We start from the raw sequence: 72,089 nt of genomic DNA on the forward strand, positions 1-72,089 counted from the left end.
CCACCCCCCGGCTGGAGCTCCGTGGTCCATATGCCATCCCTGCACCAGAGTTCCCCGGGTCACGCTGCTGATCCGCCCCGCGGAGCAGGCAGCTCGCAGCGGCCTCCTCCTACAGCGGATCGCTCCGTCCCGGACCGGGGAGCGACGTCGCCGCAGCAGCCACTGCCGCTGTGGAGCGCTGGAGGAGGATGCCGCTGTGAGCTGCCTGGTCAGCGGGGCGGAGCAGCAGCGTGACCCGGGGATGGCATGTGGACCACCATGTAATTGAGACAGACCCAAAACTTAAGACGGTCTTCAAGGACCCCCCTACTGTGGTTTTCAAGCGCCCACCTATCCTCAGGGATCAACTTGTGAGGTCCTTTACACCATTAAGTAAACATACATTCTTAAATGATATCCCTGAAGGAAATTATAAGTGTGGCAAGTGTGCTCAATGTGGGTACACTAATAAATGTAAAACTTATACACATCCCCACACGGGTAAACAAATAAAAATGCAACACGCCATTTATTGTTTATTTAATCAAATGTCCCTGCGGGTTATCATATGTGGGGAAATCCAACAGACCCCTACGTAGGCTACCCGCATTAGTGAGCATAGAAGGAATATCAGATGTGGGGATGAGCGCAACCCAGTGGCAGCTCATTTCACAAAAGCTGGCCACAACATTAGTTCTCTTCGTTATGTGGGCATCGAACGAGTGGAGAAACCACCCAGAGGTGGCAACCACGAGCGCTTGCTTCTGCAACGAGAGGCTTATCACATCTATGCTTTAAATACTCTGTCGCCTAATGGCTTAAACGAAGAGTTTGACATTAAACCATTCCCAGCAAACACGGACGGACCCGGACCTGTTCGAGAGAGCCCGATTGGGTCGTTATGACGTCAAATCACAACTAGTCCGATCAGGCCCAGAATATGACCCTATCACAACCAATTACTTGCGCACGGATCGAGAGTGGGGTCGTGATCGAGTCATATAATGACCAGTCAGAGACTATATGACCATATCTCTAAATATATTAGGCTAATGTATTTATTTATTCATGTGATGTGGTAAAAAACGTATTTGCGACATACAGTCAAAGATAAACCGTCTTTGATACAGTCAAAGATATTCAATATTTGATATTGATTGCGACCGAGTTTTTTTTTTCAATCAAACTTTATTAACATAAACAAACATGACATTATACAAGCGGAAACAACAGTGAAGTACAGGGAGTGCGTAATAATAAAAAGAATCACACAAAAGGAGCACACAACCAAGTCTTCTTGGTGAAAATCATGGATGTATGGTGAAAATACAAAAAAAGGTGAAGTGGGCGTGATCTGACCTACGACCCAGCACGTGATGCAATTCTCCAACACGCACACACGGTGCTGCACGGTGCTGCACGGTGAACGTCGAGCAACAGGATTCAGCAACTCAGCGCGAGTAAACCAGCTCTGTAAGTAACCTTTTCATGATTTCGGAGTTTGATTGAAGTAAAAAATAATACTGTTGAAAGTGGTAGCCGAATTAAGAAGAGTACACACACACTCAAAAAAAACTAGGCCACAAAGGCCTGCTAGCAGCATTTGACCGCACTCAGTCCAACACAGCGAGGCTGAGAAAATAGTCATGTAAGTTCCTTGACTATACTGTTTTTTATGTTGAAATAAGCCAAATAGCAGATAAGAAAATACACACCATAATAACTAACTATTTCGTTATTTTCTCGCTGAATTACGAAAATTAGGTCGTTGACTAGGTGGCGAAGGCCTGCTGCTAGATGCTAACAGCAGTAGCGCTTGTTGCAGTTCAAACTGGGCCCCTCCTCTCGGGCTGTGTGGCCTCCTGCCCCTGACAGCAGTAGTTCATGAACGATTTTAATGAACTGATTCTAACTTATTCAGTACAGTCAAAATAACTGCTGTGTGTCTCAAGCGACGCCATGTAAGTTTCACATGATGGCCTCTCACAATTACAGACACTGGCTTAATTTGAAATTGTTTTTTGCATAAGGCACAATATGTGAATATGTGTATTGTTTGTTGTTCAACTGTGAATTGTGCTTTGTCAAATAAAGCAACGTTTGAGTAATGTAAATAGTATGTAAGAATTAGCATGGAGGTTTCTGTAGAAGGGTAAACCTTTTCAGTGTACCATAACAGTAGTACTTTATTTTAGTGATCGCAAAGGCAAGATGGGTGTAGCTACATGCAAAAGTTATACTTTTCATTTAACTCTAATGTCCCATGCAAAAAAATTGTATACTTGCTGAAAATATAATGTAATTAATAATTACTTTTCACATTGTGCTTATACTATAGTGAGGAGATCCCCAAGGAAAAGCCAGCAGCCAACCGCTTCCTTGACCTCACCAAGGAAGAAGGCGGCTGTTGGCTTGCCAGGGGGCACATCACCAGGGAAGAGGGGGAGCCAGAGGCCAACGAAAAGTACCGGCCTTCCCAGTGTCCCAAGAAAGTAAGTATAGCCATGCATATACAATGAGTTGAATTGTATAAAAATGTAATGTTTTTGAGGTGATTTGATTGCATCAATAACGAGATCCCCTCCCATCTGTTGTCTGTTACATCCTTATATTGTACTCAAGTGCTCAACTAAAATATTGAATTGCCATACTTCCTCAAATAGTAGCCAGGGCCTTTATTTACACAATTGCTCAGTATGGCCTTTTTTTCTAAATACCTCAGTTTCTTTTTACACGTCAGTGACTAATCTCATCGTTCAGTAGCTCATCTTAATCTTTCTCACGTGCTGGTCTCCTCGCTGCGTGGTCGGACCTAGGTCTCTGTCTCCATTGTGCACACTGTAGCACTTTGCTCCCATTCAGGTCAATCAGAGCATTTTCACAGCGTGCACAGCAGTCTGAGCAGAGACCTGCGGTGCAAGGCTGTCTCTCTCTGACGCAGAGGATGAAGTTAGCTTCACTCCTGTCAGTCTTCACAGATAGTCCAGAAAAGTTGAGAGATTTTCTGATCATATTCTTGTCAGTTTGTTTGTTTTGACCTGGCCTTAATATGAAAACCAGCTATTATTTAAGGAAATATGTTAAAGACACACATTTTAGTTGTAATAAGATGCATTTTCTTTGGAATTACTTTTCAGAATTTCAACGCAAAGTCATAAGGAAACTTCTGGATATTGAGGACATCCTTCACGGCCAAAGCGTCCTGTTGCAGGTGGGACAGGTGTATATGGTGGTGGTATTGCTGGCAGTAGCTAGTCTGTTGGGTGGTCTTTGTCTTTTTTGCTGCATCCGGACCGTCCTCTCCACCTCAAGTGTTTGGGTCCCATTGAGGCACAGGCCCAATTCCAATCCAACCCCTTATGGACTCACTGACTTAGAGGCGCGTTCACGGGAAGTTCATGAGTGTGTGAGGGCTGTTCTGTTGTCAGATCATCAAGTCAGTGAGTCAGTGAATGAGCCCTTACTGCCCCCTTACCGTAAGTCAGCACCGACGCTGACTTTGGGTAGGGGAATTACCCACAGTTCATAGCATTGTGAAGTCAAATACAGGGGCAGCCTTCTGAACGTGAGTGTAAAAAAAAAAAAAAAAAAAAAGTAAATAAACAAATGCAGTCAGAGAGCTCTGCCGCTCTCTTTATTGTTAATGTACAGGAGCGAAAAAGAAAAGTAGAAGAAGTTAACTGTCAGTATTAACGTGCAGTTTGTGATTATTGATGATGATTTGATCAGATCTGATCCAGGAACATTTTGTTTTGAGTCCGCCTCCCTCACACACCTTGTGCGTGTTGAAAGTACGGTAAATTATCAGTCCACAACATGTTGTCATGGTAATGTGTCGTGAGAGTGTGTAAGTGCTGTTCCATTCATGTTTACAGCATCTGGACCCTCACACACTCTCACACTCTGACGTCACATAAGTCAGTGAGGGTTCAACCCTCGAGTCTTTAGGGGGTGGATTGTAACTGGGCCACAGCTGCCATCAGGTGTTTTGGTGGACGGCCATGCTCACCAGTTCTCCGGGCTTGACGTTGCACTTTTTAAGTGCTGTTTTCATCTGGTCTTTAAATCGCTTCTTCTCTCTTCAGTACATGAAATTCTGATGTTCTTTATGCAAACTGAATAAAAACAATGCTACATGAAAACTCAGCTTTACCATCATTTTCCCAGTTATTGCCTCTTGTTCTGAGTTTTATATTGTTTTGTCTTTCTTCTATTTCAGATTGCTCACAAACAGCCTGATGGCTAGCATGAACATGAGGGGGAGGGGGATTAAGAAGGCCTTCTGGCCTACGGCTCTACATGCTGTTGTCTTGGGTAATTACAATATTGTTTGTTATTAATGTTTTTACTTTACTAGAATTAAAGTTTTCAAACTCTGACATTGTTATTGATTTTGTATTACAGATGCCATCAAACACTGGGACAAGTCAGCTGTTGTCATCAGCTGTTAAAAAACATGCCCCAGGAAGGTCTGGTGGAGGGGGGTACGACAAAAGGAACCCGGCAAACAATGTGGCTTTTGATACCCCTTAAATGGCGTCATTTGCAACCCTCTCCTCTCCCCATAACACTGGCGAAAGTTAAATAAAGTTTTATAATGTTGAAGTGAAGGTTTTTTAAATAAATGTTTAGTTTCATATTTTTACACAAGTGAGTATTTTTAATTGATTTTGTAAAATGTTGTTTGTTTCATTAGTGTTGTTGTGTTCAAGGTTGTTTCTGTTCATTTGTTTAACAATAAATAGTTCAGTTTGAATGTTTTGTGTCTTCAATATTGTTTATATTTTTCAAAAAATATTGTAGCTACTGAAATTAATGAAATGCTACATTTTGTAAAATATGATTGGTCATCACGTAGCCTATTGCATATTGCCTTAACTTGGACAATGATAGTGTAAAATGAAAAATTTGATTTGGCACTTTTCTCTCGCTCTGGATGTTTTAATATGACGCGAACGTTATTGCTTTTCAGCAACGTTTAGTAATAGGCCAGATCACAGCTGATTAGGGGGACATTTGGACGTCACTTCCAGGACGTGGTCACCAGGACGTCCTCTCGACGACATAAATTTGACCGGTAAGTGGTCGGTCAGGGTCATTAAAAAGCCGTCGAGGTGACGTCATGGTGAAGACGTCCTGGAAATGACGTCTAAAACATCGCCAATTTGGCCTAGTCCGGAACGTCACCGAATGACGTCAGCTCGACGTTAACTGGACGTCATTTGGCTTGCTGGGTTCCTTTGAAGGGTTTTGATAGCTATTCTCTGGTAACATTTCGATTGCTGTAACTGTTCTTCTATAATGTCGAAATAGTTTTTTATAAAAAATATATATTTTTCTATAGCCTATCTTTCTACATATTTTTTCTATTGATCTTCTCTATATTAGCGTACACATATTTTCTGTATCTCTTGTTACTGATTGCCTCGTGTTTAGTATCTGATAACATTGTGGTTATGTGTAGACTATATGTGGGTCTCATCTCAGTATGTGTTTTGTAATTGCACGGATTTTTGATGTACACAATCCATGATATGTCTTTTGATGTTTTAATTGTTTCAGGCCTGATATTTTGAACAGTGACCTGTATATGGATTGTTATGTAAACATGTGTTGATGTAACTACTTTGATTATGCTGGGAGGGCAACAGGTGACACTAATTACTGGCATCCTCCCCCTATTTATGTGCCCCACCCCCCTACATATCAGATGACCTGATGAAGACCCAAGTGGTCGAAACGTTGTCCTTATAATAAATTCTTGGGAGCTCGATTATAGCAGTTGTGCGGACATCATTTGTTTTTTCTTCTTGTTAGTTTTTGTCCTGCACCTGCCTGCACTGTCTTGGATGTGCGTGCACTGTCCTTCCATGTTGCATTTACAAGTCATCAACTTTTGCATTGCTGAAAATGGCAGTATACCCAAGTCAAAGCATGTTCTGAACTGCTGCTGGTTTTTACATTAAATAGTGACCCCTGGTGGCCATAGTCATGAATACAATTCCCTCTAAAAATATTAGTTAATTTGTTGACGTGATTCAAACGTGGTGTTTAAGATAAAAGTAAGTCTGTGAAGATAGACACATTTACAGAACTCACCTTGTTCCAATGACACCATTACAAACTCACCAGGTAACATGCACAGAACCGTTTTCATAAATGACTCTGAAGCCCTGGAACAGTTTCCTGGCTGCTAACCAGGCCTTGAGGAGGAGTCAGTGTCCATTTATCAAGTTCTTCATCTTACCACAGTCCCCATCTGCCTTACACATTCATCTTGCACAGTTGCACAGTTTGTTGCCTGGAGGTTTGTTTTTTGTCCCACACACTGTGTTAATTCTGAATATGTGTGAATATTATACTGTTACCATCAGTGTTTTGGCCTGAAATCTAAAGATCGTTATTTGCTGTGATAGTTTAAATGTTAATGAGGTACAGTATATCCAGATGGGTGTCATGTTGTACACTCCTCCATACAGTGTGTTACTTTTTCTTATTGTTGACATAGATGACTGTGGAATTGTACCTGAACTTTTAAAATGAGTGATGGGATACAATTACAACACATAGTTTTACACATGTGCCCAGCACAACGCAACACAAACTCACACAGCTTTCTAATGAGTTGGCTTCTTCTAAAGTTTAACTAGTTCATGAAAATGAAAGTGAAGAAACAGAGACACAAAGTGGTACAGACAAAACACATGCCCGCATGCATGCACACAAACACACACAAACATGTACACACTTGCTGCCTGTACTTAGAATGACTTTAATTCTCTTCATATTAAAGTATGTTTTAAAATGGCATTAAAGCTTGAACCTTGAACAAACACTTCAAATGATTTGCTTCCCAGACCTTGTCTAATACCAAAGTCAGCCTTTTTTTTTTTTTAGTGGAGGGTAAATCACCATTCATTCATCACATGTAACCCAGTTCTTGTCTGTCTTTGACAACCAGAGAGACTTCATTTACAATAAGTAGGTTCTTATTGTCTAAATTTACCCAAACCTTTATTCAAATTAAAGTAATACGACACTGTAGGTGAATACCAGGAAATACCTTCTGCAGGTACACACTGATGAGCAGATGCTCACAGATGATGAGTTATATAATGGGGGCGTTGACATCAGGAGGATATAAAGCTTCTCGTGTGTGTGTCCATGTTTTCACATTCCTGTACAGCAGCTCTCCTTCCAGTAGCAGGTAACATAAGGTTTTTATTTTTAGCAGACATGAATTTAAAAGGTTCAATTGCAGCTGAAGAACATGCTCTGATATTCTTCATCTGTCCTTTACACTCTGAATGACAACAGTGATGGCAGCAGCTTTTTCCAGCAGCAAAGGCCTGTTCCTCCTCCTCACTCTGCTGAGTCTGGTTTGCTTCTCAACTTCACTGTTAGACAAGGAGAAACTGGTAAATTACTTGTTTTCTTTTTTATAGAATCTTTCATTTGACCTAAAATCATTTGAAGCACATATACTGTCAACATTTTCATGTTTGTTTAATCTATATCAATGCTGCTATCATGTGTACATGTCCCTGTAACTGAATGTTGATTCTCACTGTGGATCAGCAGGAAAATCTGAAGGAAATGCGCCAGAAAATAAAATTAGAAGCAGACACACTGAAGGTGAGTTAAACAGTCACAATCCAACAAACAGCAAACTGAGGTTGAGCCACATCATGATACTATTTTATTTTTCCCCATTAGGCAATTGACGAGTCAGCACTGCCGATCCTTATAAAGGACACGAGTGACTTTATAAGATCCTTTGAACAAACCATGGCATCACCTATCCCAATGAAATCCATCAATGTCTTGATACATAAAGTTATAAACTTCTACAGCAGGACATTTGAAGACCTGGACACAAAAATAGAGGACAGTGAAGAAGAATTGAGAATCATAAATAAATTGATCAAATTCCTTGAGGAGAATAAAGCAGAACTTTAACCTTGAGGTTAATTAGTACCTTAAATGTGCAGGTTCAATTACTTAGCTGAACTATTACTGTTTCTCCTGCTGGTTTATTCTTACACCTTTCTTGCATTAGGACAAACTATAGATTATAAACTTAATCTGATATTTTAATGACTGATGAGATGTACTATTGACTGCTATTGACAAGTAGCCTAATAACATGTTATGATTGCAAATAAAATTTAGTGCATGTTAACCAAAATAAACTGAATATATGAGAACCACAGTTGTCTGATGTCTTCCTTGTGTGTAAAAGACAAATTCTGATACATTTCTCTGTAGAGACAATACCAGATCTGTGAGCAAACCACTACTAAAACACCTCAACGTACAAAGACAAAGACAAACACCCCATGAAAGCTCTTCGAGAGAAGAAGATACATATTGTTCAAAGGGATCTTACATAAAAACATGATCTGGATAATTAAACCAGGATAAACAGTGAGGACTTGAACCCATGACTTGGACATATTGGACAATTTGGATACACAGTAAATGGAGAAAATGATCAGCATAAAGGAAGTTTAAAAGCTTTTGGTGCTTTGTGTCAGTGAATTCTATTGTGTACAATTTTTCTGGGTGTTTATAGTGTCCTTTTCTGTCTTGTTTTTTAAATTGGTGAAGTGTGATTATAAACTGTTTGAGTTGATAAAGTTTGTTGATCTAGGCATAATTCCAGCTGTCAGCCACCGTAGTGGAAAAGACAAAATACACTGGTAAAATGTAAGTTGCAATGCAATGATTACATAATTTGCATAATTTTCTATAAAACCCCTATTCATATTAGTTTCACATCTTGCATCTACAGTACTGTATATGGCCTATGACATACTGTATCATGTACATACATTTAATTTCCTGCAAAGTGAAAATGCACATTTACCATTTCTGCGAAAATGAAACTTGAAGAAAGGGTCTGAAGTTGTACAGACAGTGGAGATAAAGTAAGAGCCAGCCTGCATGTAAACTTATTCACATACCAGGAAAACATGCAGTGACAAATCCACGCCCACAGTTGAGTTGTGCAATGGGGAGGTGACAGCAGCAGCATATAAAGCTGTTTGCACTTGATCATCTTATCACACTGTCATTCATCACCCGTACAGCAGCTCTCCTTCAGTTTACACCACAGGTAAAATCAGAAACCATTACACACTGTTGCATATTGTGTTACAATTTATAAGTTAAGATACACATTTGAGTTGTAGTTGTTCTATTTTATTTTCAGTTCTTTATTATTTTTGGTCAGAGCAGTGATGGCAGCAGCAGCAGCAGCAGCAGCTTCTTCCAGCAGCAGAACAACTAAAGGCCTGTTCCTCATCTTCACTCTGCTGAGTCTGGTTTGCTTCACACATTCAAAGACGGACAAAAACAAACTGGTGAATTGATCATTTTTTAACTTTGTTTTGCTAAAATATTTAAATGTTAAAGTCAGCATTCAAATTTGAATAACAATGAAACAATTACACAAAACGTAATTTCCATCTGCCCCGAATACAAATGTTTTTTTCAAGGAGGGGCTGAGACAAGACCTTCAGAAACTACTGCAAATAACAGAGAGAAAGCAGGTGAGTCAGTCATTATGTGGAAGGTCAATCCTGAATGAAGGAAAACCCACTAGTATCCTTAGTGATGATATACACTAGTCATTCAGAAGTCTTTCATAACAGAATGTAACAACAGAGTAAATGTAATTTGTGCTTTTATTTTCTCTTACAGGAAGAGCACAAGCAAGATGCTGTCTTCACATCAGAGTTCCTGGATGATTTTACACCCCTGGACATGTCAATTAAACTACTCAAGTCAGTACTTACTGACTTTCCAGCACTGGGGGAATTTTTGGAGGACACAAAGACATTTGTGGAGGCATTGAGGCCTTACATAAAGAAGTATAATGAAAAAAAAATTACAGAAATGGAGGACTACAAACAGAACCTCAAATCCCTGCAGAAGCTGCTAACAAGCCTTAGGAGTAACGACGAACTGTAACTGTTTACATATGTGGTGTTTCATCTGCTGTATCTGTTTCCTACCTTCAGTTTAAGATATACATAATATGGCCTTAAAAGGGAATTGTCGTTTTTTTTTTTTTTTTACAATCTGTACCTTATTTCTAGCATAAAATACGATCATTTACTCACCCAGATAACTTTGGTGTCATTACAAGTTGTTCCAACGAAATTAGATCCAGCCGAGAGCCGTATATCCATATAATGCGAGTACACGGGGCAGCGCAATGCAGCCTCTAAATAACACATTATCTGCTGCGAAACTTGTTCGTTTCACCAATATTTTGTTATGATATGCTAGTGCTATTCCCCTCTGAGTCTGGGGTTAGCTGTTATCAACATCCGGGGTCTGTAGGTTGACCTACTGACCTCTGACCTGGATGATGTCATCTCTGAGCACCGTGCGGTGCGGCTTGTTGCTACCGCTAATGCTATGGTCCGTTTCTGCGTGTTTCCAACTTGTCAGAACAAAATGAGCAGCTGGATGAAGTTCAGCTTCCACAGGCTTCCTCTCTGCAACCTGGACTCACTAAAGGGGAGCATACATCAGTCCGACTGCCCATGAGTCCGACGGCTCATTTCTGCGACTACCCATTCATGTTAAGATTAGGTTTAGGGTAAGGTTAAGGGTTAGGGCTACTTAAGTCAGAGAAATGGGAGGTCGGACTAATAGACGCAAAAATAAAGAAATGTATGGTCGGAGAAATGGGTAGTCGGACGGACGTCATGCGCCCCTCACTAAAGCTCTGGCTAGTTGCGCTAAAAATGGACCCGAATGCCGAAGCAGAATGATTATTATCAGAATGAGCCACGCAGACTTGCATTATACGTGGCTCTTGGCTGGATCTAATTTTGTTGCAACAACTTGTAATGACACAAAATTATCTGGATGAGTAAATGATTGTATTTTATGCTAGAAAGATTGTAAAAAATGGCAATTCCCCCTTTAAAAGCTTCACATTCTGACCAAGAACAACATTGTAACTCGTTTAATGGCCGTGATTGGTAGTTTTTCTTTCATAAGCTCACATTTGCTATTTTATATATTATATATTATACTACTGGATCGTGCGACCGACGGAGGGGGTGGGGGGGGGGGGGGGACGGGCCGCCACAAATAAATGAACGTAGCCGGTCAGATTGCCATCATTTTCCAGAGAGAGGTGATTAATTTTCCAGCATAACATTTGGGAAGGCTTAGCCTCCCCTAGCCTCCATTACGCGCCGCCCATGTGTACATCAAATAAATAAATAAATCAAATTAAAAAAATGTTTCCAGTCTGTCAGTCAATGTAGCTGGTGTTTGTCTAACACATCACTATTTTTTGCTAAACTGCTCTGAACTCCTTTAAGCCTTCAGCTGTTACTCTGTTACTCTGGGCTCATTGACACTGTAGCTGTAATATTTAGTAGTCAATGAGGAGCCATCTGAATCAGACTGAACAGTCTTTACTAGTACCACTTCAACATATGTACATCACAGTCCTTGTAATCTTATAGCCCCACCTAGTGGTGACTCCAGTACTACAACATAATACATGACATTAGCTTTGTTCTTTTCACAGTTCTTCTCAATAAACAGGTAAGAACTTAACAGAACACATTTCTGCTTTCTTTACCTTTTTTTTTTTTTTTTACTTAACACAATTTTTCTCAATAAACATATTTGAACATTACACAGTTTCTGCTATTATTCCCTGTACCTAAAAGGAACTCTAATACGTTTACCAAAATGTGAAGTTTGTTCACGATGATCAGTGCTCACACACTCACTGATGACTTTGGTGTTTGCGGTGGAGACCTTGCAGGCATGTGACTTTCTTGGTAGTCCACCTGTCCTGCTGTCCGCTTTCCATCAGTGGCAACGAATCGTGAACACTTTCCACAGACTCATGTCGTGTCAGTTGTGGGGGACTTGACATTTCCTTGGTTTTCAGAATGTGTCTCCTGTTTCTTCTGTAGATTTGCTCGTTGTCAGTCTGTACAATCTACGACCTTGGCTGATCGTGTCTCTTCAGTATAACAGCAGGTTGCCAATGTTTTTGCTGTCTGATTCTTACTCTTTCTCCTACGTCCACCAGAGAGAGTTTCCTTGTTCCACGGTCAAAGTAGCGTCTCTGCTTCTCTTGTCTGTTCATCAATCTGCTCCGTACATGTCTGTACACTCCTGGCCTTAACAGATTCTTTGACACAGGTATTTTTGTTTTCAGCCTTCTTCCCATAAGGAAGCTCCCATCCAGCTCGTCCTCCTGTCTGTCCTGAGTGTGGTGTCTCAAACTGGCTCTGCTTAATGCATCCGCAATGTGCATTTCTTTACCAGGCTTGTATGACACCTGCAGGCTGTATTTCTGTAGTCTCATTAACATTTTCTGCAGCCTTGCAGGAGCTTTGTGGAGTACCCCACCCCGTCCAATGGCGTGTTTCTGTACTCTAAAAGAGCAATGTAAGGGTCTCTGAAGCTCTCCTGAGCTTTTTTCAGCAGATTTTTTACTGTTTGTATAGCTCTTTCGGCTTGTCCATTTGACTGTGGAAACTCTGGACTCAAGGTTGTGTGTTTGAACTCTAGGCTGGTCGTAAAGTCTTGTATTTCTGCACTTATCAGCTGAGTCCTGTGGTATATTGATGTGTTGATGAAAAGAAGGGATCACCGCTGACACGTCTTCACTTGTGTTCAAAAAGGAGTTTATTAACAAGAAGAAGAACAATGTTCAAAAATGACGAATCCTGGAGCATCTCTGTTGCCAATGTGAGATCTCTTCCTGTATGGCTCAAAACCATAGCTTTATATGCTTTCTAACTCCAAAACTCCACCTTCTCCCAACAAAACAATTATTGCCTAATATGGAAAGCCATATCTTTGGCTTTCCATATTAGGCAATAATTATTTGTCATTAACATGAGCATTCCACGTTTCCTATAAATCTAATCAATTCTATTTCTGTTTGTATCTGTTTAACATACACAGTTCTTGTTCCATGTTCATGAACATGAGGCAGGATCTAACCTATGTAATTTTACGACTTTGCATCATCTTCCCGATGAGGCTAATCAACTTAGTTAAGACTCTCACAGGAAACATGTAATTAACAGAACACACATTTTCCCAGGATACATTTCACAAGGGTCACTCTTCTCTGTCTCATCTATCACTGTTACTAAACACCTTATGGAACATCTTTATATATCTGTAAATGTATGTGCGTCTATCTCTCTTATAACATCTGCCTTTGATTCGTTTACTTCTAAGCAAAACATGTCCATGAAGTAAGGCACCAATTCACACTTTCCTTCAGTTCCAAATAAGGGTACACATACAAAGAAGAACATAATACATGGTGATAATATAAGATATTATATTATTAAGACAAAAACTTCAGGTGGATAATACACTACAGTCAGGCATGGGTCAAGGATCAGAGTCACAGGTGGGAGTCTCATATATAGACTCTGTGGGTGGGCCAATGGCTGGCTGCTAATCAAAAACGATAATGATAAATTAATACAGGTAAACAATTACATTGTGCGTATCAATATGAAGTTATCACATCATAGTATATCTACAAAAAAATATCTGAAAAAAAGGAAATATAAAAAACACTGTAAAGTCTTTAAGGTCTTTTAAGCCATTGTCTATCTCTTCTGGGGGGGAGATAGCTGTGGGTGAGTTTATCCTGAATTGAGGGAGCTCGTCTGTAGTGGAAGGAAGGGGGATGCTGAAAAACTTTTAAGGAGGGATCACTCCTAAGTATATCCCAGTTGGATAGAATGATCTGCCTGATGGACTGGGCTTGTTGGCTGAAGCGTGTGACAAAACTAATGCCTAAACGATCTCTCTTCTGTTTCTTAGATGACTCCAAGAGTCGTCTAATGGAGGCTGCCTTAGTCTGGGCAGCAGAAACAACAGTTTTATTATAAGATTTATCTAGAAATCGTTTGGTCATGTGTTGAGCCTGTATCTGGAAATCACAGTCTTGATCACAGATCCTCCTTATCCTTTGGAATTGCCCAAAAGGAATGTTGTTTTTAAGGTGCTGTGGAAGGAGTCATGCAACAAGGAGTTACAGTCTGGTTTTCTGTATGGTGGTGTGTAAATTGTTGTTTTTTGTTTTTAAACCTAAGTCCATTTTTTCCCCCCTGAATAACAACCCCAGCCTATGGCTTTTACAAAAAAAGTTGACTTTGATGTTCAGAAATTGTTTGATAAACCAAACCCTCCCACCTGTAGACACAATTTGACCCCTCCAGAACAAAAAGTCCTACAAGAACTGCAACAGAATAAAGATATTATCATAAAAAGGGCAGACAAAGGAGGAGCAGTTGTAGTCTGGTATTATGATAAGTACATCCAAGAAGCCCACTGCCAATTACAAAACACTATTTATTACACAGAACTCTCTACCAACCCTCTACCCACTATGAAAGAACAACTCGATGCTCTTCTCATCAGAGCCAGAGACAGTGGTTGGATCAACATGGCGGAACAAAGCTTCCTTTCATGTGAACATCCCAGACTAGCTACCTTCTGCTGCCTAAGGTGCATAAAGAACCTAAGGACAACCCGCCTGGCAGACCCATAGTGGCAGCTAATGAAACTTTAACAGAACCGGCATCTCAATATATTGACTATTTTTTAAAACTATATGTCCAAAATTTACCTTCATATGTCAAAGATACCACTGATGTTTTAAATAAGCTAAACCAAGTGCATGATATTCCCTGGGACTATATGGTTACGATGGATGTTGAGGCACTTTACACAAATATTGATCAAGATGGCCTCAGAGCAGTCAATCATTACCTCTCAGACAGGGTGAGGTGCCCCCTACTGGTTTATTATTAGAACTTACTGAATAGGTGTTGAATAACAATGTATTTCTGTTTCAAGACAGATTGTTTAAGCAATGCAAAGGTACAAGTATGGGAGCCAGTTTTGCCCCAGAATATGCCTGTCTTTATTTGGGACTCTGGGAGTCAGAGTTCATTTTCAACCCAGAAAAGAATCTTTTCAGAGATCATATCAAACTGTATGTACGATTTATTGACGACATTTTCCTCCTGTTTAAAGGGTGTCATACTGACCTGATTGACTTTAAGAAATACCTGAATGATACCAACGAGAACATCAATTTGTCTATAGAGTACTTGTCACGTGGCGATGTTCGAACTAAAAATAATAATTTAGTTAAAAGTGTTGCCGACAACGCCACCTGGGTTGAAGAGCCCAGGACTCTAACTATTTGGCACAGGTTCTTTTTAAAATCAGATTCGAGCAGAGTTAAAAACCACAGTTAAAATGAAAAGTTCACCAAGGTTTATTGTAAACAGTCCAAAGTCTCTTTGCCCGGATTCAGATAGTCCCGGAGGAATCCTTCTCAGGACCAGATGCTGATCTCAATCTTCAGAGGTGATGGGGAGGGGATGAGGCCTTTGAAAGGGACAAAGGAAACAACGAGTGGTCAAGAACAGGGTTCCGAAGTTTAAAAAGGGAAATTCCCACGGTTTAAAATCCCAATAAAATCCAAAGCTTAAAATAGGCAATAGAGAGGTACTTAACCCTTATGCCTGATGAGGCCAAAAATGGCCTTTCTCATTTTTCAACTCTTGATTGTCTTGCAGTGGTTAGAGTTATTGCCATGAAATTTGGTAAACGGTCATCATTTTTCACAAAAAAAAAAAAAAAAATTTGGAACGATACACCTAACTACCCTAACTAAAAAAAGTTACACTCTTACCACCTGAGGCCAAAAATGGCCTCGGAGAAAACGCTATAAAAATTGTTTACCTTCATATTTTTTTCCAGTTTTTTTTGCATAGATCTTCTAGTCTACTTCTCCTCTATTGATCCATACCAATTATTCAATTAATTTCAGACTTTTAACCCCTTAAATGCCAGTATATAGGGTCCTACGAAAAAAAATTGCTAAAAACGCACACAAAAAGGGGGATATTTTCAAAATACTGAATGCAAACTGGATATGTTGGGTGGGGATTTTACCAGTCTTGGACATGTCATTGATTAGTAACACACTTGATTTGAATGGATTTTTATTTTTTTTGCAGTCCCATTTTCCACTTTTTACGCACACTCTTACCACATGAGGCCAAAAATGGCCTCGGAGAAAACGCTATAAAAATAGTATACCTTCATATTTTTTTCCAGTTTTTTTTGCATAGATCTTCTAGTCTACTTCTCCTCTATTGATCCATACCAATTATTCAATTAATTTCAGACTTTTAACCCCTTAAATGCCAGTATATAGGGTCCTACGAAAAAAAATGGCTAAAAACGCACACAAAAAGGGGCGTATTTTCAAAATACTGAATGCAAACTGGATATGTTGGGTGGGGATTTTACCAGGCTTGGACATGTCATTGATTAGTAACACACTTGATTTGAATGGATTTTTATTTTTTTTGCAATCCCATTTTCCACTTTTTACGCACACTCTTACCACATGAGGCCAAAAATGGCCTCGGAGAAAACGCTATAAAAATAGTATACCTTCATATTTTTTTCCAGATTTTTTTGCATAGATCTTCTAGTCCACTTCTCCTCTGATGATCCATACCAAATATTCAATTAATTTCAGACTTTTAACCCCTTAAAATCCAGTGTATAGGGTACTAGGAAAAAAAATCGCAAAAAACGCACACAAAAAGGGGGCTATTTTCAAAATACTGAATGCAAACTGGATTTGTTGGGTGGGGATTATTTCAGGCTTGGACATGTCATTGATTGGTAACAATAATGATTTGGTTGTATAATGTCATGAAGCATTTGACTTTTTCCCCACTAGGCAAAATACGAGTCATCAGATGCCAGAAATTCAGAGCTCATTCTGAGGACAATTGACGAAAGGATGGCAATGACAGAGGACGTAATGAAAGAGTTACTTCCTGACCTTCCGCCTTTGGCCGCATACATGAAGAGCGTGAAGCGCTTAGTTGAGAAAACCAAAGGCTACGCTGGCAAGAGCAATGAGGAACTCCTTGTGAAAATACAGGACAGTGAAAAGAAGTTGAGAGAAATTAAAAAGTCAATCAGATTGTATGAGGAGAAACAGAATGAACTGTGACTTGACTTCCATGTTCATTTAAGTCTGTATTGTGCAGATTTTAATGTTTGGCCTTAAAGATCACAAATTTATCATAAATGTTATTTAATGATTATATGTTTTGGATATACCTACAACTTTTAATAAATATACATAAAACAGCTGATGTGTCGTTGGATTTTATATATGATTGCTTTTGTGAAATGACAAAATAATCACCTTATGTTTACACACACAGACACACACACACAATAATTATAATGTCATAAGGGACATTAGGAGCAGATGTCTGATCTGTTAAGAAAAACTCAAATTCAGCACCTGTGGAACTGATAAATGTTGTGTACGAGAACCACTGTTGTGTGAGACCTTCGTCATGAGTAATTCTAACATCAAACACTTTCTGTGTAGACAGTTGGTGAGTAGGTTAACAAAGACCATAGATGTGCTGCCAGATTTAACTCAGAGGGACATTGGGAAGAAAAACAGGGGGGAGCAGGAAGATTGCTGTCGGAAGATCTATTTAAGACTTACGTATATATAAGCAGAAGTAAGCGGAATGTTTGTGTTAATATAAGTCTTAAGTAAGGGATAATGCCCGACGAGGTGGATGGACTTTGCGGAAGCGGAAGCAACCTCCGCTTCGCGTCGGACGGTTCACGCCTCCGCGTCGTCCATTAATCTCTGATAATCGGACACCTCGAAGGGCATTATCCCGCTTATACCATGGTCACTTGCGAGATAAATACATATTAAATCAATTACTTGTAATTTAATGTTGTTTTTACCGTTAAAATGTTGTTTTTACCGTTAAAATCATACGTCTTTAAGCGGCTGAGCCGAGCGGACTATTTAATAACACTCGTCGGCGATAAAAGAAAAAAAAAAGAGGGACCCGCTGTGACCGCAGCGGCGTACAGCCAGCGACTCTGCCACAGCCTGGTAGTTGATCAGTGAAGGGAGGTGAGGTGACGGCTTAAATGTTACATGACACAAAGTTTTTCAGAGGTCCAGTGCACTTCTTACCGCTGGTGTGTTTACAGACTCCAGTGCCGTAACGCCAGCGCAGTAATATTTAGAACGTAATCAGGCTATTTTACCGGAACATCTTTATGGGTGTCCATTATCACTTTTTAATGGACACCCAGCAGCCAATCAGAATCGAGGATTCACCCAGACCATGGTATAAATAGTTATATCTTCCGACAGCAATCACTTACATCAGTGTTTGGTCTGAAACACGGGTCTGTCAGTCACTCTGCTCTGCTGTAAGCCGAGGAGAAAACTTTCCTTGTATCCTACAACCTTTATCCAATGAGGAGAGAGAACGACATAAAGGGGCGGTCCTCTCTGTGTGTGCAGCCAAAGGATGCACGTGAATGTGGTGACGTAAGAACGAGGGCGGGGACTGCTAACTCCATCGGCTGACAAGAAGTTAGCCAAAACGACTGGATCGCTTACTTCTGCTTTAAGATGGACAGGTATCTTATATTTTGTTTCTTTTTCTTCCTGTTGGTTTATTTTCACACTTTTATCGCATTAGCAGAAACTGTTGTTCAAATTCTAATATTCAAGGTAGGCTGCTACATATGTATTTCTTCATTGTTATCATATACTGTGAAATATTGTGAGTAGATCTCTGAACTGTTACAGTAAGAAATGATTAAATCCATGTATTTCTGATACATTTCTCAAATAAAACCTCCTATAATGCAAAACAAATAGAGTCATTTGTACAAATCTGGAAGAAGTAAGACTGATGGTTGCATGTTCATTTCATTTCATGTGAGTTGTCAACATTGTCTCATTTCAAGTCATGTAAAGTATCTGGGCTGTGTCTGTCAGTGACAGTGCTGACATGAGTGAAATGTTTGTAGTTTGCTGTCAGTAGTGAAATACACAATTTACAGTTTAACACATCCACTTAACACTCCTCATTGTCTGGGGGAATCTGTTGGTCTGGCAGAACAAACAGAGGTAAGTTCACTAGACAAGAAGAAACTGGTAAATAAGTGGTTGCATATCCTCCTATACATTTTAAATTAGGTTTAAGTAGATGCCTGAGCTGTTAATAAATGATGTAATTCAGCATATGTTGAACCTGAATTAACTCTAAACTCATACAAACTGCATATACTTCCTTCTTGATGTGCAATTCATCACAGTATTTCATCTATGAAAATTCCCATTGTATGTAAATCTACTACATTTGTGTAAGGGTGCCAAGGATTCCTCGTCCTGTGTCTGACTCATCTTGTCCTGGTTCTTTCCTTTCTGTCCTTCACTCATTCATATCCTTGATTGATATTTGAATTACATACATGTATATTATGCATTCATGTACTGACTCACTCATGGTCTGACATCTGGTGCCAGCCAATAGGAAGTAATTTTTTTTAAATCACCGGTCTCTACATGCATTTTCCTGTACAGTGGAGTTGCCCAATACTTTTTCTGTAAAAATGAAACTTAAACGAATCTATCAAGCTGAAGAAATATCATCATCATCATCATCATCATCATCATCATCATCATCATCATCATCATCATCATCATTTCAACAAATTTAAATATGTTTGCAGGGAGCTGAGTCTGATCTGCTTCGCAAATTCACTGATTGACCAGAACCAACTGGTGAATTGATTATTTTGCTACAACCACTGTGATTCATGACAAGAACGTTTACAGCTGTTTTTTTGTTTGTTTTTTTGTAATTCTGAATGATATCTCAGCTGCTGTCACATGTGCTAAACTCTAACTGAATGTTGACTCCTTGTGGATCTACAGGACCAGCTGAAGGAAAAGCTTGCGAAACAGTCAGACGGAGTAAAGGTGAGTGAACCAGTACTATCATGTTCACAACATGACGTCATGCTGCAATGAAAGATGAAAAAAATGATTTGTTCAATAGTGAATGTTGCATAACACAATGTTACAAGATAAACTGATTTTGTGCCTTACACGAAGCTGTTTTGTTTTTCCCCATTAGGAAAACCTGACGGAAATGCACACCTCAGCACTCCTTGATGATTACATTGACGTGCTGGACATTACATACATGAAGAATGTTAGCACTTTTGACGATGGCTCCACTCCTGTGGAGACATATCTGCAAGAGGCTTCATGATGAAAACTAAGGTCTTTGTAAACAGAACAAATGAGGAACTAGGTGAAAAATGCAGGAAAATGAAAACAATCTGAAAAAAAAAAAACTGAAAGATTTGGTCCAGTTTTTTGGGGAGAATCTAGCTGAACTGTAGCTGTCAGGTCAGTGGGGGATTGTGTTGTGCAGCTTCTTTCTAATGTTTTTATTGAAATCCAGAGTTTCTTTTAATAGAAAAAAAACAACAACAGGATTTTAGACAAAGACTTGGACTGAGCTATGATACAGCTGCAACCTTGAATAAACACATGTACTACACTTGAGGCGCTGCCATTACACTGAGAAGTAGAAACAATGTTTACACAAGAAAATACAGATGATGTTTTCTCCTGTTGGCTTATTGTCATACTTTTCTTTGATAAAAAGAAACTGTGATTCACATGAAAACATTCAATCTGTTCTTACATGTGAAGCCTTTTTATTGCTAAATATGTGTATAAGTAGATGTCTGAGCTGTTAATAAATGATGTAATAGCATATGTTTAACCTAAATAAACTCAGTATATACAAACCACTTAATTCTTGATGTGCATTTTATCACATATATTTCATCTATGGAAATTCCCATTGCATGTAAATCTACCACATTTGTGTAAGGGTGCCAAGGATTCCTCGTCCTGTGTCTGACTCATCTTGTCCTGGTTCTTTCCTTTCTGTCCTTCACTCATCCTGATTGAGATTTGAATTACATGCATGTATATTATGCATTAATGTAAAGATAAGTGTCTACAAAAAAGAAGAAGGAGAAAGAGAAAAATCAGGGGGGAAAAAGAAAAGATAGATAGACGAATGGTGTCCACTGCTATTTTGTTTGTTTTCTTGTCACTACTATGTTTCATCATCTTTAATATTTTGAAATAGAGTATAATATTGGTGTTGAAGTAAGCCAATGTAATTATAACAACAGAGAGGGGCAGGTACTATAAGTTTTCTCCATCCTGCTCCTTTTCATTAATGGTGACAATGTGTACATTATGTAAATATGTGCAACCTTGTGAAGAATGTATACCATAAATGAAAATGTACTGACTCACTCATGGCCGGGGGTCAGGTGCAGGGAGCTGGATCCAGTCCCAGCTGACATCAGGTGCTAGAATATAGGAAGTTAGTTTTTTTAATCACAGTGTACAGGCATTTTCCTGTAAAGTGGAGTTGCCCAATACTTTTTCCGTAAAAATTAAACTGAAAAAGATCTATCAAGCTGAAGAAATATCATCATCATCACTTTAACAAATTTAAATATGTTTAGTTAGTTTATGTTTTACGAAACCACACACACAGCTGAATGATGACTCTCACTGTGGGTGTACAGGAGCAGCTCAACAGTCTGTCAGCGAGTACAAAATACAAAAGAAGTTGGAAGCTGTGAAGATGTTTTAATTTTCTCATATGTGGCAACATACAAGACAGAAATGAACACAGTTTCCGAAATCTCAAGCAAATACATGAGCTTACGTAAGAAAGAAATGAGCCTCTACTCTAGTCTGTTTTGATTATGTTTTCAACTGCGAACAACAAAGTGTGTTGGCATTTTAAAAACGTGCTACAGAAGTTTAGTGTTTTGCAGGTGATGGACTAACTGAGAAGAGAGTTCATGATGTTTGGTAACTGTGGTTACTGAATGCATTTTTGTGATAGCAAAACAACAACAACAAAAACTGTAACGGACCGACTGATAGCAACAGAGAAAAGCATAGGAGCTTCATACGCTGACTTTCTCCTCACAAACACCTGTAAAGCCACATATATCCATTTCTTGTCTGTGGTTTACTGCACTGTGTAGTATTGTAAAATGTGTATGACATTCTGTATTTTGGTACAGGTTTTAAAAGTAAAGTGCCAGTAAAATGAAACTTATCAACTTGAAAATGAAACTTAAGCAACATGAAGCAACATGAGATGTAAGACAGTTGAGGCATGGCATCGTTCCCATGACATCTACCAACACACAGACCCACACCCATACACTCACACAGATAGGTTGCTCAACTGGGAGGTGACAGCAGGTGTAGCATATATAAAGCTTCCTGCAGGGTCTATTCTCATAATTTTTTGTTATTCATCACCTATACAGCACCTCTCCTTCCTTTTACATCACAGGTAAGATCAGAAGTTTTGTCACACTTACGCTGTTTATAATTAATTAAAAAATAATAAATATATGATCAATAGTAACATTAGTATTTCATTTTCAGTTTTCCATTAATTGTATAATTTCTATTTCTGTTTAGAGCATGATGGCAGCAGCAGCAACTAAAGGCCTGTTCCTCATCTTCACTCTTTTGAGTCTGATCTGCTTCGCAAATTCACTGATGGACAAGAACCAACTGGTGAATTGATTATGAACTTTGAACTTTCTTTTTCTACAGGAAATAAGTGCATGTTCACGTCTACAACCACTGTGATTCATGACAAGAACGTTTACAGCTGATATTTTTGTAATTCTTAATGATTGCTCTAAATTAAAGCTGCTGTCACATGTGCTAAACTCTAACTGAATGTTGACTCCTTGTGGATCTACAGGACCAGCTGAAGGAAATGCTTGCAAAAATACAAGAACAGACAGATGGAGTGAAGGTGAGTGAACCAGTACTACGTACATCATGCTGCGATGAAAGATGAATAATCTGATTTGTTGATTAGTGACCGTATAAACTGATTTAAGCTGGTTTGTTTTTCCCCATTAGGAAGATCTGACAGAATTGCCCAAGTCTTCAGCACTCCTTGATACTTACATTGACATGCTGGACCAACTGAAGGAAATGAACACATTCGACGATGACTTCCCACCACTGGGGACATTTCTGGAGAACGTGAAAGGCTTTGTGAAGGAATCCAAGTCCTTTGTTGACAGAACACATCAAAACTTGGTCAAATTCCTTGAGGAGAATAAAGCTGAACTGTAACTGTCAGGTCAGTGGGGGATTGTGTTGTGCATATTAAAATCAGGAGTTTCAGCTGCAATTTTGAATAAACACATGTACAACATTTTAGGCTCAGCCATAACACTGAGGAGTAGAAACAATATGCAGAATAATACAAAATAAACACATTTAACTTCTGTTATTTCTATATTTCTCAACATTCAAGTGGACAGATGTTGTTTTCACCTGTTGATTATTGTCATAATGTTCTTTAATAAGAAGAAACTGTTTCACATGATAACATTCAATCTGTATTCTTACATGTGTAGCTTTTTATTGCTCAGATATCCTACAGAATGTAGGATAATGTTGTAATAAATATTGAAATTAATTACAAAATGCAGCATTGGACCAAAAATAAACTCAATATATACAAACCGATGGTATTTGATGCTTCCTTCTTAAGGTGTAATTCAGTCAGCTGCTCAGTTAGGATTCCTCTGTCAGTTCTTCAAGAGAACAAAGCAGTTTCATGTTGGGGATGTGAGCTGTTTGCCTGCTTGTTGACAACCACAATTACTTCCTTGTTGTAACTGAAAGTTTATTTGTTAGTCAATAATGATATTAAATCATTTTTAAAAGCTGATGATGATGTTTGGTTGGTTTTAAGTTTTTTTTTTTTCTAAAGTAACAAAAATCCATCATCATCCATATATCTGATGTTTGTTAAAAGCTGAGACCAAGTGGTTGAATGGTGCTCTACATTATTTTGTGTGGCATATTTAATGCTCCATCTCAGCCAGAGACACAAACATTACCACAGACACAGATTCTTCTTAAGGCTCATCAGAGTTCCTGCGCTGAGCGGCACCAACCAAGGAGGGGACACATTACCTCCACCAAATTCAGAGAGGTCAGTCACATCAGGGGGGAAAGCTCTGTCGTTTTGATTCCAGACGCTGACAGGGTCATGTTTGAGGAAATGAAATCTTTGGGGCTGTCAGTTCTTTTCGTTGTTGGTGTTTGTTCATTAAATAACTGAAACCAGTTATTTAATGAACCATATGGTTCTCATGGTGAATATGTCATGGTTTGTCTCATTCCCTGGTTATTTCATGTTTTATTTTGGAATCCTTGTCCTGTCTTCCTGTGCAGCGCTGCTCTGATTAGCTAATGTGACACACGTGTTGATTTCCCCACTTGTGCCATGTTTTCTCCTTGTGCATTTTACATTTGTGTTTTCATGACCTCAGACACTTCTTAAGGCTCATTGGCACATCCAGATTTCATGTCGGCCCCCTCTGGCTTTAGAAAGTCAGTCATGGTGTTTCACACTGTGGTACAGTAGGTGGCAGCAAAAACACACACATTTTTTCACAGAAGCAACTTGTATAAAGGCGTTAGAACTGCCCTCTACCATTGACTTCCTGCTGATGAAGCTCCCATGATAACAACAACAGCTGTCTCCAGTGATGTATCTCTGGTTGAGTCTATGTTTGGTGTTGTGTTTATGTTTGTGGTACAGTAGGTGGCAGCAAAAACCAAACCAGAGGAGACAGAAAACAGGTACTGTGTTGACAAGTATCAAAGGCCTGGTTGTCAAAATGCCAGGTCATGGTGGACTGTCCGTCCCTTTGTGATGTGTGGTTCAGTTCTCATTACATATATAATTTGATAATTAATTTAACTCAACAGCGTGTCATTAATACAGAGAGAATTGGAGGCTGTGTAAAGTTCTGAAGCTTTTAATTTCCCCATACAAGACAGAAACGAGCACCAGTTCAGAAATCCCTAGTGAATTCACAAGTTTAATGGACCAACTGATTGCATTAAAAAACCATAGGAGCTTTACATGCTGACTTTCTCCCTAAACACACACACACATCTCACATCACACACAGGTAAGATCAGAAACTGTTACACACCATTATGCTGTTTATACTCCAGGTCTAGACATATTGCAATTTATAGAAAATAATAAATGTAACATAAATTTGAACTTCAATATTTTATATAAATGTTCCATTTATTGTTTAATTTCTATTATTTGTGTTTAAAGCAAATACACTGTATGTACATATATTGTCAAACCTGTGTGTTTTTCATATTAAAACACATATTAAGTTGGAATAATTTTATTTTCAGATACATTCCTCTTTTTATTCCTGATATAAATGTGAATTGTGGTTTAATTTTCACAGTGTTTGGAAGAGACTGATCAATAAAGTTTTGAGAAGATATACACTTTATCTATCCAGAATAAATCACAATGTCACAATCATTTCATGAGAAGAGGTAAAAAAAAAAAAAAAACATATTTCATTCCATCTTTATAGGCAACCGTGTATGAACATCCATGCAGTCTGTTACTCACATCTATAGGACATATTCCATGCTTGCTGTTACGTGCTTAGGCTCACTTCAAATATTTCTCACCGTACCTGCTGCTGTCCCTGAGCTCTTTGTTCTAATGAACCTTTAGAGTCCCAGTGGTTGTGGTGTTCTTCTTCCTGATATCCCTATTTGCATCTCTCAGCACATACAGTCTCTGTTTACCACCAACCTGGTACTGTCTCTACACAGAAAGGGCTTGATGTTGGAATACAACTTTACAAAGATGTCAGACAACAATGGCAACAATGTTGGTCCCACAGATGCTTGCAATAGGTGCATATAATAATGTATTAACACCTCAGGCTTCATCTCCAAATAGTCCATAGTGTAGTGGCTATCTTACGTTCTTCATTTCTTACTCTTGTAACCACTCATGAGAAATAATGTGAGACGGCTTTACTCGCTGGGCTGGCTGAGTACAGACACCGACTGTGTTGCTCCCCCATCTTCTCATTTATTCAACACGTTCTTCACAACAACACTTCACTTCCTGCTTTCTCTATGGAAGCTGCATGAGACCTCAACCGTAACACAGGTGGCTCAAAATTCAAATGCATATACTCAAAACTTATTCCTAATCATCAGTGCAAATAACTAAACAATATAAAACTGTGTTTACACATAGTTTATCTTGACTATGGAAAAAACATTCATGTAAGAAATGCAAGAAACCCCGAGAACAAACCAACAGGACAAAACATCATCTGTCCACTTTGCACTAACTTGAAAAAACAGAGGTTCGTGCTGCTACATCTTAAAGTGTAATGGCTCCACATCCACTGGTTTATATGTAATTATATATATTGCAAGCATTTCAACATTTCATCCTGTTTTGGGTCAAGCAATGAACAGTCCCTCTAGGATTTTGCGGGCTTTTTTTGTGATTGTTGTGGCCTAAAATGCCTGATTTTGCGGCCACATTTTGAAAAAATTGCGGTGCATGTTGCAATGTTTTAAGCGCTTTTGTTGCAATTAAATTGTGGGTGACAGCGAAAGTTGCAAAAAAAAAGTAAAAATCGCCTGGCCGCCAGCTGCTCCGCTCCGGCCCTGCGGTGGCATACTGGATCCCCCCTCGGCGACTCACTTTCAACCACCGCTCTGTCCAGACTCGCACTCTCTGCTGTGTAACTCGCGGAAAGCACTGACGATTGGTCCAATTTGCGGAAAAGTTGCGGTGATTGTACAAAATTACAGGATCGCAAAAATTTGCGGGGATTGGTTGAATTTGCGTTAATTTGCGAATTCCTGGAGGGACTGAATGAAAACAAAGTCATGAGTTCAAATCCAGCTCAATGAAGTATTACAATGAAGCTGCACAGTTCAATCACCAACTGACCTTAAAGGATGCCTGATTCCTCTCGAGGAATTTGATGAAGACGTCGATCTGTGTCAATATACTTTCAAGGCTCTCAATGTTTTTACCAAGGTTATCATCATCGTAGTCCTTGCTGACATCCACAGTTAATTCCTCCAGAAACTGCTTCTTGTTACCAATGAATGGTGGAAAGTCAGAAAGGAGGAATTGGTCCATTGCTCTTCTGAGCTCTTCAATTTCTTCCTTCCCTGCCATGTAGTCTGCCTGATGGGGAAAAAAATTTAAAAAATACAGTCACAAAGTCGCTTATGAACCAATCACACTTCTTTCATCCTGTCAGAGTATCTCATCATTCACGTTACTCCAGTTCCATTTAGTGTCAGCTAGCCCCGTAAACATTGTAATTGCCAGTGCCTGTGTGACTCACCTTCACTTGGTCCATTTTAGTTTGTAGCTCTTCATACTCTTCTTTGAGCTTTTCCTGCAGATCCACAGTGAGAGTCAACATCCAGTTACAGTTGTACACATGTGGGTTTTAATAAAGAGCATATTGTAACAACTGCAGATAAAACATGTGCATGAAAATGTCAGAGGTATACAGGTGCTTGTAATCTCTCAGAAAACTTGTGAATTGATGAGAATAAAGCATTATGCCCTGCCTGGGGATCTCAGGCAGGCAGACTCAGTGTCCTCTTTTAAATCACTTCTTAAAACTCATTTTTATCGTTTTGCCTTCTTAAACTGATTCTCATTTACTATTGTTGTGACTCTTTTAGTTTTTATTTTGTATTCCTGTATTTTAATGTTGTTTTATTGTTATGTATTTTAATCTGCACCAATTGTTTTATTGTTAAGCACCTTGTAACTTTGTTTTGAAAGGTGCTCTACAAATAAAACTATTATTATTATTATTATTATTATTATTATTATTATTATTATTATTATTAATAATAATATGTTAACAGTAAATATTCTTGTAACTGCATTTTTGGTCGAAAATGAGTTATTATCATTTTCATGACATTCAAGGCATCCTTTGTTATGTGACAAAATATCTTATCTCAAATGTGTGTCGTTTTGGAGAAAAAGGGTAGTCGTTTTTACAGTAACTGCAAAAAGCCCTAGTGAAACAAAGCAAGAAGGCAGTAACTACCGTTTCTCTGTCAGTTACTGTACTTTTGCTTTGTTTTACTTAACATAAAAACAACCGTGTTGCCGCAGAGTGAAGTTACTGTTTCCATGTTTCCCATACCCCGGTTTCCTCTTCTGAATATAAAAATATATTTATGATTTCCGATATTTCCTCATTATCATTACTCAATCAAAATGATTTTGTTCTGCCCTGTTGAATTGGAGTTAGCCTAACTTGCCTATATTGCTTCAAAGTGAAGTTGACAGTGCTTTAAAGTTAATGTGATTTGTTGTAGATATAGGCAGTACATTAGATAAACACACCCAGATACACATTAATCTAATATTCACACATAAGAATGTGGTACTATTCAAAATATATTGTCCTAATTTGGGCCTTGATACAGTTTAGGAATGTGAGACACTTTAAGCAGCAATTTCAGCACCAGAATTTTGGGGTGGAAATTATTGGCCTAAAATGGTCAGATTACTTTGGGTTTGGTATATCCATGTTCAGGGAAACAAATGGTTCCAATTAGTCCAAATACAGTGTATCTAACACACCTAGAGCACAAGTTGTGACAGAATAGTTTTTGAAGAATTTGCAGTTACTGCCTTTTTGCTTGGTATGGTGCCACATTATTGGCAAGTAATACAAAGCAAGAATGCAGTAACTGCAAAATAGGGGTAAAACATCAAATCAAATGTGAGAATTAATATATACAAAGAATAAGCTAATACAAAGTAACAAAACTGCCTCATGTCCAATAATCTACCTACAACTACTTAGGCTGGACAACAGGATAACTTTAAAGTCATTTTTCTCAGTTCGGAACTCTGCGTAGTTACTGCCTTTTTGCTTTGTAGGGCAGTATAGCAGAGAAGGTCAGAAATGACTCATTTACCAGTCTCTCCTTGTCTATTAGTGAATTCGTGAAGCAAACCAGACTCAGTACAGTGAAGATGAGGAACAGGCCTTTAGTTGTTCTGCTGCTGGAAAAAGCTGCTGCTGCTGCTGCCATCACTGCTCTAGACAGAAGTAGTAGAAATTGACTAATCAATGGAAAATTCAAAACAAAATATTGAAGTTACAGTTTATCTTACATGTATCTGTTCTTACCTGGGATGAGCTGCAGTACAGGTGTTGCAGAAAGCCTCATACATGCTACACCTGCTGTCACCTCTGTCTTAAACTACATCTAAATGTGTGATGGGCGTGTCTGTAATACAGGTTCAGGTTCACTTATGGTAATCCTCTTCAAAGAATTCATTGATGTATTAAATGTTCCCTCCTCCTTTTCACTTTTCAATTTTTGTTTTAAAAGCTTTGCAACTTTTCTGCAAAGTGCTATAAATAAAGTTTCCATTATCATATATGTTATATGTAGTGGAGAGTCCAGTATAGTAGTAAAGTACAGTACTGCTACAGCATGAAAGGTGCTGGTAATTAGCCCCTTACCAAGGCTTATTACTGGACCAGCTCTCTGTTTAAAGGGACCGTTCTGCAACAGGTTCAGACCTGAGTAGAAATTCTAGAAAATGTTTCAGCTGGCGACAAGGAAACTCGTCTAGCTTCTCACTGCCTTTATCCAGATGTCTATCCTGCTTCCCCAAGCCACTACTCCTGGTAGAGCAGCCTTCCCACCCAGAAACAGTCACTTGACACGCCCACTCACGGCAGCTTTCCTCCTATGATCTGGGCTCTTGTTAGTTGCTTGGTTAATTTTAAGGGTTTGGAAAAATAACCCCAGGGACCTGTTTAACTCTCTAAAGTGGACACAAAACTAGATTAACCTTTGAGAGCCTTTAGAATGTTGTGCACACCAAATCATGAACAGCTTCCAAGTGTGAAGGTATTTGTGATCAGATTCTATTTCAAACCTCAGTAGACAGGTAGGTATAGATTGAAGGATTGCTGTGTCACAGACCACTGGTACAACTGATATTTTGCTGGTCTCACTCTCACTCTGGCCTGTGTCTGTGTCAAGAGGAAGTGCACTTCCCTCTTCCAAGTTTAGCTGCCACTACTAGACACAGAACCCTTGCTACCTCGACTTCAGCAAACAGAAACATCCAATCTACTGTATAACCACAGTCTCAAATTAAAGGGATTGAGGCTAACACTGTCTTGTCTTTTGATTGAATTTTTATTGCAAGAATATAACAATGACAAAGCAGCATCAGAGCATATAAATGTAATTACATTTCATTCAAACATCCTATAACCCTGACTCTAATGTATAACCATATTTACCATTTTTGGGTAGGATACAGGCTTCGGCTGGCCGGTCACGAGCTTCCTGAGATCCTTCTGCTGAGGGGGCTTGGGCAAACCAACCTTCACCGGGCTGAAATGCCTCAAGGGAAGGTTCAACTCTGGGTTTTTTGGTTGGATTCTTCTCTTGTTGCTAATTCTTGGGGTCCTCGCAGGCCAAGGGTCCGTCCCACCATGTTCTCGTACCGGGTCCTGATCACACTCCCCGTACAGTAAACCCCTCCCAACTAGCAGACACCCTTCCGTTGTTGCACAGGTTGATTTCTCCATCAATCCAGCAAACTCCTTATATGGTCAGTCATTCTTCCTCTTCATCTCTCTCTGTTGCCTAACCCCCTCCTCAGAGTCTCAGGTGCCGTCACCATCACAGTCCTCTCGGCCTCTTCCTCTCGGCTTGCCTCAGCCTTACCACCCATCTCATGTCACAATTGCCTTATCTGTCTCAACTTTTGCCCTGCTACTCTCATTACTACCTCTAATGGGTTACAGCCATTATTTATCAGTTCAGGCGTTTCAGCACAAATCTCACAGCAGCTAAAATCACATCAAACGTTCTCACCTTATCCTTACCATTAAGTACAATTGTGAATCAATATGGCTATCTTTCCCTGTCTTTACATTAAGCATAAACCCCTTATTGACTGTAACATGAGTTTCAACACAAATCACAAAATAGCAAAAACCAAATAAGACTTATCTCAATCAATATGACTATTGTTCCGTCTTTAACTGGTTACGTTACTGTAAGCAAAAACCACATTTCTCCTGGAGGCCAAGCCCAGGAACCTCAACCTCTCTCGACGCGGTGTAGGAAACGTTGGGGATTATCATTTGTAATTATAACTTTAACACTGAAATATGTGTCATGACAGGCAGCCATCATGTCCTCCAGTCATTATTGGCTGACATGAACAGACCTGCTTAGGGTGATAGAGCAAGTTTCAAATACCTTACACACCAGTCACAGGACAGTAAAGATGTCCTCACTCAAATGATCTGTTCCATCTTTCTCGCCACATGTCTGTAAGCATATGCACCCTCTGTATAAAGTCATTTATGTCAAATGACCACTGTAAAATATGTTCATTGACTTCTTTATTATACTCATATCTGGAGTTTGAGTTACGTTCAGTTGTACTTGAAGTTGAAGCTCATTATAACAAAAGAAAACAATCTGTTTATAGGCCTATTACATCATCACTTTAACTACTTTAGTAAGTTTAGGTTTGAAGTTCAGTTGTGCACACACATAGGCCCAACTGAACAATGACTTGATGTACAGGTGCAGGTCCACAGTCTGGAATCATGCCCATGACATTTACCAACAGTTCCACACCCATACATTCTCACTCACATACAGATATGTTGTGTAACAGGGAATTGATGGCAGGTGTAGCATGTATAAAACTTCCTGCAGTGTCTGTTCTCATTATTCTTGTTGTTCATCACCTGTACAGCAGCTCTCCAACCATTTACATCACAGGTAAGACCAGAAACTGTGACACACTGTTACAGTGTTAATGCGATGTGAAGATAAAGAATGCTAAATTGCTTGTTCATAGTAAAAGATGAGCCTGTTTGTTTAGTGTACATTTTGTGTAAATGACAAGTGTAAACTGCAGTCTTGACATGTGGGTTGTTTGTAATGATTCCCACCATGGAGACAGAAGTGGACAGCTCTGGGAAGGCAAAATGACATTTGATCCGATGGAGTTGACAGAAAGGGGCAGGCAAAAAAAACATATTGTCAGCTGTAGCACTGACGAAACGTGGGAGATGATCTGTGAGGAGTTAAATGCGGTCGGTTGTGTTGAGCAGCAGGTGCAGCTCACTGTCTGAGATGAATAGGTCGGCCTAAGTGGAAGGAGGAGCAAGCTGTCAACAGCACATAGCTCAGGACAGTCGGACCATTGCTGCACACACTCAGCAGCTGATCCTCACTGTGTCTCAAATTTGCACATGTCTTTTACACACCCAAGCCTTAATTTCTATTAATTTTGTTGTAAGCAGTGATGGCAGCAACAGCAGCTTTTTCCAGCAGCAGCAGAGCAGTGGCTGGTGTCAGAACAACTAAAGGCCTGTTCTTCATCTTCACTCTGCTGAATCTCATCTGCTTTGCAAATTCAATGACAGACAAGGAGAATCTGGTGAATTTTATTGTTTTGAACTGTCTTTTGTTATAGGTTATTATATAATTTTATGCTATGTCTATAGACAATGTGATTTGACAAGAGTATGTACTGTCTGGTCACACTTAATCTGCAGTTGATACAATATATTTTACATTACATTGTGTGACAAACTCTAACTGAATGTGGATCTGCAGGACCAGCTGAGGAAAAACCTTCTGCAAATGCAAAAACAGGCAGACAGGCTGAAGGTGAGTGAACCAGGTTCTGACATGTTCACAAAATGACAACTGCTTTGTTCGTCAGTGATTGTATGTTACAGTGGAAATAACATAATGGTACTCGATTTGTGTTATGACATGAAGCTGTTTTGTTTTTCCCCATTAGGAAGATAAGGCCAAATTGCCCCACCAATCAGCACTCAACAGTGATAGTGAATTGCGGGTCAAAATGATTGAATACATGAAGAAAGGGAAACCAGACGGTGACTCCCGCGAATGGGAAATATATATTGAGAAGGTGAAAAGCTTCTTGGAGAGTTCCAGCGCCAGTGTAATCAGAAAACATGAGATTATAGATGCAAAACTGCAGGAAAATGAAGAAAAAATGGAAAAACTGAAAAACTTGGTAAAATTCCTTGAGGAGAATCAAACTGAACTGTAACTGTCAGGTCAGTGGGTGACTGTGTTGTGCAAAATGAAATGTTGGGTCTTTCTAAATACTGTTATGAAGAGAAGGTCTACACAATGTTCTCTTTTTGTAGAGTGCCTTGAGATAACTTTGTTGTGAATCTGGGCTATACAGTATAACTAAAACTGAATTGACTTGACTCAACTCTATTCATATGTACAAATTGTTATATCTGGCAAACCGACTGATGGTTGAATGTTTCATTTGATGTGGGCTGTCAACATGAACATAATTTCAGTTTATCTTGTCCTGTGGATATTGACGTTATTCATTCTTATAAAGTGTCTGGACTGTGTCTGTCAGCGTGCTGCTGTTTCCCTTCTCAAACCAAACTTTAAAGCGCCAGTATGTAACTTTTTTTATTTTCAAAACTAAAATTCCTAAATATGGTATGTTATAACAATAAAAGACTTCTGACTTCATATTTCATTTATTTCGCACACCACACATATTACTCGGTGACAATAACAATGTAGATCATACTGGAGGTATAAGTTACACCGTGGATATATTAGATTCGATTTTAGATTTTATCGTCCTTTACAAGGATAATTGTTTCCACCTCCGAACATTCACCATTTTGTACACATAACATCACACCCATACACATCTTTCACTTGCACTATTCACATGGAGGTGTCATCGCAGCAGAGCATGCGCTGTGTGATACATCTCAAATGTGGGAACATAGGGTGGTGGGAACATGGCTGTGGGAACATTTGGGTGGTAGGAACATAAGGCGGTAAGAACATAAAGCTGTGGGAACATAGGGCTGTGGGAACATAAGGCTGTGGAACATAAGGCTGTGGAACATAGGGCGGTGGGAACATAATGCTGTGGGAACATATGTGTGGTAGGAACATAAGGCTGTGGGAACATAAGGCTGTGGAACATAAGGCTGTGGGAACATAGGGCTGTGGGAACAAAGGGCTGTGGGAACATAGGGCGGTGGGAAGATAATGCTGTGGGAACATAAGGCTGTGGAACATAGGGCTGTGGGAACATAAGGCTGTGGAACACAGGGCTGTGGGAACATAGGGCTGTGGGAACATAACAGATGGAAATTAGCCTGTGGCTAAAATCTGGCTTGTTTACAGTTCTGTATCACACAGTCTTGTTCATGAACTTGCACTGTCCCACTCAAACAAAATTGAATTGAATTGAATTGAATAGGGCTGTGGGAACATAGCACGTCAAAAACTAAGAAGGCCCAGTGACTGGTTCAAAGCCAATGAACCTATTGGCTCCAATCCTGGAAGAAAAATGTACTGCCCTTACCAACTACAAACAAATGCCGTCTGACCTTACATGCCCTCAGGACATCAACGAAGAAATTACAGCAAGCCTTCTGACGCTGTGCCAACAGGGAACATAAGGCTGTGGGAATATAGGGCTGTGGGATATAGGGCTGTGGGAACATAAGGCTGTGGGAACATAGGGCTGTGGGAACATAAGGCTGTGGGTACATAGGGCTGTGGGAACATAAGGCTGTGGGAACATAGGGCTATGGGAACATAAGGCTGTGGGAACAACTCGTACTGAGTTTGGGAAGATTCATGTACTCTGCTCCCTCTGGCTGGAACAATCTCCAAAAAACACTAAAACTACAGGCATTCATCACCCTTTCCGATTTTAAAACCAGACTTAACTGCTTTTTAATGGCAAATCATGGAGTGTGTAAATGTTTAGTATTTTAGCATCACTGGATTAGCGTTCTTTTAGTGTGTATTGTTGTGCATTGTTCTGTTCTGTCTTGGCTGATTTAACATAATCTCTCTTCCTTCAGGATCCCCTGGTACAGCCTCCCCTTGTACCACACAGCCCTCCCTTCCTCCTTCTCTTCCCCCCATATCCCTGCCGGACTGTAGAACTCTGGACGTCATTCATCTTTTCTTTCTTTCTCTCTCTCTCCCTCTCTCTCTCTCTCTCTCTCTCTCTCTCTCTCTCTCTCTCTCTCTCTCTCTCTCTCTCTCTCTCTCTCTCTCTCTCTCATATTTGTCCTCACTTCTTTGTGTGTATATTATCTTGTTGCTGCTTTCTTGGCCAGGCCATGCTTGTAAAATAGATTTTTTTATCTCAAGCAATTTGCCTGGTAAAATAAAGGTAAAATAAATAGGGCTGTGGGAACATAAGGCTGTGGGAACATAGGGCTGTAGGAACATAAGGCTGTGGGAACATACAGTAGGGCTGTGGGAACATAGGGCTGTAGGAACATAGGCATGGACTCCTTCTCACATTAAAAAAAGCACAATGCCTTGAGTAGGACGCAAGTAACTCACGGACGTAAATCTAAACACATATTCTTCTGAATACCGACAGAGTACTGGCAGAATACTGAGAGTTTCCCAGCTCTGGTTTGACTTTTTTTTGGCACTTGTCCCTCCGTGTTCCAGCAGTTCCGTGTTCAACCACCGTTTGATTGACAGGTGATGCCATGTGGCACTTGCCAGGTTGGGCCACACCATCCTGGTATGGGGGAGACTTGGCTTTTTTAGAATGATAAAATTAGGTAGAAACAATGCCCTAGAGGAATCCCTCCCACACTTACCTCAACACTGCCCTGCTCAGCAGTGTTGGGATGGCTTATGGGACACCATCAACAGCACGTCAAAAACTAAGAAGGCCCAGTGACTGGTTCAAAGCCAATGAACCTATTGGCTCCAATCCTGGAAGAAAAATGTACTGCCCTTACCAACTACAAATAAATTCCGTCCGACCTTACATGCCCTCAGGACATCAACGAAGAAATTACAGCAAGCCTTCTGACGCTGTGCCAACAGCTCTGCAGCAACACCCAACAAGCTGCCGATTCTGGTATCAAAGGCGTGTACGACAGCACCAAAAAGACGCTTCAGCTGAGATCATCCTTGGGAGAGATTATCACTGATTGCTCTAAACAACTCAACCGGTTGAACTCTGTTTTGTTTTTATTTTCTATTTTCTATTTGGTATTGCTGGATTCAAAGATTCCATCTTTCCAACAAGCCATCATACAGTATGTGTTTCTATGACAATCCCTGGCCAAGCAACTACAAAGTAAATGAGAACATTCTGCATAGATTTTTTTTTTTTTTTTTTTGCATGCACTTATTTTAGGCAAGTGTTCATAGGTCTCTATATGTTACACACATCAAGATATTCACATCCAGGTTTTTCTGAATGTTAAGCCACAGTTATGTCAAGTTTCAAAGCTGTCAGAGCTTGTGTTATTAATCTACATGAGTTTATATGTCTTAACTCCCATACGGCCAGGCTATATTTTGGTTCCTTTTGAGGTTTGGGGTGTATAATTATTGTATCAATTTAACAATGTTTGCAGTAAAATATTTCAACCTAAGAATCCATTTCATATAGGAGACCTTAGAGATGAGGAAAAACATTGTTAGGTTTTGTTCTACCTCCAGTAGGGGTATGTCAAAAACTAAAGCCCTTTTTGACAGTTAGTCACTAGCCTATAGGATTCCTCCAGTATCAGCTCTTGAAGAGGCTTTTTTGTCCCAAGAAGTGAAAAAATTATCCACTAACACTAAACAAAGCAGTTTCATGCTGGGGGTGTAGGCTGAGCATGTAAGAACGTTTGCTGTTGACAACCACAATTACTTCCTATAACTGAAAACAGTCAATGATGATTTTCAATCATTATCAGTATAAGTATGCTGACAACAGCTGAAGGTGATGTTTGGTTGTTGTTTTTTTAAGTAACAAAAACCCATCATCATCCATATATCTGATACAAACGACATGACATAAAATAACTTGATTGTAGTTGTGATAAAAGAAGTCCGCTCATAATTACGGCATGCAAATAGTCCGAAAATTACCCATTGTTCCAACCATACACATTGTTCAGACGTCCCGTTGTTCTGATAGGCATCATAGAGAGGAAAGAATGAAAAACCATAACCTCCTGTTATCAACCTATCTCAGTTTCAAACAAGGAAGCCGGAGAGGTCACAGTTAGAGCTGAGTAGCCTACTTCAGATCCATGAGGAAAAGTCAGAAGCCTCACTGTCTAAGTGTAAGGGAAAGTCATCATCCTACAGGTTCAGTTCAGGGTCATAAGAAACAGGTTCCTGTTTAGTTTCTGAGTCATGTCATTGCTGCGAATTAAATATGGATTAAGACTATCAACTATGTCATATGGTACCCTGAGGTGTCATAAGAAATATGCAGGGTGTGTCAGAAAGAATGTAAAATTATGGCTTCACCTCATATTGTGTTCTGAGTTCTTATAATTTCCTATAATTTCAAATAATTGCATTTTTCTTTTAAATAGCCTAAGTAAAGTGAGATTACACATGATCTATTTTACATGGTTGTGTTTTTATAACACCTTTTCCTGTTTCACTTTGCACAGTTTTTAAGTTTACTACGAGAAGTTCACTAAAGCTGCATTTCCACTAGCCTATGGTGATGACTCTCTGACCAATCAACAGTGTTTGCACATCACATTTTAGTGACTCTTCACCCATTTTGGAACCTCTGCCCAGCAGGTACTAAAAAATAGTAGGCTACTGGGTACCAGATTCCAGGTACATTTGCGTAATGGAAAAGCAAAAAGGCCGAGTCGAGCTGGTACCACGTAGGGGAAACGCGGCATCGTTAAAGGCTGTCATTCTATTATTACACTTGCAGCTGGTACATTTTGTTCTCGATCAAATTTTTGGTAAACAGACTGTGCCAAGGGATTAAAAACCGGTGGAGTTACAGAGATGCCAGTGTACCTGTGTGGCAGGTACAGCCTTGTGCAGCCACATGGCAGCTCTACTCTACCAGACGGCCCAATACTCCCAGCTGAGGCTTACATCTGTTCCCCCCAGTATAGGGATCAATGATCATGGATGTGGATGTGTCATGTGTTTTCTGTTTAATAAAGAATAAATAATAAAAACATTTTCTATCTCTGAATGATTCATTATTGTGGATGTATTACTGTATAGTTTGTGTTTTGCCCTTGGATGACAGAACTAGACTTTCATAGATGTGCATTTTAGAGAGGTAAGTTGTACAGTAAGTAGACTATTTAATTTCTAATATTGGTTAAAATCATTGGTTTAAAGACCCCCTCCCATGAAAATCGTGTTTTTCGTGCTTTTCACATGTTCCTGTGGCATTTTTCTTGTGTTAGAGCACATATCAGCAGAAAAGGAAGTGCAAAATTGCATTCCTGAGTTTTTCTGCTTTCAAATTGCTGTGAACCAATGGCAGACGCAAACTGGCCATTTCAGGAAGACTGGGGTTGACGTGTCACAACCCCAGGGGAGGGCACTAGTGCTACAAGCTCCCGCCCCGCTCTGCATCTGGCTCAGAGAAGAAAGGTATAGCTCACCTGGTAGAGCAGCTTGCACCGTGAGCAAGGACTATATTCCGGACTGGGATCGAATCCCAGTGTGGAGTTTTACGCTAAACGTGCTGAATCGGTAATTGTACAATGTCCAGCTGTCAGCGAGGGGGTGGCTGGGCGGGGCAGCGCAGTCTCCACCCACCCTGCAGAGGTGCATTACTAATGAGCTGCTGGTTTTAAAATAACCAAAAAGGGTCGCGGGAGGGGGACTTTAATGACGATAAAAAATGAAACATAAGGTAAACTTCACCGATTGATGAGTGATTGCTCCTCCCGTCAGCCGTTGCCATGGAGTCCCTAGCAACGGTCCGCTCAGCGGTGGTCTATCGAGAAATAAACACAGCAGAATATCGGTGATTGACCAATCAGAATCGAGTATTCAAGAGAGCCGTGTTCTAAAATCAGCTAAATGTAGCAGTTTACCTTAAAATGGTTCAAATATATTGCTGCTGAATAAATCTGCAACATGTGATGTGCATTTTTTGAGGGGAAATATGGCTCCTGATATAAAAGTCTGTAGACATCATCATCATTTAACTTTTTCACATGGTCTGGTGTTGAAAAGGCAAACAAAAAATCGCCAAAAAAATTTGACAGGGTTCTGGGTTGGGACCAGAATGAGGCCATCTTGTTGTGTCCCTGCGGCCGTCGAGCCCTGACCCAGTCGGAGACCTGAAGGGACGGTGGCCTCGCCCTGCGCTTCTTGTCAATTTTACTTAAGGAGGATGTCATGACAAGTTTCGTACCATTGTGACAGTTGAGGGTCAAGGGCATGTCCCTTTGGCCAAGTAGTTAGTGCGCATGACTCTTACTCGGGAGTCTGGGGTTCAAACCCCGCCCGGGCTCTTCATCTTGCCACACCATCATCAATCAGACTGAACAGCTGATCTGGTCATGTGTGTGTATAAAGTGTGTAAAATTATTTGAATTGAATGTTGTTTAGCTGCTTCAAGCACTGCTTCAAGCACACATTTCAGGACCCTGACTTGTATCATCAGATAGATTTGATGCTGTAGAATAAAGGGTTGGCTAATAGGCTGACAATATAATCATAGAAAGCTGAAAATCTCAGGACATGTCTGTTCTGATTATTGAGCAGTGTAAAGCTCAATCATGTCGGAGCCTCCTATTAATGTCTGAATAGTAGGCTGCAGCTATCAAGATACAGATCAGAATGGGGCAGAAGTGGCGGATGAAGAAAGTGTGGCCTGAAAGAGGCTCATGATGAAGCAGAGGAACCCTTTGAAAGGCTGGTCAAGGCCAAAAGATTTTAAAACATTAGTTTTGATTTTGCTCATGAGACCAGTTTCATACACTCATTGGCGTCAATTCAGCCAAAGCTAAGGTATGGTAAGGTTATAGTCACATGACTTAACTACTGTACACTATCAATCAATATGCCCAGCAAATAGGATAATCATCACAAAAGTCTGCTATGTAGCTTATCTGTGTGGTTAGGAAAATTTTAACTTTCTCAAATGCAGTCACATACTCCCGTGGTAAGGGTTTTGTGCCCCGAGTGGCAGGATATGGGTATTGCAAAAGTGCCCAGAAAACCCATTCACTCCAATGTATGTGTGTTGCCCACTTGATTGTAAATTGATGAAAACGGCCGTGTTTTTGTTTTTAGGTGTCTTGGTCATATCAAATTACACTTATAATTTGTTTATTATAAAATGTAGATTGAAACATTCATGTAGAAAACTGTTTTTTTGTTGTTGTTTTTTACTAGCCTATGTGTCAATGTTTATCTGTAAGGGGTCCTCAATGATGCTATTAACATGGCTGATCTAGAAATGTCCTTAAATTATTGAAAATACCACACTTGCTCATTCACCAACAATGCAGAGAGATCAGTTCAGGATTCCCCATGTCTTCCAAAGAAGAGTGACAGGGAGAGAGAGAAAGCACGGGGAACCAAGGAGAGGAACTGAGTTTAGTCTCTAAAGACAAGGGTCACAGTATCATGGCCCTGCTCTAGGCCCAGAGAGTGTTCCCCTTTTTATTGCTGACATACAGTATAAAAACGAGGAACTGTGTTAAAACTAATGTTTTCTGGAGCTGAAGTGACGGTAAGTCCAGTGACACCGCGTGTTGACAGAGATCACACCACTGGCAGCTGACAACTTTGTGTGATTACAGTCACATGCAATGATTTCTAGAGATAATTCTCTATTTTAAATACCTCTGGTGATTCTTTTTTTCTTATACTGAACTGCGTACATTATTTAATTATAATGATGATCTTAAAGTGTTGCAAATGAGTGATATTGAGCTGTGACCTGATGATGATGAGAAGGAATAAAACATTAGTCCCATGGTGTGAAGGATATCTGAGACAAGCCAGGTCACAAGAAAGCATGAGAATATGTAGAAATGAATAACAGTAGTCAGGGGCGGATTGGCCATAGGGAGTACCGGGAGTTTTCCCGGTGGGCCGGTCACTAATGGGCCGATAGGCGGCCGTTTTTTATTTATTTATGTGGTGTAACATTAAAATGTGTATTGTTTTATTTTGAAATGCAAGCTTTTATTTTGATAGCAAAAGGAAGTGATGTAAAAAACACATGCTAGTCCTGAGTTTATGCTAGTCCTGAGTTTATGCTAGTCCTGAGTTTATGCTAGTTCGGTGTGCATAAAGACAGAGAGTAATCCATCTTCATCCAGTATAATTTCTCTTCACGTGGCATTGGCTGTGAGTACATTTGTTTGTAGTCATAGTATTTATTTTGTAATATTAATATTGAAAGAACTTGATTTGTAGTAACATAATTATTTGATATTTTACATAACATGTTGCTACAGTTGTTAGCATAAGTTAGCATCCTTATCATGTATAAGGCTCTGTAAAGGGACATTACAACTGATTTATGTATGTATCCTTTATTGTTTCAGTTTCACCATTTCTGCATTAAAATCCTGCCAACTACAACTAAAGACTGTTCCTTGGAGGTGAAATGCTGAAGGGTTTAGCTTGCTGTTAGAAGAACAGTATAGTGAAAAGCCATCCCACTTTACAGAGGACACTGGATCAGAATCGGCTTTTACAGTTGGACAGTTTAAACAGTAATAACACTGTACGGCCTCAGCACCCCATATTGATCGCTGCTAGCTAAAATATGGATAACAAATCAGAAACGCAACAGGAACAAGGAAGCCTGAAAACAAGGTCACGAGTTTCAGGTAGTAAATCTGCACGCTCAGGAGCATCAGGTGCTACCATAGCAGCTGCTAAAGCTCGCGCAGAGGCAGAAGCCGCCAAAGCTAGAGCAGCTTTCAGTAAAAAGGAGGTTCAAATTAAGATAGAAAAGGCACGCCTGGAAGCGGAGCTGGATGCACTACAGCAAGAAAAAGAGGCTGAAGCAGCTATGGCAAAGGCTGTTGTGATGGAAGCAGCGGCTGCTGCTGAGTCGAACCAGTCTGACTTTGAGTCGTTACCTTCACAGAAAAGTTCTCGTGAGAAAGTGAAAGAATATTTAGAAAAACACTCACCTGAAATCTGCAGGTCCCTTAAAGAAGAGCAAGTTGAGGGGCATTGGGACCCCCAGCCAATCAGCCAACCCTTGTTGAGTCCATGTAAGGAAGAGCAAAACCAGACTGTTCAAGATCAAAGTGTGCAGCAATACTCTAGCCCACATCAGCCAGGTTTGTTTCAGCCCGACTCAAACCTCTACCCTCAAGTCCACATCAATCAGCCGGCCTCCCATCAGCGTTATCAAGAACATCCACAGACAAGTTCTGCACAACACTCACAGTATGTTCCCGCATCATTTCATGAGTCTCATCCAGCTTCTATGGGTGTCTCAGCAAAATTACCAGCGGTTCAAGACATACAGGGTACCACATCAGATCTGGCAAAGTATTTGGTCAGGAGCCAGCTGGTTTCAGGTGGACTAACAAGATTCGATGACCAGCCAGAAAATTATCTGGGATGGAGGGCAACATTCAACAGCATAGTTGAGGGCATGGATCTTTCAGCCAATGAGCAGATAGATCTTCTCATCAAGTGGTTGGGTCCGGAGTCAAGCCAACATGCACGCAGAGTCAAGGCGGTTAACATTAAACACCCATCGGTTGGCCTTAAACTGATTTGGACTCGGCTCGAGGAGTGCTATGGCTCACCAGAGGCCATCGAAAGATCTTTGTTCTCAAAGGTGGAGCACTTCCCAAGGATTGGTAACAGAGATAATCAGAAGCTTCGTGAGCTCAGTGACCTCTTGTTTGAGCTTGAAGCCGCAAAAGAGGATGGATACCTGCCTGGTTTGATGTGTCTGGATACAGCACGAGGAATCAGTCCAATTGTTGAAAAGTTACCCTTCCATCTCCAAGAAAAATGGATGACGTTTGGATCAAAATATAAGGAAGATAATAAGGTTGCATTCCCACCATTCCCAGTATTCTCTCAGTTTGTAAGAAGAGAAGCAAAGGCTAGGAATGATCCGAGCTTCAGCTTGTCCAGCTCCATAACACCAAACATAAGAAAGGAAAGGTTTGGAAACCAGACTACTAAAAACGTTGCATCCATTCACAAGACAGATGTGTTTAGCAACTCAACTACTGATACAGCAAAAGGAATGGAAGATCTGAACAAGATTTGTCCATTACACAAGAAGCCTCATGCTTTTCGGAAATGTAAAGTCTTTCGAGGAATGCTCCTTGATGACAGGAAGAAGTTTCTTCGAGACAATGGTATTTGTTTCCGCTGTTGTGCCTCAGTCTGTCATCAAGCCAAGAACTGTAGTATACCAATAAAATGCATGGAGTGTAACAGTGAGAAACATGTGGCTTCGCTCCACCCAGGCCCTGCCCCAAAAGAAACTAGACGAACAGAGACTTCCAAGGATCATGGCGGGGAGCCCAGTGATGCACCAGAAGATCCATCCGACTCAGCTTCAACCTCAATGTGTACTCATGTTTGTGGTGGAATCAAAGGGAAGTCATGTGCAAAGATGTGTCTCGTCCACGTGTACCCTCAAGGTCATCGTCCAGAGAAAAGAAAAATGTATGTCATTTTGGACGAACAAAGTAATGTGTCACTGGCAAAAACTGCATTCTTTGACGTCTTCGAGATTAAAGGAGCAGCAGAACCATATGTGTTGAAGACATGTGCTGGAGTTGTGACTACCAGGGGAAGAAGAGCTCATGGTTACGTCGTTGAATCACTAGATGGGAATGTGAGTATTCAGCTTCCAACCTTGATCGAATGTAATCATATGCCAGACAATAGAGAGGAAATTCCAACTCCTGAGGCAGCGTACCATCATGACCACTTGAGAGCTATAGCTTCAGAGATACCGCCTCTTGATTCCTCAGCAGATATCCTGCTTCTTTTGGGACGGGACATTCTCAGAGTCCACAAAGTGCGCCAGCAGCACAATGGGCCTCATGACGCACCATTTGCGCAGAAACTCGACTTGGGCTGGGTTATCGTTGGTGATGTGTGTCTCGGTGGAGCACACGCGCCCAATGCCGTCAGTTCATTTAAGACATGCTTTCTGGATAATGGTCGCCCAAGTCACCTGCTACCCTGTGCTAACGTTGTCAATGTCAAGGAAGACTTCAGAGGGGGATTAAAGGAAAATGGTCCTTTGGCAAGTGAGGATGTGCTGGACTCTTATGCTCAACCCGGACATCATTTGGGTGACGGTGTCTTTCAGAGGACTGAGAAAGACCACCAACTTGCACCTTCAGTTGAAGACCAGGTGTTTATGCAACTGATGGACAGGGGATTCCACAAAGAAGAAACACGTCACTGGGTTGCTCCCCTGCCTTTTCGCCTGCCAAGGAAATGCCTCCCAAACAATCGTCAGTATGCCTTCCAACGGCTGATGTCCCTGCGGCATAACTTTGATAGGAAGCCGTCCATGAAGAAGGACTTTGTGGAGTTTATGCAAGGGCTTTTAGACAACCATCATGCAGAGGTTGCACCACCTCTTCAAGAAGGGAAGGAAGTGTGGTATCTCCCTCTTTTTGGTGTGTACCACCCACAAAAGCCTGGTAAGATCCGTGTGGTGTTCGATTCCAGTGCTCGGTTTGGAGGTGTGTCCTTGAATGATGTGCTGCTACCTGGGCCAAATCTCAACAACAGTCTCTTGGCCATCCTGATCAGGTTCAGGAAGGAACCTGTCGCTGTGACAGCTGATATCCGACAGATGTTTTATTGTTTTCTGGTGAATGAGGAAAACCGAGATGTACTGCGTTTCCTGTGGTACAAAGACAACAACCTCGACAATGATGTGGTGGATTATCGGATGCGTGTTCATGTGTTCGGCAACTGCCCATCACCAGCCGTCGCGATCTATGGATTACGGAGATCAGCCCAAGAAGGTGAGAAGGATTTTGGTGGTGATGTCCGTTGCTTCATAGAGACAGACTTCTATGTAGATGATGCTCTCAGATCATTTCCAACGGAGGCCGAAGCTGTGGACATGTTGAAGAGAGCCCAGAATCTGTTGGCATGCCACAACATCAAGCTTCACAAGATCGCCTCAAACAAGGCAGATGTCATCAACGCCTTTCCCACAGAGGATCGAGTTCAAAACACCAAATCCAGGGACTTTGTTGTTGATGACTTACCTGTCCAGCGAAGCCTAGGCATTGCTTGGAACATGACGACCGACACATTCACGTTCAACATCCCTGAAGCCCAGAAACCATTCACCCGAAGAGGGGTTCTTTCCACCATTAACAGTGTCTTTGACCCTCTGGGTTTCTTGGCCCCTGTGACAGTGCAAGGGAGGATGCTTTTAAGAGAACTGATGTCTCAAGGTACAGAGTGGGACACACCTCTGCCGTCAGAGAAGCTTGCAGAGTGGCAAAGATGGCAAACTTCCTTGCAAGAGCTCAACAGTTTGAATGTTCCACGTTGTTACACTTCTTTTTCTCTCTCAAAGGCCACAAGAGTGGAACTGTGTGTGTTTTCAGATGCATCGGTCCGAGCCATCGCAGCTGTAGCATACCTTAAAGTCACCCAGGGGGATGGTCTCGTTGAAGTCAATTTTGTCCTTGGCAAAGCCAAAACTGGCACCTTCAGCCGGTCTCACTGTGCCCAGATTGGAGCTCTGTGCTGCGGTGTTAGCTACAGAAATTGCAGAGGTGGTCCAGGAGAGCATTCTACTCAAACTTGACAGGACAACATTCTTTACTGACAGCAAAGTTGTACTTGGGTACATACATAATGAGTCACGAAGGTTTTACGTGTATGTACACAATCGTGTACAACGTATCAGGCAGTCTACCCACCCGGAGCAGTGGAGATACGTTCCCACTGGAAACAACCCAGCAGATCACGCGACGAGACCTGTATCGGCAGGGCAGCTGCAGAGCATCGACTGGTTGACTGGGCCAAGTTTCTTGCTTAAGCCTGAGAGTTCAGTAACCAATGACAATCACTTTGAGCTGGTTAATGCAACCACAGATGTGGAACTCCGTCCAGAAGTCACAGCTCTGGTCACTGGAGTCTCGGAGAAGCGACTCAACACCAATCGTTTCGAACGTTTCTCTTCCTGGCATGTGTTGACTAAGGCTATAGCCTTATTGCGTCATATTGCCCAAGCTTTCCACAAGACACTACAGGACCCAAAATGTCATGGTTGGCATTCCTGCAAAGAAAATCTTACCTGTACTGATCTCAAGGGAGCGGAGCTCACCATCATCAAGATAGTGCAAGAAGAGGTGTATGCAGATGAGATTGACTGCATCCAAAAAGGACAAGATTTGCCGAATAACAGTCGTCTGAAAATGCTCAAGCCCTTTATTGATAGTGAGGGTCTTCTTCGGGTAGGTGGACGAATCAAGCACTCAAACCTTGGAACAGATGAGATTCACCCTATTCTCATCCCTGGGAAGCACCATGTTGCCACCCTACTCATTCGCCATCACCATGAGCGGATTAAGCACCAAGGAAGGCACATCACAGAGGGTGCGATCCGTGCAAGTGGGTTGTGGATCGTGGGTGCGAAGAGAGCTATCACTGGTTTTATCTACAAGTGTGTCACATGCAGAAAACTAAGAGGAAGAGTGGAGCAACAACAGATGTCTGACTTACCCTCAGAGCGTCTACAACAAGAACCACCCTTTACTTATGTAGGGTTAGATGTGTTCGGGCCTTGGGAAGTCAGTACCCGCCGGACCAGAGGTGGCAGTGCCAACAGTAAGAGGTGGGCAATACTGTTCACGTGCATGTCCACAAGGGCTGTCCACATTGAGCTCATTGAATCGATGAGTGCTTCAAGTTGTGTGAATGCACTGTGCAGATTTTTTGCTATCAGGGGACCAGCTAAACAACTACGGTCAGACTGTGGCACCAATTTCATTGGTGCGTCCAAGGATCTGAAGTTTGTAGCAGAAGGTGATGCCACTGTGAAAAACTACCTTCTCACCCAGGGATGTACTTGGGTTTTTAACCCTCCTCACGCATCCAACATGGGAGGCAGTTGGGAGCGTATGATCGGAACTGCGAGGCGCATTCTGGACTCCATGTTGCTCCAAGCTGGAAGGATAACGCTCACTCATGAGATTCTGAGTACGCTGATGGCTGAGGTCACAGCGATAATCAACTCCAGACCGCTGATTCCAGTGTCCTCAGATCCTGAGGCCCCTTTGATCCTCACACCGTCTATGCTTCTTACGCAGAAGGTTGGGGTATCTCCAATCCCTCCCGAGGATTCAACAGGCGCTAACCTGCTCAAACATCAGTGGAAAAGAGTACAGGCTCTTGCCAACATGTTCTGGGCCCGGTGGCGTAGAGAATACTTGAGTACTCTTCAGTGCAGACGCAAGTGGCATTCGACGTGGCGAAACCTTAAAGAGGGTGACGTGGTGTTGTTAAAGGATAAACAAGCAAGACGAAATGAGTGGTCTATGGGTCGGATTCTGAAGACATACCCCAGCAAGGATGGCTTGGTGAGAAAGGTGGATGTGAAGGTGACGTCTCATCACCCCCCCAAGACCTACCTTCGACCTTCTTCAGAGTTGATCTTGCTTTTAGAGTCGGATGCTGTGTAGATGAAGAGATGGCGTCCTGGGACGCCAGGCGGGGAGTGTGGTGTAACATTAAAATGTGTATTGTTTTATTTTGAAATGCAAGCTTTTATTTTGATAGCAAAAGGAAGTGATGTAAAAAACACATGCTAGTCCTGAGTTTATGCTAGTCCTGAGTTTATGCTAGTCCTGAGTTTATGCTAGTTCGGTGTGCATAAAGACAGAGAGTAATCCCTCTTCATCCAGTATAATTTCTCTTCACGTGGCATTGGCTGTGAGTACATTTGTTTGTAGTCATAGTATTTATTTTGTAATATTAATATTGAAAGAACTTGATTTGTAGTAACATAATTATTTGATATTTTACATAACATGTTGCTACAGTTGTTAGCATAAGTTAGCATCCTTATCATGTATAAGGCTCTGTAAAGGGACATTACAACTGATTTATGTATGTATCCTTTATTGTTTCAGTTTCACCATTTCTGCATTAAAATCCTGCCAACTACAACTAAAGACTGTTCCTTGGAGGTGAAATGCTGAAGGGTTTAGCTTGCTGTTAGAAGAACAGTATAATTTATTTATCTTTTTTTTTATCGCCATGCCTCGCGCCTTGCCTGTTGTAACTCTCCCGGCCCAGGGAGAGAGACATGCATCGGCTCGGCCCACAGTGCTCAGCTGCAGACACAGCAGAGAGGTGATGATTGGCCCAGTGGCTTGTCTACCTGGCCCAATGGCCCTATGAGAGGCTACAGAGGCCCAGGAGTCCCACCCACGCATGTTCTAGACCCCCCCCCCTCGTCCAATCACATTTAATGATGAGGAGTCATGATGAGAGAGAGAGCGAGAGAGAGAAAAAAACAAAAACACCAGCGCACGAAAACGGAAAAGAAAAGTAAAAAAAAACGCAAAGGCAGCGCGGAAAAATGGAGGAAAGTAACAGAAAAAGAAAAGCTCTAGCAGCACAGACTGCTAAAAGTACAACAATTACGCAGATGTTTGCTGCAGGGGCCGCGTGGCCTGGGCAGGGCTAGAAGCACCGATGCTGCAGCCAGAGCCGGCCCTCCCTATAAGCGAACTAAGCAGCTGCTTAGGGCCCCGCAGCCACTAGGGGGCCCCCAAACTTTGCTCAATCATTTGTCTAACCGTCTCTGACAAAGTGTAACCCTTGACCCAACTGGCAACAATGACCGTGACATGCATACGTAAACGTAACGCAGACTGTGGCCGTTGTCCGGTAACGAGCGCGCACCACCCCTTCCCCTTCTCTCCCCCCTGGCCCCCTCCCTCCCTCACTCACTGAGATCGCGATTTGCGAGGAGGTGATTAGCTTTTGGACAGCGACGATGTCCAAAAGGATATATCCGTCAGGTGCGGAAAATAGGAAAAAGAAGGTCAAGGATGAAAAAAAAAACAAGGACAAGGTAAGGCTAATTAATGTTATGTTTACTAGATGTACGTTTAGCCGAAAAACATGTCGGTGCTTGTGTTAGCTCACTTAGCTGGCTAGCTGCTACATACCAGCCTGCTGCAGTTAACATGTCCTGGCTGATTTTAAGGTCTGTTTACAGTGAAAAGATAACAGCTGTTTTCCTGTGAGGGGATAAAGGATCAATCACCCATTTATTAATGGCTGTCATGTTGCCACATCCTCATCCCCTGTGGCTGGTTCCAGTCATACAGTTGGTAAGTTTCTTGTTTGTTGCCACAATATGTTTATCTCTGTTGGAAAATTAAATTGTGTGTAAAGTGGCTAAAAAATTCTACTAATCTTCTCCACAGCTCCAATGGTTACTGCTGATGATGCTGCTGACCAACCAACATCCTCTATCTTCTTCTCAACTGAAGTTTTGTTTTAAGGGTTCTAGAATTTAGCTGTACAGATAATTTAAAGAAAATAAATCTGTTCAAACTGTAATCTTTTGTAGAATCTTTTATCTTTCTGCTACATCAAAAGTACTGCCGGTTTGGAGCCACCTATTGCCATTCACAATATTAACATTAACATTCAGACAAAAACAAAGTAGAAGAAAAAATGACAAGTGCAATTAGACAGCTTTAAGTGTTTAGACTCTAATTAGTAATGAAATATCTGCTCGCCATCATGTTGATAGAGGTACAATAAAATATGCAAGGGTTGCATACGGTAGCTGGTTTTATGAATATGTGATGATACACTGTGAGGCAGGGCCCCCAATTTTATCCTGCTTAGGGCCCCCAGATGTACAGGGCCGGCCCTGGCTGCAGCTTCAGCAGCAGGTCCTTCACGTGAGTCTGAAGAGAGTGAGGCATTACCACCGCCCTTATGGTGCAGGAGGAGGCTGAAAAAATAAGTGTTGAGGAAGTCAGGAAGACTCTCCACCATGTGAAGGAGGTACAGCAGTGATACCGTGTTAAGCAGGTATTTGCTTTCCAGAATGGTGTGGATAAACATTCATTAAAATACTGTAAATGGTCCAGAACGGTTGCTATGAACTTTACTTGACATAATAAATAGCTACAGCTAATAACTCTGATGGTGTGGTGTGTTACAGCTAAATCTAGTTATCTAAAGTATTGGAAAACAATAACTATATTCATATACTATCCTCATTAATTGATTAGTTGCTTTTATTAAAGTGCCCTCACTCAAATTTGGTCATGAAGGACATTGAGCTAACAACTTAACAAATATGTATGCTTTCCATATTTTTTTCAGTCAGTGTTTATGGTTTATTGTCCTTTCAACAGTTTAACATTATACAGTTAAAATTAATAAAACACAGATTAACTACTGTTACAGTAAAACATCATTCTGCATACATATTACTCATGATGCAGTACACACATTACAAGTATTTCTTGTCATGCTTCATTGTCTATACATATTATGTTGAGCTGTACTGTCTTTCTAAGATAAAATTAGTGTTTGTCCATTTTTCAGATCATTGTACTATTGTTTTCCATACTTTAGCCAACTAGCCAAAGTTCTGATTGCATGCAGACTCATTATGTGCATGTAATTTTGTCCAAACTTAACTTATTCCACACTATTCCTCTACTTTGTTGTATATTGTATATCGTTTAGTAGTGGTGTTATTAAGAGCTTGTGTGTTTGTATGTACATCAACAGTGCTAGTTGGCAAAATATCCGCGTGCAGATAGTGGGCCGGTCTGGACCAAAAAGTCCAGGGCCAAATTTTTGTCCCAGTCCACCCCTGACAGTAGTTAAGTCAAAGCACAAAAATCGGTTTTTGCACTCAACTTGAACACTATGGTATTATTTGTTCTGTGCGTAACTTGAACACTATGTTATTGTATGAACACTCTGTTTATCAGCTATGAGAAGGGAGGTAGCAAGAATGTCCTGGCCGGTTATCAGCCAGAAGGACAAGGGTATCATGGCCCTGCTCTAGGCCCAGAGAGTGTTACCCCTTTTATTGCTGCTGTTTTTCCCTTCCTTATTAGGGCCACGGGCAATCGCACCGGGCACTGGTCCCAACAGCTATGAAATAGCTGCAGGGACCACCTGTTATTGTGTGGATTTTTTCTTCTTATTAGTGTGACTGCTGAAGCAGTCACACTATTGTTCTTCTGTTTGGCCATTTTCTTCCGCCTTTTTACGGTCTTCTTCTAGTCCTTCATACTTTGTGCTATTTCAACAATTCATATATCAAAACGTGCAGCTTTTTTTGAACTTTATCGGCATTACTTTTCTCTTTTTAACTATTTATACTTTTTAAAATATTTAACTTTTTCACAAAAAATCTCACATTCATCAAAGTCTCAACCTCTCTTCTTCACAACTCCACTGTAGTGTAGGGGTTAGGGTAACTGCTTGCCAACCCTAAGGTCACTGGTTCGAATCCAAGGGAAGAATTCTTGTTATGTTATGTTGAATTCTGCTCTCCTCCCCCGCCTTCAATTGGTTACAGGTGTTTGTTATCTCCTTGATTACTCATACCAGTTTGCAGCACATCATCACATTACAATGAATGACAACAGTCTTGAAAGCAGTGTGCTCTCTGTAGCCGAGTGGCAGAGTAAAGGTTTAGTGATCATATGGTCATGGGTTCGATTCCTGCCTCAGTCATTTCACATCATTGCTTGACTTTTGATTCCAATTATTCAGCTGTCATTGGACAGTCTTTGATTCCTCATAGTATAAAGCTCATTGTAACTCAGGTTCTCTGTGGCCATATGGTTAGTGTGTTAGGTGTTGTGCTATTTCAACAATTCATATATCAAAACGTGCAGCTTTTTTTGAACTTTATCGGCGTTACTTTTCTCTTTTTAACTATTTATACTTTTTAAAATATTTAACTTTTTCTGCAAATTAAACTCTAGACAAATTATTTTCTCCAGTTTTGTAGCCACACTTGTCTTCTGGCTAAAATTCTGGTCAAAAATGCAAAGAGACTTAGATAATAATTTAAAATATTTTTTAAATGCAGCCAGGGAGCTCTCTGCTCTCATTCAGCCCAATGCTGAGAATTCTCCACAACTCTGTCTGTAGTCCAGTTGGTTACAGGTGTTTGTTAAGAGACGCATTAATTGCTTTTGCCACCGTTTGCAGCACATCATCACATTACAATGGCAACATGCTTATGTCTGTGCTCTCTGTGGCGAAGTGGCAGAGTAAAGGTTTATTGATCATGAGGTCATGGGTTTGATTCCTTACTTTTTTTTTTAAGCAGAAGCCAGTGATCCTCTTATCAAAGGTTTTCTTTACCCCTCACATACTGTCTCTGTCTGTAGCCTAGTGGTTAGCTTGCTGGTCTGGAGACCTGAAGGTTGCTGGTTCAAATCTTGCCTCAACAACAATTATAGTGAATTATTTTCCCAGTCGTCCTCTGTTGACTTCTGATAACTTGCTTCATGTTGAAACTGCTGCTCTCAGCCTGAAATTCACAGAAATTTTCATTCTAAGTCATTCAAGCTTGACTCTCAAGCTTTCTTGATGTTGACAGTGTGCAGATCATTAACAGACAACAGTCTCTGCAACTGTGTGTGCACCGTGGCCTAGAGGCAGAGTGGAAGTTTAATGACCATGAGGTTGTGGGTTCAATTCCGACCTTGGTCAAACATTTGTATGGTGATCACTGCTTGCATTTGCTAATTCTGCAACAGTATTCAGTTGCTGTCAGCAGTCACACCATTTCCATTCTTGGAAATGCTTTTTCTAGTTATTAGTGTGACTGCTGAAGCAGTCACACTATTGTTCTTCTGTTTGGCCATTTTCTTCCGCCTTTTTACGGTCTTCTTCTAGTCCTTCATACTTTGTGCTATTTCAACAATTCATATATCAAAACGTGCAGCTTCTTTTGAACTTTATCGGCATTACTTTTCTCTTTTTAACTATTTATACTTTTTCAAATATTTAACTTTTTCTGATTTTTTTCAGCTTTATAATGTGTGTGTATTGCGTCTAACGAGCAGAGCCAGAGTGGTGTCAGAGTGGAGAGAGGCAAAAAAACATTCTAGAGTTTTTCTGGCTAAACTGTCAGCATGGCCACAAATTAAACTCTAGACAAATTATTTTCTCCAGTTTTGTAGCCACACTTGTCTTCTGGCTAAAATTCTGGTCAAAAATGCAAAGAGACTTAGATAATAATTTTAAATATTTTTTAAATGCAGCCAGGGAGCTCTCTGCTCTCATTAAGCTCAATGCATTTTTTTCACATCAGCAGGAGAAGGAGCTCAACTTTGTAACTTGCTGTTAAGTGCTTTTTAATTCATTTTAATTCACCAAAAAATAGTCACAGGTCACAAAAAAGTCCTCTTCTTACTTGGTGTGGCTAATTTATATTAATTTATTTTTGTTTTAAGCATCATTGAAAAATCTCACATTCATCAAAGTCTCAACCTCTCTTCTTGACAACTCCTCTGTAGTATAGGGGTTAGGGTAACTGCCTGCTAACCCTAAGGTCACTGGTTCGAATCCAAGGGAAGAATTCTTGTTATGTTATGTTGAATTCTGCTCTCCTCCCCCGCCTTCAATTGGTTACAGGTGTTTGTTATCTCCTTGATTACTCGTACCAGTTTGCAGCACATCATCACATTACAATGAATGACAACAGTCTTGAAAGCAGTGTGCTCTCTGTAGCCGAGTGGCAGAGTAAAGGTTTAGTGATCATATGGTCACGGGTTCGATTCCTGCCTCAGTCATTTCACATCATTGCTTGTCTTTTGATTCCAATTATTCAGCTGTCATTGGACAGTCTTTGATTCCTCATAGTATAAAGCTCATTGTAACTCAGGTTCTCTGTGGCCATATGGTTAGTGTGTTAGGTGTTGTGCTATTTCAACAATTCATATATCAAAACGTGCAGCTTTTTTTGAACTTTATCGGCGTTACTTTTCTCTTTTTAACTATTTATACTTTTTAAAATATTTAACTTTTTCTGCAAATTAAACTCTAGACAAATTATTTTCTCCAGTTTTGTAGCCACACTTGTCTTCTGGCTAAAATTCTGGTCAAAAATGCAAAGAGACTTAGATAATAATTTTAAATATTTTTTAAATGCAGCCAGGGAGCTCTCTGCTCTCATTCAGCCCAATGCTGAGAATCATCACATTACAATGAATGACAACAGTTTTGAAAGCAGTGTGCTCTCTGTAGCCGAGTGGCAGAGTAAAGGTTGGTCATGGGTTCGATTCCTGCCTCAGACTTTTCACTTCATTGCTTGACTTTTGATTCCAATTATTCAGCTGTCATTGGACAGTCTTTGATTCCTCATAGTATAAAGCTCATTGTAACTCAGGTTCTCTGTGGCCATATGGTTAGTGCTCAGCCTGAAATTCACAGACATTTTCATTCTAAGTCATTCAAGCTTGACTCTCAAGCTTTCTTGATGTTGACAGTGTGCAGATCATTAACAGACAACAGTCTCTGCAACTGTGTGTGCACTGTGGCCTAGAGGCAGAGTGGAAGTCTAATGACCATGAGGATGTGGGTTCGATTCCGACCTTGGTCAAACATTTGTATGGTGATCACTGCTTGCGCTATTTGCTAATTCTGCAACAACGTTCAGTTGCTATCAGCAGTCACACCATTTCCATTCTTGGAAATGCTTTTTCTAGTTAGTGTGACTGCTGAAGCAGTCACACTATTGTTCTTCTGTTTGGCCATTTTCTTCCGCCTTTTTACGGTCTTCTTCTAGTCCTTCATACTTTGTGCTATTTCAACAATTCATATATCAAAACGTGCAGCTTTTTTTGAACTTTATCGGCATTACTTTTCTCTTTTTAACTATTTATACTTTTTAAAATATTTAACTTTTTCTGATTTTTTTTGCAGATCATTAACAGACAACAGTCTCTGCAACTGTGTGTGCACTGTGGCCTAGAGGCAGAGTGGAAGTCTAATGACCATGAGGTTGTGGGTTCGATTCCGACCTTGGTCAAACATTTGTATGGTGATCACTGCTTGCACTATTTGCTAATTCTGCAACAGCGTTCAGTTGCTGTCAGCAGTCACACCATTTCCATTCTTGGAAATGCTTTTTCTAGTTCTCCTTCATCTTCCGGACGATTTTCGATTCGCTACTAGTCCTGCAACTCGAAGAGTTGCAGGACATATTATATATCAAAACGTGCGTCCTGATCGGGATCGCTGTGCTATTACTTTTCTCAACAGTTTACGAATTTTTCGCGACTACGTCGCGAAAAACTGCGCAAAAATTTTGCATGTAAGTCAATGGGACGGGCGAAAAAAAAAGACCGAAAAAGACCAATCATTGGAGTTTAACAAAAGTCTACTGCTCAGGCATACTTTCACCTAGAGACTCCATTTAAACTTTAAACAGTAGACACAAGTCTTGTGTATTGTCGTATTACTCCACGTTTTGATAGGTCATATAGTTTTTGATCAATCCCTGATCAATGACCATGATCATTTTTGGAGAAATTATGAGTTTATAATGGGTTGTGTATTGCATGGAATGTTCGTGTCAGAGTGCGTGACATCATCGGTTAGAGTGGGAGAGAGTGAAGAAACATTCTGTATTTTTTCTGGATAAATTGCCACCACGGCCACAATTTACACTCTACAGACATAATTTTTTCAGAATTTGTAAGACAAACTTGTTATCTCTCATGTCATGTGCTCAAAATATCAGAGAGACTTACAGAACTTACAGAATCAGCCTCTGAGTGCGGCCACGTCTGTCCCTGCTCCTCATTGAGTCCAATACAAATATTTTCTGAGAGGAGCAGAACGGCCTGATGTTTTAAAACTGCCAGCGTCGCCAAAATATTTACTGTAGAAACACCAAATCGTACCGAAATTTTCAGTAAGTCCTTAGAGCAACGTTGATCTGTGTTTTGTTCTGATAGGAGTTACCGTTTTGTCATGCTAAGCCTAATTGTGAGGCCGGTTTAGAGGCAGAAAATGGCTGTTTTTCTCCACGTTTCTGTCTGTCTCAGCCTGCGGGGGCCCCTATCGCCGTGGTAACCTCTTTGATCCTCAGGCCAGAGCTCGTTAACTTCATAAACAATCCACCTGGTGCTCGTTTAAATGTTTATAAACACAGACACAGCTAAATCAGACTGACACAGGATGCAGCTACTAACTAACTATGTGACAAGTCAGTCACACACACACACACAGACTCTAGAGCCAGCTTCATGTGATTACAGTCACACACACACACACACACACACACACACACACACACACACACACACACACACACACACACACACAGGTAACCTAATGTGGTTACAGCTCCTCCATATCAGTGCTTATAGAAAGATGATCATGTGTCTGTCTGATCAGCTCTGTCTTGACCTTAAGATCGTGGGTTTGATTCCCATGTTGACAGAGATGGCACAACCCGCAGTAGCTCCCGTGGCCCATTCAAAATTTCCCGAGAGGAAATTTTCTAGTTATTATTTCCTTCTCTGTTCATGTGTACATACTAAGTATCTTGGGGCATGGCCTACCCTCCAGCTCCCCTCTGGTTCCCCTCCACACCTTCCCCTGACTGCTGCAGCCAGCACACTTAAAGCGAAATTCCGGCGTAAGTGTAAACCATGGTCAAACACACCGTAACACCGAGTTAGACCCCCCCTCGAGAGATCAATTTGCCCGACCGCTACATTCACGAGATCCACCAACTTCAGCAAATACCGCAATATCGCCACACACGGCGCTCTCCAGATCCACTGTCTGACCGCAACCAAAACGCCACCATTTGCCCAAAATAATGCTCAGAACTGCACCAAATGTCATCAATAGTACACACAGGGTCCCAGCACGTAGTACGAGTTGTCAAACATCTGCTAGCTTTGCCTGTTTTCTTTAGCAAGGAGATGCAACTCAACTCACCTACTTCTCCTCCGGGAGCCGCTCGTTGGTGAGGAAGCCCTGACGAGTCGATCACCGAGTGCACCGGCAAAAAACGTAAATTTAAAAATGCTCATTTGCGCCTATATCGTGGCCAGCACTCGATAATAATAGTTATAAAGTGATATGCAAGATAAAAAAAAAAAAAAAACTCTGATTGTATTTCCATGAGGTAATTGTTGATTGAGCTGCGGAACTCCGGTGCACTCGGTGATCGACTCGTCAGGGCTTCCTCACCAACGAGCGGCTCCAGGAGGAGAAGTAGGTGAGTTGAGTTGCATCTCCTTGCTAAAGAAAACAGGCAAAGCTAGCAGATGTTTGACAACTCGTACTACGTGCTGGGACCCTGTGTGTACTATTGATGACATTTGGTGCAGTTCTGAGCATTATTTTGGGCAAATGGTGGCGTTTTGGTTGCGGTCAGACAGTGGATCCGGAGAGCGCCGTGTGTGGCGATATTGCGGTATTTGCTGAAGTTGGTGGATCTCGTGAATGTAGCGGTCGGGCAAATTGATCTCTCGAGGGGGGGTCTAACTCGGTGTTACGGTGTGTTTGACCATGGTTTACACTTACGCCGGAATTTCGCTTTAAGCTCCTCCATCCCATCATCAACCCTGGCAGGCCTTGCCAGGTTATTTAGTGTCCTGAGTGGTATCATCTAGGCCTCTTTGTAAATTATAGTTTTCATAGCCTACATTTTACACATATAATGTACGATATACGTATTTGTTTTTTTAATACATGTATGCATATTTCATTTCATTGCAGGCAAAATCTATTTCATGTGTGTAAGGATTCCTTGTCCTGTGTCTGACTAATGTAGTCCTGACTCTGCCCTGTCTGTTCTTCACTCATTCATATCCTTGATAGATATTTGAATTACTCATTGTCAGGGCTCAGGTCGCAGGGAGCTGGATCCAGTCCCAGCTGACATCGGGTGCCAGCCTATAGGTTTTTTTTAATTTTTTTTTTAAATCACAGGTCTGTATATGCATTTTCCTGTAAAGTGGAGTTGCCCAATACCTTTTATGTAAAAATAAATCTAAAAAAATCTATCAAGTTGAGGAAATATAACATGAAACCACACACACACACACACTGTAAATGAATGATGACTCTCACTGTGGGTGTACAGGAGCAGCTCAACAGTCTGTCAGCGAGTACAAATTACAAAAAGAATTGGAGTTTGTTTTAAGTTGTGAAGATGTTTTAATTTTCCCATGTGGCAACACATATAAACTGTTAGAATTTGAAAAATGTGCTACAGAACTTTAGTGTTTTGCAGGTGATGGACTAACTGAGAAGGGAATTCATGAAGTTTGGTAACTGTGGTCACTGAATGCATTTTTGTGATAACAACAACAACAACAACATCATCAACAACATCATCATCAACAACAACAACAACAACAACTGTAATGGACCAACTGATAGCAACAGAGAAAAGCATAGGAGCTTCATACGCTGACTTTCTCCTCACAAACACCTGAGGAAACAGCAGGGGTGGAAAGAGTACCAAAAAAATCTACTCAAGTAAAAGTACTGTTACCTTGATGAAATTTTACTCAAGTAAAAGTAAAAGTACTGGTGTAAAAATCTACTCAAGTAAAAGTAAAAAGTAGTTCATTTAAAATTTACTCAGAGTAAAAGTTACTTAGTTACTTTTTTTTTGGCGGGGCGCTATAATGGCCAGAGATTGGCCTAACATTCTCTGTGCATGTCTCTGTGTTCCAAATCCGTCCCTTCTCCATCGATACACTGGTCTCCATCATCTTTTAGCTCCTGTGGCACCAACTTGATTCTGATCTTCTGACACTGCAGTTGTCCAGAGCCAATCAGATGGACAGTTGCAGTTACTGGCCTAAGGTTGTCACGATCATTATCAATGATACTAAAATTTTCAACTCAATATCGATATTAAGGAAAATATTCGATACTCAATACCATTTTCAATACGGATAAAAAAAGAAAAGAAAAATCTCTCTCACCCTCTTTCACTCACACACACCTGCTTTTTTTTACTGTCTTAACTGTCTGCTCTCAAGGAAGGGGGGGGTATTTTACTGTAGGTTCTCTCTCTCTCTCTCTCTCTCTCTCTCTCACACACACACACACACACACACATTTACTTCCCTCTTTACTGTAACTGCTCTGAAGCAGTGGGCTGCTTGTCTGTTCCTCTGAGCATGGCCATGGATCTGACTGGGCTCCTACATTAAACTCAACGGACCGCCGGTCCGGCCTTCAGCCCCGGTGTGTCTAGTCATTTAATCTGGCAGGGTCAGCGGTCCTGTTACCGAACACAGCCGGACATGTTCATGAGTTCATTAAAAAAAAAAAAGCCCGGACGCCCGGGACAGGACGTGAGAAGTGGACATGTCCGGGCAAAAGAGAATGTTTGGTCACTTAGATGGACATGCCTGATAACGTTGTCTTTAATCATTACAGTAACGTCAGCTTTTAACCGCTAGCTGCGGCTAATGGCTAATATTAAGACGACAACATAGCGACGAGCCCTGTTATGCACAAACTCACGTAGTGGTGAGGGGGGAGCGGTGTGTACCGCTGTGTGCGTCTGTGAAGGGAGAGAGAGAGAGAGAGAGAGAGAGAGAGGCGGCAGCGGCGTAGCTACATGACAACCCACACAGACGCAGTGCAAGTTCATATATTTTTTACTTTGTAACGGAAGCTATTTAAAATGTAACTAAGTAAATTTCTTCCAACAATATGTACTCAAGTAAAAGTACTGATTTTAAAAATTACTCAAAAAAGTACAAGTACACAAAAAAGCTACTTAATTACAGTAACTTGAGTAAATGTAACTCGTTACTTTCCACCCCTGGGAAACAGGATATTATGGTTTTCATTTTTTTCTATAATGTATCAGTTTTTGTCTGTGGTTTACTGCACTGTGTAGTATTGTAAAATGTGTATGACATTCTGTATTTTGCTACAGGTTTAACAGTAAAGTGCCAGTGAAATGAAACTTATCAATAACTTCATAATGAAACTTGCAAAACGATGCAAAACAGTTGAGGCATGTCATCGCTCCCATGACATTTACCAACATACAGACCCACATCCATACACTAACACTCATACTCACATACGTTGTTCAACAGGGAGGTGACAGCAGGTGTAGCATATATAAAGCTTTTTCTCATCAGTTTTGTTGTTCACCATCTACAGCACCTCTCCTTCATATTACATCACAGGTAAGATCAGAAAATTCGTCACACTGTTTATACTTCAGATCTTTACATATTATAATTTATTGAAAATATATGATCAATGGCAACATCAGTATTTCATTTTCAATTTTACATTGATTGTATAATTTCTGTTTAGAGCATGATGGCAGCAGCAGCAACTAAAGGCCTGTTCCTCATCTTCACTCTGCTGAGTCTGATCTGCTTCGCAAATTCACTGATGGACAAGAACAAACTGGTGAACTTAGAACTTTCTTTTGCTACAGGAAATAAGTGCATGTTCACATCTACAGCACTGTGATTCATGACAAGAACGTTTACAGCTGATTTTTTTGTAATTCTTAATGATTGCTCTACAATAAAGCTGCTGTCACATGTGCTAAACTCTAACTGAATGTTGACTCCTTGTGGATCTACAGGACCAGCTGAAGGAAAAGCTTGCAAAAGCGCAAAAACAGTCTGGCAGAGTAAAGGTGAGTGAACCAGTACTACGTACATCATCCTGCAATGAAAAATGAATAATCTGATTTGTTGATTAGTGACCGTATGTTGCATAACACAATGTTACAACATAAACTGATGTTGTGCCTTACACGAAGCCGTTTTTTTTTCCCCATTAGGAAAACCTGGCAGAAATGCCCAAGAGTTCAGCACTCCTTGATGATTACATCGACTTGCTGGACCATCTGATTACACACATGAAGAAAAGTAACACATTCAACGATGACTTCCCACCATTGGTGACATTTCTGGAGAATGTGAAAGGCTTCGCAAAAGACACCAAGGCCTTTGTTGACAGAGAAAATGAGGAACTAGGTGGAGAAATGGAAGAACATGAAAACACACTGGAAAAACTGAAAAACTTGGTCAAATTCCTAGAGGAGAATCAAGCTGAACTGTAACTGTCAGGTCAGTGGGGGATTGTGTTGTGCATATTAAAATCAGGAGTTTCCTTTAATAAAAAACAAAATAAAACAAAACAAAACAAAACAAAAAACAGCATTTTAGACAAAGATCGAGCTTTGATGAAGCTGCAACTTTGAATGAACACTTGTTAAACATTTTAGGCTCAGCCATAACACTGAGGAGTAGAAACAATATGCAAAATAATACAAAATAAACACATTTAACTTCTGTTATTTCTATATTTCTCAACGTTCAAGTGGACAGATGTTGTTTTCACCTGTTGATTATTGTCATAATGTTCTTTAATAAGAAGAAACTGTAATTCACATGATAACATTCAATCTGTATTCTTACATGTGTAGATTTTATTCCTAAAATATCCTACAGAATGTATGATAATGTTGTAATAAATGATAAAATGCAGCATATGTTGGACCAAAATAAAATCAATATATACAAACCAATGGTATATGATGCTTCCTTCTTGAGGTGTAATTCAGTCAGCTTCTCTGTTAGGTTTTTCATTCCAGACGCTGACCGTGATCAGAGGTCATGTTTGAGGAAATGAAAGCTTTGGAGCTGTTATTTCTTTTCATTGTTGGTGTTTGTTGAAAACTGGAACCAGGTGGTTCCCATGGTGAATGGTGCCCTACAGTATTTTGTAGTACTTTTTTGTGCATTTCAGTCAGACAACTCTGAAATGAGAGCAAATAATTTCTTGAGTATAAGCTCTGCAAGCTGAAGCCTAGGTATCGTTGAGCATGGCTGCAGCAGGTTTGGCGTCAGGCTCTGTCTCAGTTATTCCTTCCCTGAATGATGGTTTGCCAAACATTACACTTGTCTGTCTGAACTAGCTCCGCAGGCTTCGTATCATTTTACAACCATGAACATTGCCACAGACAGTTCTTCTTAAGGCTCATTGGCACATCCAGATTTCATGTCAGCCCCCTCTGGCTTTAGAAAGTCAGTCATGGTGTTTCACACTGTGGTACAGTAGGTGGCAGCAAAAACCAAACCAGAGGATCATTACTGTATGATCCTACTGTACTCCTACTGTACTGTACAGCTCCAAGGCCATGATATTAACCTTTACATCTTAAATCTCAGTGTCTGGCATTCCCCTAGACACAGCTGTGGAACTCTACTGATAGTTGGAGCCAGGTATGATAACACAGAACTGTGGAAGAGAGCATAACAATTGGTACCTTCACATCCACCTGTAGAAAGTGTTAAATCTTCATCTTGAACTTTATGTTCAGTGAGCCAATCAAATGCTTATACATCTCTCTACAGACCATCCACTTTGAAACACATGGATGAGGCTTGTTGTATATCCTTTTTTTTTTATATAAAGCCTCATTTGTCAGTTTGTTGTGTAGTGTGAATTTTACGTGTATAATAACTTATATTATGATAAAGGGATATTTCAACATTTTGGCAAATTCACCCATAATCTCTGCAGTCATAGGACTAGGTTAATTACCTTTAATTAGCATTATCAGTGCATGTTGTTTTGAGATCGGCAGGGCAGAGGCACAAGCTGCTCAGGAAACGGTACAGTAGCCCCCTTTCCCTCATCAAACTCATAAAATAAAAACAACTCCAAAACGAACTTGTGAAGAAGTTGTGACCTGCATATTCACCACGCTTTGAATAATGTAGCTAACGTAAGACAGAGTTGTTTTAGAGGCAAATGCGTGGCCGAAAACTACATTCCAGACATGGCTGCTGAGTGGAGTGATTTCAAAAGCAAAAGTAGGCCTATTTGTTTCGTGTTTCTTAATGTTACATAATGATTATTTCATAGCCAACAAAAATTGTGTGATTCATGTGATGGTAGTTATATAACCATATAGTGTCAATTTTATTTAGTAGGCTTATTGTTTGCTTAGCATTTTACTTTTAAATTAACTTTTATTACCTCCCAAAGAACTTTTTATATTTCAATGCACTTGTCACCTTGATTGAACTTTACTTTGGCACCAAGTAGCCAATTAGGAGTAGATGGCTAGGGTGGAGAAGGTGGGGCAGTGGAGCTCTATTTTTTGACCTCTTTATTGACAACAGACAAATGCCTAGGACCTATAATCAGCCAATTAGAGGGATCAGGTTGTCAGATAAGCCCCTGTACCATAAATTGTACCTGTACCTGTACCGGTTAGGGCCCCTACTGTGGCGCAGTGATAAGGACACATGGGCATGAAAGGAAAGGGAACTTTCAGAAGAGCGAGAGAAGCCTCAGAGGTGCCAATGAGGGGTTGTTGAGGTTAACAGAATAAATATACCATCAGCCAACTAATTGATATGATTGACTGTGGTTGAGAGAGAATGGAAAGGAGGTGGAGAGACTGATATTTTTTGCCTATGTCACGAGTATAAAAAGCATGTACAGAGGAACTACTTTATTTCTTTATTGGTGTATTGAAAATATTAGTGGTGAGGCAGAAGTCTGGACTTATTCCTGGGCCCAGTCCTGGACTTCAGGACCCATCACTTGTCTGTGCTTTACTGTGCTGTACAGCCTTGTAAAGTTTGGTTGATACAAGACAGTTGAGGCATGGTATTATCTCATGACTCATGACATTTATAAACCCACAGACCCACACCCATACACTCACACTCACATACAGATACGTTGTTCAACAGGGAGGTGACAGCAGGTTAGCCTGTATAAAGCTTCCCGCAGTGTCTGTTCTCATCATTTTTGTTGTTCATCACCTGTACAACAGCTCTCCTTCCTTTTACATCACAGGTAAGACCAGAAACTGAGACACACTGTTACACTGTTTATACTCCAGGTCTTTACACATTAAAATTTATAGAAAATATTAAAGCAGAAGTAAGCGATCCGGTGGTTTTGGCTAACTTCTTTTCAGCCGATGGAGTTAGCAGTCCCCACCCTTGTCCCTATACGTCACCACATTCATGTGCATCCCTTGGCTGCACACACAGAGAGGACCGCCCCTTTATGCTGTTCTCTCTCCTCATTGGATAAAGGTTGTAGGATACAAGGAAAGTTTTCTCCTCGGAGGCAGCTGGAGGATGAAATTTGAAAATTAGGTTTGTCCCTGGGACACATGGAGAATGAGTTGACATGTTTATAGCCACATTCTGAGGCAGAAATGTAGAAATAAAGAAATAATTAAACTGGACATAAATATCCTCATGTATCCAGAGGATGTTACTATGTAGGTTTTTCTGGTATGTGACTTATGGAGCTAACAGACAGGAAGACTATAGCACACCTCCAAGCCTCTCCCTAGTTCTCCCACTATCATCTCACTCCACCCCTCTTCACCTAATTCATCCAATCACAGCCTGCCATCTCCTCTCTCTCCCACCAATCAACCATCAGCCTCAAAAAAAAGGGGGTATCTTCTTCAGATGCAAGCTCCTCACCCCTATCAGTCCTCCACGCTGATCTACTCCCCAGCATCTAAGTGCCAAAGTTTATTTTGTGCACAATAAATGTTATTTTGCTTTTCAGTCTGACTCTCTCTTCCGTATTAGTCTGTCCTGATTGAAATGAGGAGTTGAAACGTGTGACAGACCTGCTCCACCACCCTGAGCAGGTCTGTTCACTTGCTCATAGGTCACAGACCCTATACACCAACTCTCAGGTGCAGTAAAGATGTCCTCTCTCACCTCAACTGGTATGTCAGCCAATGAGGAGGTCATGATGGCTGCCTGTCATGAGGCATATGCCAGTGTTAAACTTATAATTATAAAATGGTATCCAGCAACATTCCCTACACCAGCACCACCCTTCATGCTGCAGCAGTGCACATGTACACGTCACCTTTGTGCTGGTGGGACTCTCCACTCTATCACAGGGACAGTACATAATAATTTTATTTATATAGCACTGTTCAAAACAACGCTACAAAGTTTTTACAAAAAAATAAAAACGTAAACATTTTGCTTAAAGCTAACGTTAGGCTACGCAATGTTACGTCTTTCTGTCTCAAACACCTGTGTGTCTGCCTGTCCTAAGTGGTTGCCAGGTGATTTTACCTGCTTGTTTTACTGAGTGAAAGTCAGTTGAACTGAGACTGAGACGTCAGAGGAGTCCCTCATTCTTAAATTAGTCTCTGGCCTAACTTAAAAGTTAATAAGTAACACAAACCACAGAGATGTAAGACAGTTGAGGCACGACATTTAAAGACACACAGATCCACACCCTAACATACAGATATGTTGTTCAACAAGTAGGTAACAGCAGGTGTAGCATGTATAAAGCTTTCTGCAGTGTCTGTACTCATCATTTTTGTCGGTCATCACCTGTAGCAGCTCTCCTTCCAGTTACATTACAGGTAAGATCAGAAATTGTGACTCACTGTTTATCCCCCAGGACTTTACATATTAAAATGTATAGAAAATGAGAAAGGTAAGATTAATGTTTTATTTCATTTTCAATTTTCCACTGATTGTTTCTGTTATTATTATTTCTGTTTAGAGCAGTGATGGCAGCGGCAGCAGCAGAAGCTTTTTCCAGCAGCAGAGGAATTAAAGGCCTGTTCCTCCTCTTCACTCTGATGAGTCTGCTCTGCTTCGCAAGTTCAAAAAAGATGGAAAAGAATAAACTGGTGATTTTTTTTTTTACTTTCTTTGCTACAGGAAATTATTTTATGTTTAAATCTAAATCTACAACCACAATAACACAGTGTTACAACATCAACTGAATGTGTGCCATGTCATGAAGCTGTTTCGTTTTCCCCATCAGGCAGGAATGATAGAAATGTTCAGCAGTTCAGAATTCATTGATGACTCCATCGACATAATGGACCAACTGATTGCATACATGAAGAAAACCAGGACCTCATGCAGTGACTTCCCCCCAGTGGAGGCGTATCTGGAGAAGGTGAAAAGCATCATGGACAAATCCAAGCCCAAGCCCCCTGCAAAAGAGAAAATTGAGGAAGTAGTTGCAATAGTGGAAGAAAAGGAAAGCCCTCAGGGCAAATTCAGAAATTTCCTCCTATCTGTTTTGGAGGAACACGGCGAACTGTAACTGTCAGGTCAGTTGGTGACTGCACTGTGAAGCTTCTTTAAAATGTTTCTATGAGCTGGACTTGAAAGTTTCACTAGTTTCCGTTAATTGTAAAAAAAAAAAAAAACGAAGTCTTAGACTGAGCTTTGATACAGCTGCACCTTCAAATGAATACATGTACGCTATATGCATAGCCATTACACTATGAGATGTAGAAATAATGTTTATGCAAAAAAAAATCAGTGCTGTTGGTTTATTGTCATACTTTTCTTTTGAAATCAGAATCTGTAATTTACATTAAAACATTTAATCTGCATTCTTACATGTGAAGCTTTTTTATTGCTAAAATATCCTACAGTATATTTGAAGTAGAGCTGTTGATGGAATTCAACAATTGCAAATAAAAGTCAGCATAGCCTGAAGCGGCTACAAGGCGACCTCCCCATCCCATAGACCCACCACCCACAGGAGGAACCACTGGGGTGGCAGAGAAGTCAAGTGGCCTCGGAGACCCGGACCTGGGTGGCAGAGGCTAGGTCACCTCTCTGAGGCCGAACTACAGCTGAGACCAGTTTATCAGAGAAGACAAAAACACACCCACCAACGCATACGCACACACACCTACACCCCCAACCCCAACCCCACACCCACACTCACACACATGCACACACACAAACGTAACATTGTGTGATTACAGTCACATGCGCGCGCGCACACACACACACACACACACAGCTTCTTAGTGTCAGTGCTCAGAGAAAGATGATCATGTGTCCCCCCCCTCCCCCGTGGCCCTTTCTTGTTATTTAAGGCAGAGCGATTATATCTCTATGGCTCTGATGTAAGGGAGTGTTGGAGTGAAAAATAAGATCCATAAACAGGGCCAGCTGCATTCGAGGAGCTTTATTTCCAACATTTAAAGGGATAGTTCACCCAAAATTCAAATTTCATTCATTATCTACTCACCCTCATGTCGACTAAGGGCTGGGAGAAGTTTCAGAGTCCTCCGTGGCTTCTCTGAGTTACAGCGGGGCTCCTATGATGGTTGCGAACGGAGCTCACTTTTCTTTGTCCAAAAAGACACACCAAAAAACATCCAAATACCTCCATAGTGCTCGTCTGTAATGTTCCTCTTGTATTGAAGCCCCAATGTGAGAAATTGTTCTGAAAAAAATTAAATAAGTCTATGTTTTAAGCTTGTTTGTAGCGGAAGCTACAGCACTGCTCTTCCTGGTCCGTCCAAATCTTGCACGATTTGCGCCGACGTCAGTGCAAATCGTGTGAGCTTCAATAGAAGAGGGACATTACAGACGAGCTGTGTGGAGGTATTTGGGTGTTTTTTGGTGTGTTTTTTGGGACAAAGAAAAGTGAGCCCCGTTCGCAACCGTCATATGGACATGCAGTGCTGCACGGAGCCCCGCTGTAACTCTGTAAGGCACTGAGGACTCCCAAACTTCTCCCAGCCCTTAGTCGACATGAGGGTGAGTAGATAATGAGTGAAATTTGAATTTTGGGTGAACTATCCCTTTAATGATACAAATGAAAATATCCAAAAGTGTTTGAAAAGTCAGAAAAATACTCATCAAAGTGTCAATATAATGTGTCAATTTTTGATGAATTGTTAGGATAAATTTCCATTTTATATGCTAATGATAGTTTCTTGATGATGCTCCATTTTATACATTACTGATGATTTCTAGAGATAATTCTCTATTTTAAATACCTCTGATGATTCTTAATTTCTATACTGAACTGCGTATAACTGAATTATAATGATGATCTTAAAGTGTTGCAAATGAGTGATATTGAGCTGTGACCTGATGATGATGAGAAGGAATAAAACATTAGTCTCGTGGTGCGAAGGATTAATACATATCTGAGACAAGCCAGGTCACAAGAAAGCATGAGAAGATGTAGAAATGAATAAGCGTAGTTAAGTTAAAGTACAAAAATCTGTTTTTGCACTCAAGTTGAACACTATGGTATTATTTGTTCTGCATGTAACTTGAACACTATGCTATTGTATGAACACTCTGTTTATCTGTTTATCAGCTATGAGAAGGGAGGTAGCAAGAATGTCCTCGAGTGATGAAAACACAGCTGAGATCAGGAGACTTAGAGAGGGAAGTAACACCTCCCAATAAATCATTTATTTATGCAGCAAAAGGGGGGCGGGGGGGGGTTCTTTTCAGGGCGCTGTCTCCTGTGGTTGGATGGATCGTGTTCCCAACGCCTAGAACCAGCCTGTGCACCAACGAAGGGAGAGCTACTGTAAGTCTAAACCACAGCTCCTCCCCACCTGCGTAGCCAATAGAGTTAATTACACACACATACAGCAAAAATCTATTAAGCGTTTGTAACAGGATTTCTTTATCGTTCTCTGGGAGTGTGATTACAGCTAACTGCTTGCAGACTGTGATTTGCCAAGAAGGGACGATCCTTGTACAAGATTCATTTTAAAGATCCAATTTAATAAATGGTAAAACGGTATGTCGTAGTTTGTTTTCTCTGAAATGCCTAACAGACTGTATCACATTTCACCAGGTGCCGAGTTCGCCAAGTTCAGTGTCTTTGGCACCAGTCTATTTTGCAGGTGGCCGTTATCTACGTTACCCGACCTTGACTCCCCCTGCAGGCTGCTACACACACAAACTCTCAACAATTTCTCAGGCCAGCACACACACTCACCCCTCCCTTCTCACTCTCTCCACTTTCTCAGAGTTTTGTGCTCCTCCTTTTTTTTTTTACCCAACAGGAGTTTTTCAAGTGAGATAACAGATAATGAAGTGATGTTAACGAAGCCCTTCTGTATTGTAATGGAATTTTTTTTGTTTATGACCCTTGATTGAACTTTAAAGATGTATGTTCATGAACCTTAGGTGAACCTTGAAGAAAGCGCAAGTTGCACTGCTGTGCATAGAGCAGTATGCAGGTGTCCAACTGGGTTCCAGTTATTTTGTGATGATTACACTTAAGCAAGCAGCTGTCTCCTTATCCAAAACCACCGTGAGATGTCAATGAGCAACACGTTCTCACCCCCAGTGCGTCAACAGCCTGACGAACAGTCACTGTCCCTCATCGTCACATGCCTGACTCATTAGGTGCCCGTTTTTCGTCAGGTTTTGACGTGCTCGGCTTTCAGTTGATTCCAATGCAATCCCCTTCGCGGCGATATGTGACGCTCAGAGCAAGTGATCCAGCCAATGAGATGTCAACATGCTGGCGTGTGAAAAAACCACAACAAATCTTCAGTTACAGACAACCACCATAGCTTCCTGCCTTTACATATAAGTTGATTTTATAATAGCCCAATGATATGTCAAAAGCGCTAAGTGCAAACTTGTACTACGCAAACTTATTCTGCAAGAATGCAATAATGTTATTGGACAATGTAAGATGCCGCCTCGGAGCACATGACTCCTTCCTGCTCTTGTGCCTATGTAACTTGATGTAACCAAATCTCACTGTGCACTCTCGTACAGACTTTTGTGTGTAAGACAGTCCACCTCATGCAAGATAACAATAAAGTACTTAAAGTGAAACCCTTCTTTGCTAGACTTGTGATTTTCTCTCTCACAAGTTAAAGGAAATTTCCACAACACTATCTTAAAGCAGATATCAGCTTCACGGCCGTTTCGGCTAATGCTGCGTTCAAGGCAGGCTTTTGAAACCGTAAGTTACAGCCTCAAGTCACAACTACGACTTGGTAGCGTTCCAGGTAACCCGTAGCTCGTGTTTTTACCGTCCTGTTGTCTGTGAAAGTTCCCTATAACGGCCACTCGTAACTTCCGACCCGTGAACTCGTACCAGATCGAACTGGTATGACTTCACAGGAAGGAAAAACACAAAGTACGAGTTTCCTTGAACGCACCATGAGTTAGCAGCCCCTGCCCTTGTCAGGCATCAATTGGTCCTCGTGCTACGTCACCACATTCACGCGCATCCCTTGGCTGCACACACAGCCCTTCATGCCGTTCTCTCCCCTCATTGGATAACACTTGTATCCCACAAGGAAAATTTTCTCCTCGGGTTACAGCAGAGCAGAGTGACGGAGAGACTCGTGTTTAGGCTGAAATACTTCATGTAAGTGATTGCTGACGGAAAATAGGACTATTTAGGACTTATATTAACAAAAACATTCCACTGATATCTGCTTTAAATGGTCAATTTCACCAAGGCAAAAGAAATTTAGTTCAAAATAATCAACAATATTTATGCTGCTGCTGAAGTAGATCTGTGTGTATTCTGTATGACAGAACACAAAACAATTGAACACCTATTCTTCTCTTGTTCGGTCACAATGCTTTTTTGGCAAGATGTTTATCGCTGGTTAAATATTGGGATCAACAATTCTTTGTTCAACAGGTTTCAGGTGATTATTTATATGGATGGTCTGTCAAAAAAGGGTATCCAAGATGGTGAACATAATTCTCATTATGAGAAAAAAAATCATATACTTAAGTATAAATGGAAAAACAGATAACCCACCATAGACTGTTTTAAAAATGAAATCAAAATGTATATAACATGACATAATCAGTCTATAAATGATTTATAAGAAACCATGTCAAGTCTCTTGCTCTTTAAGTTACAATCCTGTGTTCTTTTAATACTTTAAAACTTTTAATACACACCTTTTACTATGATACAACTGGTTAAAACTGATGGGGAGGAACCGCGGTTTTAGACTTAGTTCCTCCCTTCGTTGGTGCACAGGTTGGTCCCAACCTCTTGGCACACGAACATCCATCTTCCTGGAGCCAGCAACCTGAAAAAGAGAGGAATCCTCCCTACTCTGCCTCTGGTCTCCCATGAGCAAGAGCATCCTGCTCTCCTATCTCTCCAAGCAGAGTGCGAATTATACAATGACAATTGGGGGGGTCAACATTTTACACAGCGCACCTGGACTCATTCCCGGTATCTCGTGTTCACATGTTAAACTACACACAGGAACAAAACTCCTGGCCTCAGTCCCCGGTTCTGGTTCTGGTTCAGGTTCTGATTTAGGTCCAGATTCTGGTTCAGATTCTGGCTCAGGTTCTGGTTCTGGTTCAGGTAAAAGTTCTTCCAGGACTGTCCGTGGACCTGCTGGTTCTGGTTCTTAAGATCTATTCTCGAGTTCACATGTTAAACTCCACACAGGAATAAAACACCTGGACTCAGTCCCGGTATCTCGGGTTCATAGTGACACACGCAGATTCAGGCAATGAAATGGTTTAGTCCACTAGGGGTGTTTGAAATTTTACTACAAGCATCTTCCTGGCATGACTATGGAAATACTGTATATTGTAGTATTTATGATTACTAATAAGAAAGATAAATGTTTCAACCCCCCCTATCTGTTATTTGTACCTCTTTTAGGGGGGTCGCAGTCGTAATTAGGGGGGTCAAACCCCCCCAAACCCCCCTGTAATTCGCACTATGTCTCCAAGGACACCTACCTACGTCTTGTTCCCTGTTTGTATCATTTTCCAAGACTGGATGCTCATAAATCTGTTACAAAGGGAGACCAGAATGAATAGCTCTACTAATGAAGAACAGTCTGAAGTTACCCTTTTAACCTTGAGAGTGTCTAAGCTTAACAGTTTCTCACAAAAACAGTATGTGGACGTGAGTGTTCTGGGAAACAAAGCAATGACCAAAGCTGTAAGGCTTTCTTGAACAACTTTGGTTTTTCTGCCTAATGAATGATCAACATAGAAGATATATTTCTTTAAAATGCTTAATAAAGAAGTTAATTAGTCTAATAAAGTATAATCAACTAGGATGGTTAATACGTAATTAGTCTAATAAAGTAAAATCAACTAGGATGATTAATACGTGAATCTGTGAAAACACTTAACATGTGGAAGCACTCCTGACGTCCTGACCTTCTGACCTAGCCTCATACTCTTCCCTGGTTGTGCTCCACAGGACGCTGTAAGTCAGTTGGTGTTTTCTCAGTTGTAACTCAGTTAGTGTTTTCTCAGTTGCAGTTTCCACAGTTCAGTAAAGGGTTAGTCTATATGAGAGGGATAAGAGAGGTACATGTAATGCACAATTTATTCTGTGTTCACATAGATCAGGGTTAAGTGTTGTGTAATCTCTGTGTTCTTCAATGCGTTTCTAATTGTACGTGTTTCTTAATTGTCTGTCTGAGCAATCACTCAATGTTGTCACCAAGATTAAATACCTGGGACATATTATTCGAGATGATCTCTGTGATGATGATGATGTGCAACGGCAATGCTGTAAACTGTATGCGCAAGCAAATATGATTGCTCGTAAGTTTCACATGTGCTCAAAGGATGTTAAAATTGCTCTCTTTAGAGCCTACTGTACACCATTATATACAGCACAC

This window comes from Trachurus japonicus, chromosome 18, assembly GCF_045865225.1.
Source record: "Trachurus japonicus isolate A0001 chromosome 18, Traja_1.0".
Lineage (NCBI taxonomy): Eukaryota > Metazoa > Chordata > Actinopteri > Carangiformes > Carangidae > Trachurus > Trachurus japonicus.